At 37.8% G+C, this 60,625-nt stretch overlaps 4 protein-coding genes across 4 annotated transcripts; 3 read left to right on the plus strand and 1 right to left on the minus strand.

The window, feature by feature from the left end:
• Positions 1 to 4,890: 4,890 nt before the first annotated feature.
• Positions 4,891 to 25,947, plus strand: sapcd2 (suppressor APC domain containing 2). The gene is made up of 6 exons (XM_055200222.2): positions 4,891 to 5,650; positions 9,056 to 9,183; positions 16,057 to 16,200; positions 22,220 to 22,321; positions 22,567 to 22,677; positions 23,488 to 25,947. Exons 1-6 carry the CDS (start codon positions 5,023 to 5,025, stop codon positions 23,614 to 23,616), a joined length of 1,242 nt encoding a protein of 413 aa, XP_055056197.1. The 5' UTR covers positions 4,891 to 5,022; the 3' UTR covers positions 23,617 to 25,947.
• A 3,646-nt stretch (positions 25,948 to 29,593) lies between these two features.
• Positions 29,594 to 31,999, plus strand: hcar2 (hydroxycarboxylic acid receptor 2-). Its single transcript, XM_055200224.2, has one exon. The coding sequence runs from the start codon at positions 29,616 to 29,618 to the stop codon at positions 30,537 to 30,539; it is 924 nt and encodes a 307-aa protein (XP_055056199.2). The 5' UTR covers positions 29,594 to 29,615; the 3' UTR covers positions 30,540 to 31,999.
• Positions 32,000 to 33,716: 1,717 nt separating this feature from the next.
• LOC129440736 (uncharacterized) lies at positions 33,717 to 36,830 on the minus strand. The gene is made up of 2 exons (XM_055200221.2): positions 36,474 to 36,830; positions 33,717 to 36,179 (listed from the first exon to the last, which is right to left on the minus strand). The coding sequence occupies exons 1-2, from the start codon at positions 36,673 to 36,675 to the stop codon at positions 34,699 to 34,701; spliced, it is 1,683 nt and encodes a 560-aa protein (XP_055056196.2). The 5' UTR covers positions 36,676 to 36,830; the 3' UTR covers positions 33,717 to 34,698.
• A 1,701-nt stretch (positions 36,831 to 38,531) lies between these two features.
• Positions 38,532 to 53,014, plus strand: LOC129440734 (uncharacterized). The gene is made up of 14 exons (XM_055200219.2): positions 38,532 to 38,641; positions 39,062 to 39,571; positions 39,877 to 39,928; positions 40,828 to 41,830; positions 41,903 to 41,983; positions 42,066 to 42,237; positions 42,845 to 42,934; positions 43,026 to 43,069; positions 43,153 to 43,325; positions 43,412 to 43,482; positions 50,793 to 50,938; positions 51,014 to 51,158; positions 51,733 to 51,879; positions 52,254 to 53,014. Exons 2-14 carry the CDS (start codon positions 39,173 to 39,175, stop codon positions 52,542 to 52,544), a joined length of 2,814 nt encoding a protein of 937 aa, XP_055056194.2. The 5' UTR covers positions 38,532 to 38,641; positions 39,062 to 39,172; the 3' UTR covers positions 52,545 to 53,014.
• Positions 53,015 to 60,625: the final 7,611 nt, after the last annotated feature.

The following is a 60,625-nucleotide window of genomic DNA, read 5'->3' on the forward strand; positions in this document are numbered from 1 at the left end:
TCATAATAAGCACCAGTGAGGTGCAGGGCTCTCTCTCTTTCACTCGCGTGCTCGCTCTCTCTCTCTTTCTTGCGCGTGCTCGCTGTGCTCGTGCAGCTGAGTCTCTGGCCAAATAAAGAAAAGAGTTCCCGCACATAATGCTGTTAGTTGTTATAAAGTTTAGGTTTACTCGCGTTTATATCAGTGATGCGTGTGCAGCTGGAGCGATGTAGTTTGACGCGACGTTAGCTCACAGTACACACATCTGTTGGTTTAGATTAGAAAAACGACAAAGAAACGCAAAGTTAAAGGTGCACGTCTTAGAAGTAAAGACCGACAAGACCATCTCAAATGATCATCCCCTGATAGCACCATTCATATTTATAATCTCCTTATCTTAAGATCTTATATACAGGTATGTTCCCTGTCTGTTTTGTGCATATTCATGCTTGTTCGTTTTACATTCTTATGTATGCATAAATACTGAATACAATGCATACTATATCTTCAAAATCCTACAAAATAAATAACTGTTTAAAAATAAGATTTTGTCTATAAAGACTTATCTTTTGTTATCATTAATGCATTTTCACTTTAAAACTAACTTTAACTTATTTTATTTTTAAAACTGTGCTGAGTAAGTTGGTTAGTGAGTGGCAATGAATTTTCTGCAAATTTGTATATTCCAAAAAACTATATAAACATAAAGCTTATAAACATATATACTTTCACACATTTTGGTTTTATTATCACCACAAGTTGCTGTGTGTGGTTGTTAAATAAAGTGTCTTGTGTTTATGCTAAAGTAGGCTCAGTGATATGTTAATAATGATATTATGTTTTTTTCTGGGTCACAGAGGGAAAACTCACTGTTGTATGTCTCGAAAGAAACTAATGCATTTTTTGATGTAGATTACCTAGATATTACACTTAAAAAAAATGAGACAATAAATCGAGGGTATGGGGGGCCTACAAAACCTCTCAGCCCCAGGGCCTCACATTAGGTTAAGGCGGCCCTGTCTTTAATCCCTGGTGTGTGTGTGTGTGTCATTTCCAGACACCCTCTACACTTTTTTTCAACCATATTTAACTAATTTGTTGTCAACTGCTAACAAGTATGTTACATTCAAAACATTTAGTATTGGCGTTTTTGGCTTTTATTAGGATAGGGAAGGAGACAGGAAGCGAGTGGGATGGGGAAAAGTCCATGAGCCAAAACTCGAACTCGGGTCTCCCGAAGAACAACAGCGCTACATAGCGACGCACTTACCCACAATGCTATCGGTGCCGGCAAGTATGTTACACTCTGAGACAAAACCTCTATGTAGGCTATCATGTTAAACTTGTAAATTAGAAAATTGTAGCTACTGCTGCTCGTACAAGTCAATTAACATGTCAAGTCAAGTTCAAAGCACAGCATTTTATTGAAACTGCAATGCTAAAACCATGCAGTGGTATTCATATTTGTAATTTTGTTCATTTAATAACTGCAAACCCCTGAAGGGATGCTTATGTACAATTAACCAGAAAATTTGAAAATATTGCTAAAATCAAATGACAATGCTTTTTTATACAGCAAACTTTAAAAGACTGTTTAATCAATAGGCTAATTATAAATAAAATATTTATAAATTCTATATTAAAACATTGCCTTTGTGACCTTAACAAACAAAATGCTAAATCAGTGTAACATGTTGTAACGTGTGCTGCTTACAAAAAGCAAGGGAAAGTACAATCCATTTGCAAAAGAGGTTTATTGTAAAAATCCCTGAAGGGCAAGCAAACAAATCCAGTCAGAGTAATCCAAACACGTACTCCACAAAACAGGCAATAGTCGTGGCAGGCAGCAAACAATCAGAGTCCAAATAAACAGGCAACAGGTCAAAAACAGGATAAACGCTTGGTAGTGCAGCAGATAGACATATATACAATACTTTGCGGGGAGTGATCAGATAGGAAGTGGCTTTATACAAAACAAACAGGAAGTTAATAATGAAGTGTGACATGGCAGGATATCAAAATAAAAGACCAGAGACATGACTTTAAAATAAAAGATCTAACAACAGAATACAAACAGAACACAAGACAAAACCCTTACAATCAGTCAATTTTTTTAAAGGGTTATTAATTTACCCAAAAATCATCATTTACTTACCGTGTCATTTTAAATTAATAAGACTTTTGTTAATCTTGGAAACACACATGAAGATATTTAAATGATTAGTTCACATCAAAATGTCCTAATCATTTGCTCACCCCAATGCCATCCAAGATGGCAACCAACTCATTTGGTTGCTCAAAAACTTAAACGTATTTTTCACTGAATACAGAAAGACATGGATATCTTGGATGGCATTGAGATGAGTAATTGATTAGGACATTTTAATTTTGGGGTAAACTAGTCCTTTAATAAAGGGAATGAAATCTATCAGATTTTTTACAAATATATTCATTTGTGTTAATATAATAATTCTTGTGGTTTTGAAAGTCATGGGGGTGAATAAATGACAAATTTTCATTTTTGTTGTACTATTCCTTTAAGAACTCCACCACTGATTTATTTTTTATCCTCAAAAATGTTAAGTCTTTGGCTAACCAGGCTTTATATTTAGGATTGGCAAGCCAGCCCTTGGAAAACTTGCATTTTCCCATTTTGTTTGCCGTGAAGTCCACACTCAATTGTAAAAATCAAGAACAACGTTCCAGGTGTTTTTTAGTCAAGCAGTTTGAGGTAGGGGCGCTGCGATGGCAACTGCCGCCTAACTACCAATCCCTGCAGACCTCCAGCAGATCAAGTGTTAAAAACGATATTTTGGCAGTGTTGGCACACTGATCCAAACACCATGAAAAAACTTTGTATATATATATATATTTAAGCAATATCACACGACTCCGAGAGCGATATTGCTTTTATACAACAGTTCGACGGCACACGTTTGAAAAACGAAAACTAGAAAACAACAACGGAGTTATTTTAAAAGCCTCTTTGTTTGAGAACTACTTCTTCCGCCACGGATTTGAGGGCGGCCAGAATGACAGGAAACACTTTCGGCTGCTTTGAAGCTCATAACAACTCAATGGACGGAAAAGCTGTTACTTTATATTACCGTTTCTTGGTCACAAAGTGTAGTTTTAAGATTAGTTCAGTCGAGAATGTATATGTATTATATTTAAATCTACAGTCGATTAGTAAAGATAGCGCCTGTTTGAACGTTTGCTTAGTGAGATTCGGTACGAATGAGAACCAAAGCATGAGCGGACATCAGTGTTCACTCGCCCCGCTGACCACCGCCCTCTCTGGGCTACATTTCTGAAAGGGATACCCTGGCTCTCATGTTGGCCTTGTTTGTTTATGATCGTCAAAATGAAATCAAATCAGCAGTATTTGGTGTCATGATCAAACTATTACTTGTTTTTTTATTCATATTTGATGTCTTTTGTGTTGTTATGGTTTTGGCGCGAGGTAAAAGTTAATAAAACAAAGTTATACTTGTATAACGTTACTATTGCTTTTTCATTTATTCTTAACGCGATACGAGCACTCGATTATTATTATTATTAAACTTTGTTCTTGTCAGTACTATACAAAACGGTTTTTTATAAGTGTCAGAGAGATGTTTTTGCATGCTGCTTATAAATATACCAGTGGCGATATCTCATAACATGTTTTAATAGTCACATCGCGATTTAAATAAATGATCAATGTCCACATTTAAAAGCTGCGGTGCTTACCTGCAGTTTCACGGTGTTTTCGCGTTCTGATAAGAAATATAGCTCCAGAAAAAAACGAGTGTTTATATTCCTCTTTCCAAGTGTCCACACGATGTGACAAGACATTTCTCCCATTAACTTTAACGTAACATCCAAGAGCGCTGATCTTTGACGGAATAATAACTTCCGATTGGGGATTCACAGACTGATTTATGAGCTAGTAAACTAATGAGACACACGGAGAGTGATTCAAACAGCGCGTCTGTGTTTTTCCATTCAGAGATGAGCCTGCTTAGGACCTCCATTCACTAGGTGGCGGAATAATACGAAAGGTGAAGCGGTTACAGTGCCGTTATCAGCACAATATCGTATGGCTCTTAGCCAATCAGATTCGAGAACCAGAAAGAACTGTTGTATAAATATATATATATATATATATATATATATATATATATATATATAGAGAGAGAGAGAGAGAGAGAGCGAAACAGGGACAATAGTATGGAATTGAAAATATTTTTCCATACGCTGATTTATTTTTCCATACTTTTCCAGACCTGGAAATTACTCAAATCAAATTCCATACTTTTCCATATTTTTCCAAACCCGTAGAAATTGGCTTAACTGTGTGTACTTACAATATTGCCAAAGCATTACACATAAAACAAGAAACATAATAACACAGTAGTAACATCAAGGTAGACAATTGAATAAAATAAGAGAATATTTACAATATAAAATAGAATTTGAAATATAAACATTTTGAAGTATACAAAGTTATATTTAGAAAGACACCTGAAAGGTAAAATTAAAGTACTATACAAATCAGGGCTGTAGATTATTTTTGATGGTGTGTTACTGATAATTAAATTTAGCAGCAGCTCATGGGTGTCTGTCTCCCCCCAGTAACATCTTCATTTGATCTGATTCCAAAGAGTTGTGAAACTCTCCTATTGTGTTTTTCTTTAAGCTCTTTAAATTTACAGAGATGGGTCAGGTTAAAGAACACAGATTCACTCTTTCATAAAGCAAAGTGGATATCAGTGAATGTGGCCCAAATTATTATGGATAACTATTGCCATGTTATTTTATTTTTCTTGCTTTCGAACTACAAAACTGACTACCAAAAACAAAACTCAAAACTTTTGTTGCTGTACCTTCAGCCAATCACGGTGAAGCGTGTCCCATATTGTCCAATGAGCGAGTGGATCAGTGGAGCCGAGCAAACGTTCGCAGGGCGGAACTGCAGGCTAATCACAGTCACACAGACTGCATGCAAGACGATTATAACATGACGGTTTTGCCAACTATAATTACGAAACTTTACAATAAATGGCTTTAATAGAAGAAGTAGATTCCAATGGCAAAAGAAGCGGGTTGGTAAATACTTTAAAAACTGAAGTGCGAAAAGATTTTCCCGTTTATAAAGCGCCGATCATGCAGCCAGAGACGCAGTTCAGCACAGACGGTCTGCCGAAAGCTTTTCTTCACAGCTTACGGACTTTATTTGACATTCTTGATGATGGGAGACGCGGTTACGTTCATGTGTCTGAGATTGAGACTCGGTGGAGAGGCGCGGAGACGCGGGATTTACCGGTGGGTGTTCTGGAGAGCTTGCGCCGGGTCGCACCGCATCACGGTTGCCTAACTTTTGATCGTTTCGTGGCGGGACTCAGAAACTCTATGCTCAATCCGGAGAACAACAGCCCAGCGCCCGCCTCGACCCACCAGCAGCGACCCAAACCTCCACACAACCCGTCTGAGGGTAAAGTCCGACCGCTTGGACCGAGTAATGGAGTAAACACACAGCACAGCCGGCAGATGGGTCGGGACCGACATCACGGACTCTCAGGTGCAGGTTTGGAGTGTTTATATCGCTCAGAGTCGAATCGCATCGGTAAAAAAGCGCTTCACTCCAGTCGGACTCGAGCCAATGATTCTCCTCTTGTCCAGAAAACAAGTGAGTGTTTCTTTCATTTCACTGTGTGCCTTTCCTAATGCGTGTGTGTTACAGATGTGTCGGTTTCACTTCATCATATTTCTATGCATTTGTCAGGGTCTTTTGTGCAAAGCAACTTACATTCGCATTTCTACCTATTCATTGTGTTCCCTGGAGAATGACCCCGTTATGACTGTTTGCGCTATTAATGTAACTGAACTACACACACACACACACACACACACACACACACACACACACACACACACACACACACACACACACACACAAATCTGTTAGGACCTCTTTATAGCTATCATATATCGATGAGAACATCCACTAAATTAAACTGCAGTTAAAAATGTATCAGATTATTATTATTATTTTATATTTTTAAATAAATCTGTTAAACAACATCAGTACTGATCAAATATATATATATTTTTTTACAAAAAATCCATGATTTTAACTCTTTAATTGCCAAGTTCATAAGTAGGGATCGACCGATATGGATTTTTCTGTGCCGATGCCGATACCGATTTTTGTTTCATCAGCCTTAGCCGATGACCGATACAGGCTGCCGATTTTCTTGAGCCGATATTTGGAGCCGATACTGGTTTTGCTCACTCAATTTACATCATAAAAATTATGTAAAAAAATGGCATGTTGTTAAAAAGAGATGTTATTAGTTTGCACAGTTCTTACATTTATTGTAGTCTAGGACTAGTCTAATCCCTGTCCAGGAAACCGCCCCATAGAGATGAAAAAAACCCCACTTTGTTCAGCTATGATCAGCTGTTAAGCCGAGCTTTCAATGTTGTCGTGAAAAGGTTGGTTGTTTTTAGTCACATGACCTGCAATCGCTTGCGGGTTCCAGCACTCTGTCTGTAAATTATGCCGGAAAAATCGGCAAACACGGCAGCCATGTATCGGCCGATGCCGATACACATAAAACTCGCAAATATCGGCCCGATATATCGGCCGGCCGATCTATCGGTCTATCACTATTCATAAGTGATGTCACTGATTTGGGGGATCACAAAATTTTCAATATAAAAAGTGATTGCGGACTGGATTTAAAAAAAAAACTTTTTTACAATCTTGGGCATGTTAAAGATTAGTAAAAACATTGGCTTTTTTTCTGGCTCAATGTACAAGCCAGATATTAAGCTTTGTTTTTGCACAGGTGCCATCAAGAATGCATGAATATATTATGTCATGTAGGGATGTAACGATTAGAGCCCGACCGATTTATCGTTTTGCCGATTTTATCGGCCGATATGAGCATGTCGCAGATATATCTGTATCGGCGTATAAGCCGCAGATATGCGCCGATATGAACGTTTGTTACAGAACACATTAAATGCATTTGAAAGATGTAAGTACTTGTTTGTCCAGCAGAGTGCGCCATACTGGTTGCTAATGGCAACCCAGATCACTCACTGTAGTGACATCATCCAATCCCCCACCCCCTTCACTTCAGTTCAGTCAGTCTCTCAGTTCAGGTGGCTGCAGTCACGCAGTGTCTTCTTCACAACATTTTTACACCTGGTATTAAGACGCGCTTTGGTCGATTGGATTATAAATGGACAAGAGAGACGCATTCCCGCTTACATTTGGTGTTTTTAATCCGTCTCTTTGTCGACTTGCGAGTTAAAACGCAAGCGGGAGAAATGACGCGAGACGGAGAAATGACACGTTTAAACTACGCGCAGCCGTGCACTTATATAACACTATATGAGATTACTGCTGCTTGTGTTGTTAGTTAACACGCTCATTTCAGAGCAATTGATTCAATAAGCTCGCGCAACTCTACACCCTTGCTAAATAAAAGAGGCGGAGCGAAGACGCATTAGTTTTATTAAAGTCTAAAGTTTGCACGGAACCCTGGGTTTGTGTTATAAAAACGTTGTACATTAAACATAGCGTACATTAGTATGTGCTCCGTCAATCATTGTCTTCGTAACGGTGAGTGGCTAACAAATTTGTGAAGTACACAACTTACTGTAAAGCTAATATTAATCAATGACTTCATAAGTTTCTCTTTATAACGTTATTCTCGTCAAAACTGCAAATGATGCAAGTTTTATGTATTTTGTTCTCTTTGTGTTTTAAAGTTATTTATAATAAGTCAAGTTTACTGTTTAGTGCACTGATATCCAACTAATTTTGGATAATAAAGTTTATTGTTAACTTCTTGCCTATAGTACATATCTTTGTCACATTAATATAAGTGTTGGATCACCACATGTGTGAGTGATCACCACATTTGTGAGTGATCATTGCATTGCATTGTATTTATTCATAGTATATTATGTTAAAGTATATAGTGTATTCTATGTACAGTACTTTAGTATAATATACTGTAGTATATATACTGAACTATAATGTACACATAAAGAATATCGGCCGATATATCGTTATCGGTCTTTTTTTACTCCCTAATATCTGTATCGGCATCGGCCCGAAAAAACGCATATCGGTCGGGCTCTAGTAACGATACTGCGCGATACGATACTTTGCAATACAAACAATTTGCCTCGTAGCATGATGGGGATATTTATATGAAAACGTGGTTTTTATTTTATTCATTGACCTGCCAACACGTCACCGCAGTCACACAGACATCGCTTGAATCACCCGCAGCTTGAACTGAAGGTCAGCAACTTCGGTTTTCATATCACTCGACGAGAATCTTAAATAATCACACGTACTTTGCATTGAGGTACAGATCAAACCGTGAGCTTAGTGTATCGTTACACCCATAATGTCATGGCTTGGCAATCAAAAAAATTTGTTATAATGGAAATCATTAGGGCAAAAACAGCCACGACAAAAAAAGTACATCTGATGCTGCACAAAAACTACAGTGTTTCCCATACATTGATTTATTTGTGGTGGCCCACCACAGAATCAACACGGGCCCCCACAAATAGAATTTTCATGATTCCCATTTACATTTTTATTTCACTATTTAAAACAACTTAATTCGTCTTAAAATATAATTTGATGTATAATAGAGACCAAATACAGATACAGATCAAAGAGTAGAAGTGAAACATATTTCAGGTGCCAACACTAGATCAAACGCAAACACGACATGATGACATCACATATATGCTAATTAGCGGGTGACGTCATCACCACCACAGTCTCCTCAAAATCCTGTGGGAAACACTGAACTAAAAATGCGTCAAACGGCCACGGGACGCTGTATTGTATATCGAAATATCGGAAATGTGTTTAGAAACCATATCATTGTTATTGAAATATATATAACGTGAAATATATTGATATTGAATTATTGTCCAGCCCTATGAAGGAGGATTTATTCTGTTTTCATTTGAAGAAGCTGAATTTTTTTTTATTTGGTATTTAAAGTGCAGTAGTCATGAATGTCTCATGTTCTCTCTTTTGTCTTGGTAGTTGAGAGCGTTGGTCTGCCTCGATCACAGAGTGAAACTGTGACCGGATTCTTAAAGTCACAGCGACATGGCAGGAACCAAGACAAGCAGAGACGCCACACACTCACAAACGGAGTGGATTATGGGATGGTAAGGAAATATAGTTTTTATACCAATCTACTTTAACTCAGTAAATATGAGTGTATTCATCCCTGGTCACCTGGGTCGTAAGTCTGTGACACTACCATGGCAACACAGAGTCACATGATAGAAGTCACTCTCTACACTCCCCAAGTAGCTTCCAGCAAAATTCACGTAAAAAAAAAATTGTGTTTGGGGGCCAGACAGGACTTGTATATGCAAGCAATATAACATTACTTACTAGTCTAAAAGCATGACGGCCGAGTCAGCGTCGGTCAGGAACCCCTCCTCCTCCATTAGTTCACGAACGCTATCCTTCCTTTTATTCTGTCACTCTCCCATTTTCTCTTTCTGGTCTACTCCGACAAAACCTCGAGTTTCTTTTTCTTACTTGCTGCTTTGGCCATGACAAAAACATCAGGAGTTGCAATCTCACGTCTGAATTTGAGGAAGTGGAGGAAGTGACATATGTCCTAAAGCATTTGAATTTTGTAGTTCTTTTTGTGCTCAGGTTACTACCCAAAACCGCAAGTTTAAAAGTACGAGTAAAAGTGATACAGACCCCGTCAGGCTACGGTAGACATGCCATTTAACCGATTTTATGTCGATGTACCATCACAAGAGTCTTAAAAATATATTTTGAAGGTTGAAAAACTACAAAGTGTCACTTTAACACTAAGTCTCTTGGGGTCAATCTTACCCCCAAGCCACTTTTATTTAGTTAAAAAACAAGGTTCCCTTCATCTCAGTGAAATAAGATTTTGTGACTTTTCCAGATTATCTGTCAAGATTCATATAAAAAACTGGTCTTAAATCTGTCGTTCTAAAGATGTGTAAAAAAATTCACAAAAGAGGCCCTTTGGGGGTAAAAATGACCCCAATTGAAATGAATGGGAAAAGCTTTTTTTCTTGTTATTCATCAAATAAAATCAATGCATCCAGAATAAATCTAAAAAATTTGATACAGAAAGGTAAGCTTGGTACTAGAGCACAAATGCCCTATAGAAAAAACATGCTCAATCACACACTCACACACAAACTGACACACACAAACACACAAAGGTATGACTGCCACAGAGAGCATTTTTTACAGAATTTGGCAAAAACAGCCACAGATGCAAAACAAAGATGTAAAATGCTTACACAGGTGTGTGCATGCCCCCCTACCACACACACACACACACACACACACACACACGCAAGCACAAACACACAAACTCACACACACACACACACACACAAAGACACAGTAAAACTTACACACACATAAAGACACAGACAAATAAAGACAAAGTCACAAACTCGCATGCGCGCACACACGGACACACACACACGCACACACACACACACACACACACACAAAGACACAGTAAAACTTACACACACATAAAGACACAGACAAAAAAACAAAGTCACAAATTCGCACGCGCGCACACACGGACACACACACACAGACAGACACACACACAGACACCCTTACATTTAGTCAAATTTCTGTGGCATTTTGTAAAAACAGACATTTCAAAATGCATCAAAATCTACAAAAAATTATACTATTTGAAATAATTTTGATTTTTAATGACTTTTCTAATGTTTATATAAACAGAAATTCACTAAATGTTTCACTAAGGGTGCACTCACACTAGGGTTGCCGCGGTGATGTATTTTTCCCACCGGTTAATCAGCGCGTCACAAACCCGGTGATACCGGTGTCACCGTTTGGGAGGGGCTTATAAATGCGCATGCAGACGTGCACATTTTACTTTCACTTTTGAATTACGCAACTGTTTAAATGCAGTGCTTGCGTACGCTGCGTTAAATTGCGTATGAATTTGCATGCAATGCGAGTGCAACAGCTGGTTTACTTAAGTGCTTGAGTCAATGTGCGCAGGTAATTCTCACAGAACCCGCCAGTCCCAAGCAGAGCAACCGGCTACTTCTCCATAAAGCACTGCTTGAATGATGGGTTTAATATTTTTCTTGATGATAAACACAACAACAAAACGATCACGCTTATATTAAACATCATATGTATATTATAACAAAAACAAGTAAGCACGCGGCTTCTGCCTTCGTCTGGTCAGTCAGCTCGCCTCGCAAACTCTGACAGGAATAAATGAAATCTGACACCTGCTGCTCTGTGACGTGACGCACGTTCAGCTCCGCTGAATTCAGGCACCAGACACATTCAGTTTGCTCTCTCTAATGAAACTAAATGATTAAATTACGCGAAAATATCAAAACGACGGTGAAAGACGGTGTCGCGGTGGGCAAGTGATCTAACCGGTGAGAGGCTGAAGCACCGGTTATCACCGTTTCACCGACTATCGCGGCAAGCCTAACTCACACTATCCAAACCAAACCGCGCTCGGGAGTGTTTGACCCCCAAAGCCTGGTTTGTTTGACTAGTGTGATCGCTCTGTTCCACGCCCGGGCACGGATTGGTTAATCGAGCCGCGGCCGGGTTGCAGAGGTGGGCCGGAGCGCGGTTCACTTGGGCTCAGGGGCGGAAGGATGTGGTGTTAGCGCAATTAAAAAGGTGAAGACGTCAGTTGCGCAACCACTCACCTTCATCTGCCTCCGTAAAAACCTTTTGATGCACGCAGCAGGGTTACGTGAATGTCCGAGCTGCACACGTGACAGATCAACTAAGCAATATGATGACGTGTGAGAGGACTGTCTGTAATCGCGCACCAAACGACTCCGAATTAAAAACACAGACTTATCATTACGGTGGGTTCCAGTGTTAAGAGAGAGCTTTACTTCCTGCTTTTTTCAAAACAATCGCATTTTAATGACGAAAGCGCGCCCGGACTTGGATCGATAAAAAGTGCAGTGTGAGTGCGTGCACCTGGGAGAGTAGGGAGGGGTGACAATCGCGCTGGGGCATGGTTTGGTTTGGATAATGTGAGTGCGCCCTAAAGTATTGATGTTGAGCAGTTGGACACACATAGTAAAATTAATGGGTCTCCATGGGCATCTGCTGGTCGAAGTGATTTATTTCCTAAACTGTAATTTCTTAATCTCTCCCAAGGGTTTTTGTCCTTCTAGGAGTTTTTCCCACTGGGTTTTCTCCTAGGTGTTTTTTCGTCTCTGGGAGATTCAGCCAACTTAGCACTTTACTGTATACGTTACATTATTACTACGCTCGCTTGTACGGTTTATCCTTAGCCGCTATACTCTACTTCGTATATTATCTATTGATTTTCTGTGTTTTCCCCTACATCTACTCATGTAAAGCTGCTTTGAAACTATTAACAATTGTGAAAAGTGCTATATAAATAAAATTGAATTGAATTTACCATAAAACTAAACACCAAATGGTCGAATTCAACACATAACATCTAGATCAATATCTAAAAACAATTTAAATCAAATTTAGATAATAATTTATGCAAAATTTTAATAAAAATGTGATATTTTATAGGCAAGCTAATGGTGTAGTTGAGGAATTGATTGGTAAACAGTTACAAAAGTACTTCATATCTCCCAAAACACAGCATTATTGTATAGATGGGAAGTAAACAAAAAAATGATATTTGTATCATTAAAATGTATATTTTTTGTAATCACCCTTTTAATTTCTGTTGTCATTTTTACCCCCAGGGAACTCTTAACGTATACAGGAAAATAGGGGCTTATGAGGCTTAAGTACTGTAGCTTTCTACAAGTTCCCCCAAAATCTAATTAATGAATAGCAAAATCACAATTGTTAGAACACTGCTTATTTAATGTACAATAAACAGATAGAATATTACTAAATTCTGAACAAAAATGTAATTCAAAATGGTCTTGTGTTGTGATGTGTATCGTACAGTGGCCCTGTACCGGGATATGTATCGTATTGGGAAATTGTTGGCGATACACAGTCCTATTGCATACACATAGGCTGCATACATGTGCTAAAGGTAAGGTAAGCTATTATTAGAGTAATACGGTATTGTACACTTTTATGTCACGTTTCAATTATTTATGGTCGTGTATAGTGCGGACGGAAATATTTTTAAAATGCGTTTTTCTTTTTAAAATGACTTTTTAAAACATTTTAAAATGCAAATGCTCTAATGTAAACATGGCCCGAGTCTGATTTAGTGAGGATTCATTTTTTTTCTCTCCCTGATGCTCCGCCCCACATTTACATTGATGCCCTTTACTGATTCTCAGGCAGAATTGTTTGTCTGTGTATCTGTGTTGAGCTCGAGTGCCTCTGTCGCCTTTCCTATTATGATGGTCAGTCAGGTCGGGCCCCGGGGACTGGATACTGCCGAATCTCTGGGGCCAGTTGTGTGGGCTGCCTACACAACTGTGTTTATTCCCTTGAGCAGCAGCCTGTTTTCCAGCAGAGCTCTGCGCTTCTACTTTTGGGTGAGTGACAGACAGACTGGCGAAATGTAGAAGAAATGTTGTGTAGATTGTCACATTCTGATGGATTGCATGTGAAGATCATATTTGTAATGGTTGTTTTGTGGTTGAGTTTGACAACAGTGAGTAACTGTGGTTTTGTAGTGTTTGTCACTCTCGTAAAGTTGGAAAAAGATAAGTCTGCATTATTTCTGTGTTTGAGATTTACAACATGTACACGGTTTTTTGATGTTCCTTTTATTTGATTTATTTAATGTGTCACTGATTAGGCAGTAATATTTTGGATGTGATACCATCTGTCTGTCCCTGTGTGTCTATACAAAGAGGATTTTCTCTTTCATTGGCCCATCACACAACAGCTGACAAAGGCATAGTTTCCCATCAGCTTGTGTTTAAGGTGCAAGCTGAAACTGCTGTTTCTCTTTCAAAAGAATTTAAAATGATTTCATCTAATTAATTGCAATTAATGCCATTACATCGCGGGTGTCCATTATTTTCAAATAATTCAATTATTCCTCTTATGCCACAGTTACCGCAGACATTGATCTGGTGGTTATTGTAAGACATTTGACAGCTCAGGTGTACATTTTACTGAAAAATAATCAACACCCATGGAACATTTTTCAACCAATCAGAATAAAGCAATCAACCAGCCTGTGCTATAAACAACCCTAGTTAGTACCCTATACTAGTACTATATTTTTGTGAATCTGTGCAAAAATGAAAGCTGTTGTAGTTCATCCACTATAGGGTTTAATGTGTTTTGCAGTAGGGCTGGGCCGGTTTGGATTTTTTTTTACCGCGGTCGGTAATCAACAAATTCCCGCGGTTTTGTGGTTTATTGGCAAGACAACGAGTTAAATAACATACATGATTTATTTATCTTCAATACAAAACACGTGCAAATTACTTAAGAAACATGTAGGTGAATATTTCCTTCCACATTTCTTCAATTTCAGCATTCAACAACTTGAACAATTAATATTATCAGTTAAAAAAATGTTAACGTATTGTGCGTGTCCACACGTGCCTACAGACATTTTGCCACTTTTCTATCCTTAATTTGTGAATAGCCTTTAAATGACGCCAATTATTGCTGCCCTGACGGTCTGGTAAAATAACCATTTGTATGAGAAATCATTTGTACTGCTGCATATGTGTCTGTGCTTGAGTATAGCTGGGAAGCTGTACGGAGACGCGTGTGTGTGCACAAGATGACGCGGTCCGTCTGTCTTGCGCGCGTCCCGGGCAGTCCGCCTCTGTCTCGCGTGCTCGGACAGACCGCTTCTTTCCTCGACCCTTACCATAAACATCTGTCTTTTTCCACAAACAGAGAAAGAAGACGCAAAAACAAAACTTTTTGAAATGTGTCCTGCTTTAGAAATGGCCACTGTTAGGCTAGATGAAAAAGAGACAATCTAAGCTCTTTGGATATTAATCCTCGGACTGATCGCATGCTCTTTATGTTGCGTGAAAATTTGATAATGTATGAAACCTGATTCTGTTGATCTGCTGCGGCTGTTTGCACGTTCAAATTAGATAAAATGTTTGTATTACTTTAAACGAGTGACAGACAACGTCACATGTATTTCTACTCAATGACAATTTAATATTAAAATCATATCTGTTAATGTTCAGTTAACAAGTTGCAGTTGTTAACAAGCTGCGATAATATCCCCACATATACACAAAAGCCGATGTTTCGAGTTTTTTTTTTGGCGGTTATGACGGTGAGAAGCTTAGACCCGCGGCATGGGTCACGTGACCGCGGTATGGCGGTAATCCGGTTACCGCCCCAGGCCTATTTTACAGCCATGAGCAGTTATTTTGACCGTACAAAGCAGTGATCCGAGTTAGCATAGCTCTTGTGTCTGATTGAACCACTGGGGCTTTTCTCTTTTCACCTCTTTTATCTACATTTACGTCCACCGGACTGTTTGTTGTTTTAAGTTCCATTCTGAATAACTCTAGAGACTGTTGGGTGTGAAAGTCCCACCAGATCAGCAGTCACACAAATACCGAGGCTTTATTGCTGAGATGCTGCCCACAGTTACTTATCTTGATGAAATTATGCTTTTAACAATATACAAATATGTAATATTTTAAGTGTTGTTGGTATGTCGTGGGCCAAATGAATGGGTTCCAGTCAATAATGCAGTGTTTTACTAAACATTTACTATACTGCTGCGTGATTTCTGTGTTTAAGGCTTCTGAACATATGATCAGAATTGATCAGAAATAAGCAAAAAAACTAAATCCAGTATGTACTAAAATGCTGTCTGTGTGCATTAGGGTGTGCTGTGTGCTGCTGCTCTCTATAATGTCGTCTAATGAAAGTTAGTGGTAAATAACATTCAAACAATTTAATTTGTGAGGCCAATACAGTCTGTTTGGAGACACTGAAAGCCATTTAAATGTTTGCCTCAGTTCACTCATCTTTAATACATTTTGATATTTATTGCATGATTTGTCTCAAGATTTATAGTTGTGATAGTGTTTGTTTGTTTGTTTTTCTTACAGCTGAAGCAGATGAAGGAGATGGAGCAAGAGAAAGACTCTCTGCTGGCTGGGTTAGATGTGTTGGACCGAGCGAGAGAATGGTACCAGACCCAGATCCACAACATTATGGAGAGCCAGAGACACATTGGCCAGAGTCTCTCTACTGTACGTCCACTGGCACATCATTTTGTTATTGCTGTCACACAAATTAATCTTAGTGTCTGAAATTAACTAGACCTAAAATAAATCTGTAGAACTTTTTGATCTGTTTCCTATTATCCAAGTGTAGGTTAAACTACGTTAAAATGGGTTTAATGAGTTTGTAGGTGGTGTTAGACATCTTTGTCTTTAATAAAACCCTCAAGACACAGAACCTGATTCAAATATATAAGTCATATTTGTTGCTTACCATAAGTTAAAATGCCTTTTGTTTTGATTGGTTACAGGAATAGTTTACCCAAAAATAAAAATCTTTAATACTTTGCTCATCCCATATCATCCCAGATGTATGACCATGAACATAAACCAACACAAACTCGGATCATGATTATTTTTTCATACTAACTACACAGAGTGTACGCGCGGTAGTAAACAAATCTATCAAAATTGGTGGTAAAAGGTAGGGCTGAAACGATTCATCGAGTTACTCGATTTACTCGATTCAAAAAATTCCTCGAGGCAAAAATTCTGCCTCGAAGCCTCGTTAAATTCCTATGACGCGCACTACACGCGCCGAGATCTGATTTACACGGACCGTTGTTCAATGTTCAGGAAGCACATCATAGCGCGTGGTACATTTTGAATTTAGTTGGCGGGATGGCGGAGCGAATATGTCCATAAACGGCAGAGAGAGAATGTCTAAAGTTTGGGATCATTACATTATCATTACATTCAGCATCTGAACCGAAAACATCCACTGCTGTTACACCAAGCGTCGATGAAACAAGGTAACGTAGCTTCCGCTGATTTTAATCCAATACTGTATTTGTAGCGATGTTGTTATGCGGTTTGACTAGATATGATGTTTTTAAGTAGTAAACGTATTCCTGTTCAATTGCAGGTGATTATAGCTTTAAAAAGAACCCCTTGACACACACGCATGCACTACAGGTGTGTGTACCAAAAAACGGCACCACAGTGCAATCATATATGGGCAACTTGTAATCTGACATATTTTGTTCAATAATAATAATCTCTGTTTTATTAGAGTTTAGCATAAGGAAGTTATTCTCTCTCACGCGAGTCAGACCGATCGCACAATGCATCACATATGCTTAAACTTTTATGTAGCCACGCAACAATAATTTCAGCATGCATTCACTGTATACAGCGGGACGTGATGTTGTGATTTTTTGAACGGATTTTTAACCTAAAATACACCGCAATGCAAGTGATGCAAACCAAATGCAGCGTTCTATTGAAAATGAATGTATGTATTTCTGCAGTACCAAAATGCAATGAAGCAACTGAACGTCTGACTGGGGTGTCACTCTTCCTCACGCACAGAACGCGTGCACACGCACAAACACAAGTGCACGTGCGCGCATACACACAGGTTGTTACCATAGCAAATAGGCTCACCCCAGAAATGATTTTGGTAGCCTTATGGTAAATGCTGCAGGTGTAGAAATGTACATAAACCAGATATTTACTTTGATGTCAGGGCTAGATTACAGCATGAAACCTGTTGTGCATATTAATAAATTAAAGTGTTTAATTGTTGGCACTGGCACTTATAAACACTAAATGGGTAAAAATTGAAATAAATAGGCTTATTTTTTGGAGCCAAATACCCGTTATTTTTTAGAAATGAAAGCCAAATGCTTGAATATTTTACAGCCACGCCATTTTCGTTATGCATTATTTGTTTTGGTTGTTTAAAAACACACACACAATTTTTATCCGATTACTCGATTAATCGATCGATTTAGTGCTAGATTAATCGATTACAAAAAGAATCGATAGCTGCAGCCCTAGTAAAAGGTAACAAACGCAATTTTACTTGGTAGTATTTTTTTTGCTTAATATGTGTGTCTCCATGTTTTAACTTCATCTAGCATAGATTAAAAATATATACATTGCTAACAGGACCTGAGTGAGTCGGAGTAGATGGCAAATATAATCACCTTATTTTCTGCCGAAGTTTAAGCAGTCTGTGCAGATTGAGCGCACACACTTCACTCTAGGGGTGTCACGATTCTCCAAATCCTCGATTCGATTACATTTTCGATTCTAAGGACACGATTCGATCCGATTCTCGATTTTTACATATTTTTTATATGGCATATAATTTAGACAAAAATTATATTCCATTATTTATTATTATTATTATTATAATACTTTAACATTAACATGCACATTGCACAACTCGCATGGGGGTTTGTGGGCTTCACTTAACGCGAGAGCTTGTAGAGAGAGGATTGTTTCTTGCACACGCAGATCGGGCGGATGACGTGACAAAATTTTTTTTTTTTATTAAATTCGGTCGACTGCTTGTTATTAGCTGTGTCCTTCTAAGCATGCGACCTCTCTGCCTTTCATAGTGGCAGCCACAGAAGTTCAAGAAGAGAACTGAAATGAGACGGTCTAGCCTTCTGAGGACCCACAATTTGCGTTACCTGCTGCACACGCCCCCAGTAGCGCCCACCGCGCCTGTCAGCAGAAAACAGCGGAGACATTTCTGACTTATTAAAATAAATATGTAATCAGAAAAATATTAATTTATTTTAGAACATATGACACATTGATGTAGATTAATCTATTCAACAGCATATCAAATAATCAACCTAGAAATATACGCAACATAAACAGAATAATATTAACACAAAACATAACTTATAATACTAAAACGGTGACAAGAAAAAGTTTTCTAATCAATACACACTTTTATTTAATAAAGCTTTTAATTGTTTGGGATATCCTCGGCTGTTAAGGATACATTCGTTGAGGATGCATTTTGACACAGCTCTTATCAACGCCAGCGAAGGAGAAACGTGGCAAACTCAAAAAATGAGAATTAAAAACAAAGGAAATAGAATGTCAGAAAGGGTTGCCTGGAATAAGTTTTACAAAGTGTTAAATCAGGATGGCACCAGTGCAGGCTATGTAATTTGTGCGTTTAAAGGCGGAGTCCATGATGTTTGAAAGTAAATGTTGATATTTGAAATCACCTAAACAAACACGCCCCTACCCCAACAGAATCTGGACCTTCTGTTGATAGACCCGCCCCACACATACGCAAACCGGCATTTGATTTGATTGGCTATAAGTGTGTTTTGGTAGTCGGCCCGTCTCCTTTTCCAACACGTTTTTCAAACATCGTGGACTCCGCCTTTAATTTAGGCTATTTATTTATTTGTTTTTGTCCCATGTGCGCCGATCGGAGACGGAGTTCACTGCTGATATTCTAGAGCTTTCTAGTCTCGCGGCTGTCATCAGCAGCGTCTTGCATCGCCCGGTCAGCGGATGGCGGGCGGGTGCGGTTTTGAAAACTGATCAGAAACGTTGATGCGCATGGATGGTGGACGGATGATGAGTTTTGTGATGCGGTTGCGGATGAAATAATAGTCCATCCGCGCATCTCTAACATGGACTTAATGCACATGGACTTAATGCGCGTGTCTTGGACTCATAGCATCTGAAATAAATCCAGCATCATAAGCAGCTGCCCTTCTCTCTGTCTCACGTGTGCATGCGCTCTCGCATCTGTCCGAAGTCTGAACATAAACTAAAGTAGTAATCCTTATGTATTTGTTCAGTTTTATGCGTTTCATGCAAGCTGAGGCAAACTATCCTTTTGTTTAAAATATAACCCGCTGCATCTTTGCGCCTCCCTCACTATCGCGCACGTGCAGAGAGCTGCGCTCTGTCCAAAGTCAGATCACGTAATCCTGTTTATGATATGCATTTCAAGGAGTTGTAGCAATAACTTACATCCCTCGTGTTTAAAATATGATCGCTTTCTGCTGGACAGATGTTTTTAAAGGCATCTCTGAGAGTTTTTTTTCCTCGCTTGCCAAGCCGACCAGACGTGAAATGGGGGCGTGGCAGCATCGACAATCCCATTTTTTATTTCGAAGTTCGGAGCTGTGACTTAATTTCGATCGATTTCGATTTAAAATCGAAATCGTGACACCCTTACTTCACTCATAGTATTTTCTCATTCAAGGTTATGCGCCCATGTCATGTTGCTGCGCGCGTGGTGACAAAAACTTATCATTTGTTCACGTATTTAAGCACCGCAGTTTAAATTAAGTAATTTTAAGCCATTGAAACACAAACAACAGTGCTTGTGGGCCTGCTGTTTTTGTTTGAAAGGAGCGTGCAAGTCGCGCATCTGCTTCTCATTGAGCTTGTAAGTATTTTTGCCGCTGTATTAGCCTTAAATACACACATGCGTCAAAATTAAAGTAAATGTGACTGCGCCATTACACACACAATCTGTAAATATGTTGGATGATTTTCCCCACGATGCTGTCAGGACGAGACTCACCATCAACTGATGGACTGGCAGGTGGACTTTGATCTGTTCTGAGGTACCATCATGTCCTGAGGACTTTTCCTTATCTTCAAACACATTATTATTTCAACTATAACAGTTTTACTTGACCTTTGTTTAAATTAAATATTATATTTGTTTAATTATTTCTGTAATACTGCTAATCTTAGTAAAGCTTAGCTTATATCAGTTGCCCCGCCCACTCATCGCCGTTCTTCTCACAGCGTCCACGCCCATTTAAGTAACATTTTTCAAAATGATAGCGAGGTAGACAGGAGCTGAAACACCGGTGTTTCATGACGCTTTAAAGGGGAAGTTACCTAATTTTGCTCCTGTCTGTCACTCATGTAATCAAACAGCATTGAGAGAAAATCTCTAACTGCTCTTAACTAAATCACTTTTTTACCTTTAATAAGACTTTTTCACCCCTGGTGAGTTTGCACCCCTGGGCTGAGAGCTATGGTTAACTCAAGGGCTAGGTTAAGATAAAGACAACTGAAACTCAACTCGACACTACAAAAAAAACAATTGACAACGACAATACTTAATTATCACAATTAAACATTAGTGTAACTAATATGTATGACGTGACACTTATACCTTATAGTACACCTCCCACACACCTTAAAAACGGGCTGCTGCTATAAAATATTTTGTAGGGCGGTAAAAAAGGTACTAAATGGTAGTAAATTCATCTCTATGATTCCTGCATATACCTGCAATTATTTATATATATATTTTTAAATATATTTTTCCGGGTGGATCATCAAGACTATTGGTCATCCCAGTTGTCAATCATTTTGGTGATATGTTTACGTAAGGCCGTCGTACGTGCTCGTCTCTAGGTTCGCTTTCTGCACATGTGCACTTTCAGGTGTATATTTTTGGTGGGCTACGGTTTCAACCATTCATTGAAGCTCGCGTTATCACCGTGTTTTTTCAAAATGTCTAGGGGTCACTATGAATTGTATGACAAGAAGAGAAAGGCCTCTGAAGAAAAAAACAAGACCAGAGTGCGTTTGGGAAAATATTTCACTAAAAGCACAGGTTGGGCTTCCCACTTATGCCTCAATCGCGAAGTTTCTACTCAACAGGTAAGGTTTGTCATGCTATTTGGAGAACTCAATTTAAAATCACTGCTAATGCCAGCAGCAACTTCTAAACTAAGAGAAGAGGCTCGTGCATGCTCTCTCTCGTGCACACATTTAATAGGCGTTCCCTCTTGAGAGCAGGTAGAGTGATGCGCATGTGCTTTTTTTTTAAAGTGGAGGGGTGTTTCTATTCAAAAATTTGGGAAAATCTTCCGCTATACCTTTAATGACAGACATATGTGATTTCTGGGGCTTTAACATGTTAATAGACTTAAAAGAAGATAAGATGTTATAAATATAAATTTATTTGTGTTCAACTCAAGAAAGTCTTGAGGTTGGGTACGTTATCTGAGTGAATTTTTATATTTAAGTGAACTACACCTTTAACACTGTTAGGTATATAGGAAATAAGCATCAACTGATCCTAACTCCAGTATATCCAGAGACTGATCCTGAATCAGCTGTAAAACCACAGCCAGCGCACACGCGTACAGACAAATAAGATTAACACAATTGAACAAAATAAAACTGTCATTATTGAACTGCAAAAGGCTTTTAACATGTTTGTTTGTTTTTTGCCGTGTTCTGTCATCAGGCATCTTTGAATGGATCTTGTCAGAGTCGGTTAAACATTCTTCTTCCCAAACTTCAAGACGTCACTCGCTGCCTCAGTGATTTAATTTCATTTTCAGCAACGGTTGGTATAAAACAATGTGATGATTGGTAAAGATACATGATAGTAATTGAGCTTTCTTTTAATTGATTATTTGTGTCAGTTAAATGCATGAATGTAAATGCTAGGTTTTCATTTTACATGAAAGATGAACATTTCTAGCAGTTTTTTCCCATTTGTACAAAACTGAGAATAGCCATAAATGAGCAACAAACAATATTTCATTGATAATCAGTAAAAAAAAATTGTGTTTCTCTGTTGTTATCCAGACGTCCCCTTCTGGAACCTTGACGTCCACCAGCGTTGCTCCTTCAGCCCCCATTCCAGCACCTCCTCAAGCAATCCACATCCTGAAGGAGCAGAACCGCCTCCTTACACAGGTCAGATCTTCTTCAACATGAGAAAACCTTTCAATCTTTTTAGACTTGACACCAATATTTAAATAAAACTTTATAGTTTTTCTTAAGTAAAATTAACTATTATTTTTTTACTTGAATCTGCTAAAGATTTTGAATAAAATTTACTTAATTATTTTAGGACTATGTGCAGTGACTATAAAACAGTTAAATAGTACAAGAAAATATCTAATACAACTTACTATTCCCACACAGTTTATTTTCTACATGAATTAATTGTGTATTTATCATCATTTTACTTAGGAAAATCTAGTTCTCAATAAATGTTAATATTATTATGTAGAAATTATGAGAGGTAATCTAACAAAGTTTGTTTTTTCAGTGTAGAATGTTACACAAGTGGCTCTTTGTATGCAAACATGAGTAACAGATTATTGTAACAGAAGATTTTCAAAGTATCAGCATTTTGTTTTTAAAGAGAAACATTTCAAAGTACTAAAGGCATGAAACAAAAACATGTTTTAAACTCCTGCTTATTCTAATGAAGACAAACGTCAACCACAGGCCCGTCATCCTGAAAATATCATGTTTCAAACCACACAGATAACAGCAGTACAGTGAATACGATCCTGAACACATTGCTGTTGCTGGTTCAAACAGTACCGAGCACAAGGAAATGTATTTCTGTTAATGGATGTTAAAGGTTAAAGTGTTAACAGAATTAATCAATATTTAACTATATGACATAAATGCAAAATATTGTTATTTTGTTGTTGTTATTTTAAATTCGACAAGTTTTTTTATCAGCTGCTTGTCAAATGTTCTTACCCGCAGGAAGTAAGCGAGAAGAGCGATCGCATTGCACAGCTGGAGCAGGAGAAATCTGCTCTCATCAAACAGTTGTTTGAGGCTCGTGCTCGCAATGCTCATGATAGCAGCGCACTCGACTCCACCTTCATCTGATCACCAACACACTTCTCTATTACACACCTGAAGAACTTCTGGAGGCACTTTCAGTAAAAACTCTTTCGGGTGGAGATCCAGTGTTTTTTTCTGAATGGATCTGAAGAGCTGCACATGCTTCGTTTACATATGTAATGATCACTCCAACACATTAATGTCATGTTACGTTATTGAGCTGAGGACTTAAAGTTTATTAACTATTCTATCTTGTAAAATAAGATTTCTTAAATGTTTTTCAGTAATCTTCTGTATTAACATCTGCACGTGATATTTCTGGTTATTCTGAACACTGTGAATGTTTTTTTTTCCACTGATATATTGGATATTTGTCTCTTAGTTTCAAGCTTGCGTGCCACCCTGGTCGAACCCCCTATTCAGTGTCCCCCAACCCCACCACCAGTTAATAATTCATTCATACCAACAAGCACCTCTAAACAAAAGCTCACAACATAAATTGTTTCAAAGTATTCTAAATATTTAAACCATGTCTGTCTTACATTGTTTTGGGTTAGAGTTATCAATTACATCTGCCCAGGATTTATTATGATAGCAGGGCCACAGAGGTGTTCTTGTTAAAAGCCTGTAGAGGTGCATTAAATACATTCTAACACAATCCTAATAAATACAGTTGTGGTTTTTGGTTTAGTTATCTCTCTATCCAAATGCATATGTCTGCATGCACAATGTATCATACTTTGAAAGTTAATCATATCAACAGTTTTTCTAATCCATTAACTACAACCAGATTGGAGTAGTGTGGTTGTTGTTGTTTTTTTTTTTGCAGCCTATACACATTAAAATGTTTATACAAAAAATATGGAATTGTGTAGTAGGTTAAGCAACATAAAGTGAAAGATTTGATATTTCAGAATATACATATTATATTTATAAGGAGTAAAATAACTACATCTTTTGCACGTTTTCCCCTTTTCTAACCTGTGCACCGTAGTATTAGATTCACTTCCATGATTCAACACCACGGGGAGCTTTAACAGCCAATCAAAGCAAAGTGTTCTTGAGTTTAGTATTAATCTGACCTGATCTACCTACATTCCCACATGATTATCATTAATGGAATAAGAGAAGCTGTTGGCGTGTAACTAGGCAGAACACAAATGTTCACGGTGAACACATTTACAGTAGAGTTTACATTTACCCTGAACATTGCAGGCTGACAAAAATATTTGTTTACATGTACATTCTATGTATATAATCAGAAGTAAACTTCTGCACAGAGCAAGCTTAATGCACATTCAAAAGCATCCTAATGACTATTTACAGCCCATATACCAATAACTAATAAATGAAATCATTTGATCTTTAACATGCAGAAAAATAAACAACTCGTGGAAACAGTTGATTTTAACAGTCCAAGCGCATTGTCTAAAGCGCACAGCACACAGTCTAAAAGTGCGTGGAAAAATCCAATTTTGCTAATTTAACAATGGGAAAATGGTTTATGCACCGACAGCGTTTGGAAGGGTTGTTCCTATTTTGGTAATGAGTAATGGGTGTGTTTTGGACGTCACGTGCCATAAACCAATGAGAGTCTCAGCTCTCATTCTCTTTAAAAACCAGTTGCGCTGGCGTCATGCTGATTCCTCATTTAGATGGTGGAATTTGTAAACTGAAAACTAAATGGAGGAAGAAGACCATCAGTTTAAGATTGATGTTGAAAAAATGTGTTGTTTTCATTTGTATTCAAATTGGGGTTTTTTTTATTAAAACCTTCAAAGGTTGTTTTCTTTCAGTCATGTAAGTAAGATTGGCAGGCTTTTAATTGCTGTCATCAGTGTAATCTCAAAGAATAATTTATAAATATGGAAGAAAAGGTTTGTACTCTAAAAATACTTTTTTTGTAACAAAACAAGAGATAAAAAATGTACAGATGTATGGAAAGCTGAAACCTTTCAGCATTCGGAGAGCGTTGTGAGTGTTTTGAAAAGCATTACTTGTATAATAAGCAAATGCACGTTGTCTTCCCATTTATAGGCGCATATTACTAATGTGCTTATTAAATAAGAAAAACACTATTGCTCCGATTGAGCCATCAATATGATAACAAACTGATTATTTGGTTGTATGTCAATGTACCTATTGTAATATCACTTAACATGCTGTTGATCTTCTGAATGTTTTTAGTTGTCTTTTTTCCAAGGGGACTTCCAGTGCATTTAGTCTGTATTTTATGTCAGCATGTTTCATTATGGTTCAAACTCATGACTTGTGTTACCAATGGACCTTTGGGAACAATTCACTTGTTTCTTTTGAAAATGTAATCCAAATAGATCTTTGTGCTTTTTCTTTATTAAAAAACGAGTTGCTTGTTCATTGTGCGTTGTTGTTTGGTATTTTATATGAGTACAAGTGCTTGGTGGTTATGCTGATATAAGATTTGTATATACAGTATTGTTCAAAATAATAGCAGTACAATGTGACTAACCAGAATAATCAAGGTTTTTAGTATATTTTTTTTATTGCTACGTGGCAAACAAGTTACCAGTAGGTTCAGTAGATTCTCAGAAAACAAATGAGACCCAGCATTCATGATATGCACGCTCTTAAGGCTGTGCAATTGGGCAATTAGTTGAATTAGTTGAAAGGGGTGTGGCATTCAATCACTGAGGTCATCAATTTTGTGAAGAAACAGGTGTGAATCAGGTGGCCCCTATTTAAGGATGAAGCCAACACTTGTTGAACATGCATTTGAAAGCTGAGGAAAATGGGTCGTTCAAGACATTGTTCAGAAGAACAGCGTACTTTGATTAAAAAGTTGATTGGAGAGGGGAAAACCTATAAAGAGGTGCAAAAAATGATAGGCTGTTCAGCTAAAATGATCTCCAATGCCTTAAAATGGAGAGCAAAACCAGAGAGACGTGGAAGAAAACGGAAGACAACCATCAAAATGGATAGAAGAATAACCAGAATGGCAAAGGCTCAGCCAATGATCACCTCCAGGATGATCAAAGACAGTCTGGAGTTACCTGTAAGTACTGTGACAGTTAGAAGACGTCTGTGTGAAGCTAATCTATTTTCAAGAATCCCCCGCAAAGTCCCTCTGTTAAAAAAAAGGCATGTGCAGAAGAGGTTACAATTTGCCAAAGAACACATCAACTGGCCTAAAGAGAAATGGAGGAACATTTTGTGGACTGATGAGAGTAAAATTGTTCTTTTTGGGTCCAAGGGCCACAGGCAGTTTGTGAGACGACCCCCAAACTCTGAATTCAAGCCACAGTACACATTGAAGACAGTGAAGCATGGAGCATGATATGGGCATGTTTCTCCTACTATGGTGTTGGGCCTATTTATCGCATACCAGGGATCATGGATCAGTTTGCATATGTTAAAATACTTGAAGAGGTCATGTTACCCTATGCTGAAGAAGACATGCCCTTGAAATGGTTGTTTCAACAAGACAATGACCCAAAACACCAGTAAACGGGCAGAGTCTTGGTTCCAAACCAACAAAATTAATGTTATGGAGTGGCCAGCCCAATCTCCAGACCCTAATCCAATTGAGAACTTGTGGGGTGATATCAAAAATGCTGTTTCTGAAGCAAAACCAAGAAATGTGAATGAATTGTGGAATGTTGTTAAAGAATCATGGAGTGGAATAACAGCTGAGAGGTGCCACAAGTTGGTTGACTCCATGCCACACAGATGTCAAGCAGTTTTAAAAAACTGTGGTCATACAACTAAATATTAGTTTAGTGATTCACAGGATTGCTAAATCCCAGAAAAAAAATGTTTGTACAAAATAGTTTTGAGTTTGTACAGTCAAAGGTAGACACTGCTATTTTTTTGAACACACCCCTTTCAACTAATTGCCCAATTGCACAGCCTTAAGAGCGTGCATATCATGAATGCTGGGTCTTGTTTGTTTTCTGAGAATCAACTGAACCTACTGGTAACTTGTTTGCCACGTAGCAATAAAAAATATACTAAAAACCTTGATTATTCTGGTTAGTCACATTGTACTGCTATTATTTGGAACAATACTGTAGGTATATTTAGGTAATATAATTAAGAAAGTTGGGTGTTAACAGTCCATGCGCACACCTCCCATCACATCATCATTCATTTTTAGACAAGAAGTGCAAATAGCTTTTTCTATAAAGTCTGATGACATAGAAGCTTCTTGAGAATTACTATAGCCATAGGAAACACTGTAATGTTGTCAATTCAACACCAAAGATACATTAAAGTCATATTTTAAGTCATGCAATGTCATATTACATTGAAAGTGATTCTTTGGTAGAAATATATACATATATATGCATGTGCTTATGGCACCCTTGCTAGAAAATAGCAATCTAGTTGATTGTAGGTCAATAAGACACATAAGTCTTATTTGAATATTTAATGCTGTCGATGTGAATCATCTAAAATTGAAACATTCATAGATAGAGCTCTGTTTAATGTTACACAAAGCAGGATGATGAAACTAAATTAAAATCTCTTCTTAAACATGTTTAAATTGATAAGGTAAAACGAACCAAAGTCGTTATGTCATGCAACAAATAAAATTCAGGAAAGGTCAAAAAGTATTAGAAGGGGATACATTCAAACAAAGCTCTAAGATTTTTAGATTAAATTTTAGAAAAAATTTAGATTTTAAATTAATTTTTAAACACCTTTTCTAGTCTTACTTTATATAATTAGATTTTATTCTCGCTAGGAATATATATCATTAGAAGCTGGCATGGCATTTAAAAGAAAAAGAAAGAAAAAATATTAGATGATGATAATTTGAGTGTTGTCTGAATCTCCCATCCAGACCTCATTCACGTAACAAACATCACTTTGTTACAATGAATTTCAGAAGTATACTAATGTTAGGGTTGCATCAGTTGTTTACCACCAAATTTCCGTCAGGAGCCAATGGCGAGTTGCATCATTGCCAATCGCTGGTAATAATGAAGACTTGTCACTACATGTTCTTTAAACGAAGGTCACCTGCTGAAATCAAACTAACTCACCATCCAAACATCAGTTTATCAGAAATACATCTAAATATATTGATATAGTCTGTGAGCTCAATAACAGAAAAATAGTTGTTTTATGCTGATGATCTTTTCTATATTGGCCTTTAAACTCAAGAACACTTTGCTTTGATTGGCTGTTAAAGCTCCCCGTGGTGTTGAATCATGAAAGTGAATCTGTCAACTATATCTTTAGTTTAAAATCTGCACATTTCAGTCTCACACCAACCTTCATCCAAACCAGTTGAAGACTTTTAAGGAGGACTACTTCAACCCATCAACTAGAGACTCAAGGTAAGAGATACAACTAAAAGTTCTCTTTGGGTTTCGCACTGAGTGCCAGTGAAGTATTTTTTACTATTTACAATTATTTTAAAGCACTTAAGAGAGACTTGTCATTTGATTCAAAATGTTTATTTTGTCCAGCTGCAACTTTGTTTCTTTTATATGCCTATTTTAAAAGCCTTTTGAATATTACACCATAAATGTGGACTAGATTTTTCATAGAAATTTCTGGATGTTTTATATTAGAAATCTTACAAAGTGGCAAAATTACAATTGGTACATAAAACAATTACTGTCTAAAAGAAGCAAAACGTTTACAAAGGTATCACTCAATAAACAGATCTGCTGCTTTAAATGATTTTTCACCATACATATATAATGTGCCTGTGCATAAATTTCTTTATTTAACTACAGTTACAACTTTACAAAGATTTATTCAGATGAGAGTAAATTTAAATGAGTAAATTGAAACAGATAATGATGGAAAAGTGTTGAGTTTTTTAACATTGCTGTTTCTAACACAACGTTGGTCAAGAGATTGCAAGTTGGTCAAATTCTTTTTCTTTTGAATTGCTTAATATTTCTTGACCTCTAGAAAAATTCTGTTTGTTATTTCATATTATTGGTGAATATTTTGAATTTAGAAAATTGAATAGGGTGTGTCCTAACATCTGAATACTGCACGTTTGTATTTTTCAGCTGTAGTGTATGAGCTCACTGGCAAAGGTGATAATGGAAATGTTTAGATACATCAACTCTTCACTTCTCATCAGTCATCGTCCTCTGAACGCCTCCCAGGCCGATCAGACCGTGTATGCCACCTGTGCAGACATGCCCGCGGCCATCTTCTTCTACCTGGTGCTGCAGTTTATTAACATTTTCCTGGGCATCCCGGCCAACATCATGGTTCTGTGGCTCATTCGTAATAATAAGGGCGACTCGTCCACATCAGACATCTTCATTGGCCAATTGGCCGTGCTGGACACGTTCTTCTGTCTCATTCCTCCTCTGGAATTCGCAAACATTGTCTATCTAACCACCAACAGCACCTGGTATGTCCTGCGCTTCTTCTATGGCATCAAAGACTCGTCACCTCTCTTCTTGTCGTGTATCTGTCTGGACAGATATATGGCCGTCCTGCACCCTATCACCTTCACCAAGTTAAAGGACAAATGGCATCGCTCTGTTTGCGCCTGCATCGTTTGGCTCATCACTTTGGTCTACACTGCGGCCAAGTGTGTAGGAAAAATTCAGAATTTCGAGAAAGCTTTCAACATCATGATCCTCGCCGCGTTCGCCTTCATGGTGTTCTGTAACATCTCCATCCTCTGGGCGCTCAGACGGTCGGCTATGGGACGAGACGAGAGACACCCTGTCAAGAAAAAGGCCTTTAAGATGGTGCTCATCATTCTGGCAATCATCGTAGTTAACTACTTCCCACCTGTGGCTCTCTTCCCATTCCAGGAGTATTTCTCTCCAGATGTCTTCCGCTGCTACATTCACTATATTGCCTTTGGTTTCATGGACATCAGCAGCAGCATCCAGCCAGTTTTGTATCTGTCCCGGGAGAAACTCCCCACGGCTCCGGTGTGCTGCTGTAGCTGCGTGGAGAAGAAAACTGGGCATCCGAATGCAGATGGTACTCCACCCGTCTGATGAAAAACACTTAAGCACTTGATATTATTGACATTGGACTCTTTGATTTAACCATTTGATAGAGAGACCTATACTGTATGTACCATAGCATATCTAAGTTTTCTCATTAAGGTCAATTTTTAACGTTAGTACATTTTCCACACAACAAACTGTCAGGTTTTAGTAAGATATGATCATCTGCTCTTTAACCCTCTGAAATGAACATTTGCTTTAGCAGCTGCTTGTTCTTGAAGACTTGTGTAAGTACTCTACTGTTTGTTTGTTTTCTTTTCTGTTTGTTTCATTTGTTTGTTGTTAATGTTCACAAAATTGTAAAAGTGCTATAGAAAATAAATAAATTCAATTGAATTCAATGTCTTGTGTCTCTTCAATGCAATCGCACAAAATTATCATAGCCACAGATTTCCTCAGAAAAAGGTAAAAATGTCTGCATTATTTCATGACAAACTGATGTGATAAATATTTTGAAAATGTGCATCTGTTTGATTGTATATGCATATTTTATTGCCATTGAGTTCCCTATCACATTTCATCACAATGCAAAACTAAGAACATTCCAATCAAACGCTTTGCGTTCTTGTAAAAAAATAGTGTTTTAATCTTCACTTAACTTTGTGGTACAGTTAGTATGACCTGGAGAGTTTCATAACATTGATACATGCACATTAATCAGCCTGTTTGCTATTCAATTTAAAGGGTTAGTTCACCCAGAAATAAAAATTATGTTGTTTTTTTCACCCTGACATTGTTTTAAACCTGTATGAGTTTCTTCTATTGGATACAAAAACAGATATTTTGATAGATGATGGTAGCCACACAGTTCACAGCACCCATTGACTGCCATAGTAGGAAATAAAATGCATAGTACAAATAGGTACATTCAAAATATTATAAAATTTAGTGCATATGTAAAAATATACCATAACAAAGCAATTCAAAATAGCAGTATTGGTGTAAACAATTGGTTATTTCTTAACTAAATGTGGGATGAAACCAGATGTGTACAATTGTATTCAATCTAAGATCTGTGCATTCAGTCGGTCAAAAAATGACAGCAGCTCAATATACTTGCTGCTGTCTGTGACATTCACCCAAAAATCTAAATAATATCATTTGTTTACTCATCTACATGCATGAATTTCTTTCTTGTGTTGAACACAAAGAAGATATTTGGATAAATGATTGATAGTACCCATTGACTTCCATAGTAGGAAAAACAAATACTATCAGTGGGTACCGTCAACTGTGTTTTTACCAGACAGCAACTTTAAAAGATCACAAAAATAAAACGATACAACTGATACCAACCAAGTTAATCCTAGTAACTTAGACCGTATCAGTATTTAAATGGTAAATCAACTTTACCTTCATACGTCCTAAACATATTCATTTTCAGCTGTTCTTTTCACGGCAGCAGCTTTGTTGTCTTCATGTTTGTCATAATGATCATTTGATTTTTAATGCCAGAGTAAAGCCACCTCTGACTCTTTAGTTTATAATAATAATAATAATAATAATAAACTTTATTTTCTATAGCGCCTTTAAAGTAGCATCTCAAAGCGCTGCACAAGGGAAAAGAAACAAGCAATTATACAAGCAATACATAAAACAAGTCAAATATAAAAGCACACAAGATAAGAACGTTGGTGAGTTAAAAGAGAGTTCAATTTTAAGTAAAAGCTACCCTAAAGAAATAAGCTTTAAGGGAGGATTTAAAAACACTAAGGGATTCTGCTTGCCTAATTGGAGCAGGCAAGGAATTCCAAAGCCTAGGAGCGACAGCTGAAAATGCCCTATCACCCATAGATTTTAAACGGGTATTTGGAACTTGTAAAAGGCCAGTTTCAGAGGAGCGCAAACCACGCACAGGGGTGTAGGAAACTAAAAGCTCAGGGAGATAGTGAGGAGCCAAATTATTTAAAGCCTTATATGTAAGCATAAGAACTTTGAAGTCTACCCGAAATCTGACAGGGAGCCAATGTGAAGACTTCAAGACTGGAGTGATGTGATCCCTCATCTTGGCTCCAGTCAGTATTCTGGTGGCTGAATTTTGGACCAGCTGTAGTTTATTTAGGGTAGCGTTTGGGACCCCCACCAATAAAGCATTGCAATAATCAATGCGGGAAAACACAAAGATATTGATCAGTTTTTCAGCAACCGGGAGTGACAGCATTGGGCGCAATTTAGCAATACTTTTAAGATGAAAAAAAGATGTCTTAACAGTGTTCTGAACATGTGGAACAAATGTTAAATGAGCATCAAAGATCACCCCTAAAAAATTTTTTTGGGTAAAATTTTTCAGTTTTGTTTTAAAGTCCAGTGAAGAGCCATCCACATCTAATGTTAGAGACCCAGCTTTACGTAACTGGTAGGGTGAGCCAATAAGCATTACCTCCGTCTTTTCACTGTTCAGGTACAAAAAATTACCAGTCATCCATTTTTTTATCTCAGAAATACATTGAGAGAGAAAAGATACAGCCACATTTTACACCTTTGGCTGTTCACTGCACTAACAACCCTAATGTTTTTTACACTGACAGAGGTTTATAAGTGAAATTTAGTTTAAACTACTCAAATGTTTGTAACTCCAGAGTTTGTGCATTTCAATAAAATTTTATTTATAAAGCACTTCACATGAAATAAAACAAAGAAAAAAGAGAAGAGCAAAAACAACAAAAGCGTGACAGTTTTTGAATATAGTGAAATATTTGGCGCTACATGGAGTCATTTCTCATTAAGTAATGTAGGTACTCCATTCCAGGCTACATTATAAATATGGGTTAAGATGAAGGTATTGACTAGAATAGTGCAGCATAACATACTCCAACCCCAAACTATATACAAGTATTAGTGTGCTTACTTAAGAAGCTCTTAGGCTAAGATACGATCACAGAAAAATCAAAAGAGCAACAGAAGTAACAAAATCACATTTGGGAACCGCTAGAGTATTTAAAAAAAGACAAGCACTATCCAAATCATCAATTATGCACTTGAGTTACTGAAATAACGAAGTTTTTTATAGTAATTAAATCCACTAAAGTCGCAGATTTTCTGTGCAAACGTTGCTATTTTTACAACTGGCTTAATAAACTTGTATTCTATCTGTCTGTAGGTTCTTGATTTTTAACCCGTTTATTTTTTTTATTTAAACAAACATTTAAACAACATGCTGGCCTATAGGCTTAAAAAGCTTTATTCTAGGGTATTGCAAGATTTACATTTACACTGGGTTATAGTTCATTTACAAAAATTCAAAACAATATACAACCAATTCTTAGCAGATAATTTCTTACATATTTTCTAACATTTAGCATTTTACATAATTCAAAGAAAGTGCCTGCAAAAAAATCTGAGCTTATTTACAATATCATGTCAACACAGTGCACTCGAAACCCATTGTTCAACACTAATTTCAACACAACAGATGGTGTTGTCCACATTTGAAAGTAAAAACAACATTTTGAGTGTGTGTGTGTGTGTGTGTGTTTGAGTGTTCACTTCTCCCATTAACCAAAAAAAGTTGCAACACTACAGTAATACCATGGTATTTCCTGAAGTACCCTGGTGTACCATTTAAGCCACATGATACATGGCTATATCACGACAGTTATAATCAACAAGATGTACAGTACACACACAAGATCTGTGCAGCCTAAAGAGAATATATTGATTATAATGAAATAGGGTTAATGGATGAAGACTAAAGTGTGGTATGCTATCGTCATCATCATCATCACACCGACTTGTAAGCCGTTTGGTCTTCATCCTGTTGAGAGGAGGAATGTAGCATAAGTGTTCAGTCTCATTTACTGACTGATAGAAGAAAGTCTTTTAGGAATACATTTAGCAGATTGCTTTGTGTAACATGCACACGTTAAAAACATCATCCATGATGGCTTAGATACATTCTGTTACAGGAGATTGATTTGGTCATTTTGATAGAAATATTAATGGAAAGAAAGTTACAGTAAGATTCGCCGTTCTGATCACCACCTGAAACTCCTTTGTTGCTTTACTGGATAATCTGTAATTCTCAAAGCTTCACAGCAAGGGTTAACGGTAAAGTCTATGTGCAATCACATATTTCATGTTTTCAAATTTTACAATTACGGTCAATTATGGACGACGGTGTAAAATGTAGAACTGACACTTTCGGTGTCTATTCCATTAAGATTTGATCAGCGTCGTCATGGTCTTCAGACTTGGGTGTTTCTGCGCTATCTGCTGTATGTTGTTTCTGGTGTTTCTTCAGTGATGACTGGTCGCTGTATCTCCTGCCACAGTGTGAACAGCAGTACAGCTTCTCTTTAGTGTGGACCAGCTCATGTCTCTTCAGGTGACACGCTCTGCTGAAGCTCTTGTCGCAATGCGAGCAGTTGTGCAGTTTTTCTCCAGTGTGCGTCAACTGGTGCAGTTTCAGGCTGCTGGCCACAGTGAAGCGCTTGCCGCACTCGCCGCAGCCGTACGGTCTCTCACCGGTGTGCATGCGCTTGTGGATGGTCAGATGTCCGGCCTGGCTGAACGTCTTCGTGCACAGTTCGCACTGGTACGGCTTCTCGCCCGTGTGGATCCTGAAGTGAGTTTTAAGGTCTCCCATTCCGTTGAAGCTCTTGCCGCACTGGCCGCAGCTGTACGGCTTCTCTCCGGTGTGGACCCTTTGATGGCTCTTCAGATTGCCGGCATTGGAGAAGGTTTTGGCGCACACGGAGCAGCTGTAAGGCCTTTCGCCCGTGTGCGTTCGCAAATGGACTTTGAGCTGGTTGTGTTCGTTGAATCGTTTGCCGCAGTGCGAACAACAGTACGGCCTCTCGCCCGTGTGGATCCTCTTGTGTATTCGCAGCTGGCTCTGATGGCCGTAGCTCTTTCCGCACAGGTCGCAGGCGAAGGGTCTTTCTCCGGTGTGCGTGCGCAGATGGTTTCTCAAGAGATCGGCTCGGTCGAAACACTTTCCGCACTGGCCGCAGATGAGCGGCCTATCGTTGCTGTGCGATCTCAAGTGAATGTTGAGTGACGCTTCGTGCTTGAAGCTCTTATTGCACTGATTGCAGCTGTAATTCGCATTCACTGCGAATCCTTGTGGGTTTGGTGGAGGTTCCGTCATCTGGAATATTCCAGAAAACCCTTCCTCTGAAAATCTGTCCGGACTTTGGGGTTCTGTCTCGTATAACTCCTGAGCTTCATCCACCGAATTAGCATCTCTGTGGTCCTCGTCCTCACAATATGGATTATCTGACACTACGGTTACTTGAACGTTACTGTCGAAGTCATTTGACATCCCGTGAGGGTGTTTAAATTCGATGCAACGTTCTGAATCACACTTCTCTGCTGTACACTGCTTACTGTTGATTTCTTTATAAGTGTATTTGGGAGAAGCGTGAGACATTGAGAGGTCAACGGCACAACCCTCATCATCATCATCATCATCATCATGTTCAGGCTTTAGACTTGCACGTGACAATGTATTTGTTGAACAGTCTTTGTTTAGCCTCTGTGGGATTCGTAATTTTCGGCAGTTGGTCAGTAAATCTCCAGTGATCTTACTATGATCTCTGTATTTACTCATATGAGAGGATGGAAACAGATCTTCTGTCAAAGCATTTCTTGACAAGTCAAGCCGAGCAACAACACGGTCTTCATCCTCTAAAAGAGGAAAAACGCATTACAAACATTAAAATCATGAGAAAAACTTCAAACCCAACACTTTAATCCTGAATGAAAACTTCCACAGATTTACAGTTCCAAACTTAAACCTAAATATTATTCTTACTGGGAATAATTTAATTGCATCCTGGACGTTATTTATTTACTTATCTATCAGATGCTTGAATTAAATGACTTAGGAATGAGCAACAGCAGTTATATCACAACTCAATAACACTGTACAATGCTATAATCTGTTGCACATTTAATGGTTATTTTCTGCATTTCACGCACCTGTTTTGATCTGCTTTATCATTTTCTCTTTTGCACACAGCTGATTTCTCAAATCTTCGTTTTCAGACTCAATTCGCTGCATTTTGCGCTGATATTCTGTCAGAGTTTTATCCACTGAATCCAGAATATCGCTGACAGTCGCACGGAAGATTTCATTTAAAGAAGATTCAAGGAACGATTTTAATTCACCAAATTTCGCCATTTTAACCAAAACACAAAGCCGCAGTCAGAGACGGAAACAGAAGCGACACGCGCCGGGCGCGCTGCCGCCCCCTGTGACCCGGAGCACAACTTCTGCCTTAATGTTTTATTGTTATACAGTTGTTTTATCTTTTTATTCAGTTCAAAACAAAATTGTTGATTTATTTAAGCATGTTATATGACAATCGCCTTTTTCTATTTTATGATTCTAGTTTACTCTGCAAGTCAATTACCATATGTCTCATTCAACACGTTGTCAAAATCAGTTACTACCTCTCATATGTTTACTTATTTTTTTAATGACTATATTTGTAATTTCTTTAGTAAGCTCACGTGAGTTTAACACGAATGATTTATTTGAACATGCCACTTAAAAGAGATGCTACGGCACTTCACGACCAGCAGATGGCAGTAACGTCAAAAGGTAGAAAATGATTTTACCCCAAAATATTTCTTCTAGAATGAAGTTTAGGCTTTACAAACTCAGTTTCTAAAAACAGGCAGTGGACTTTAGTTTATGTCATAACCAAAGGAAATGCCGCAATGCCACGATCGGCTCAATATAGTATTATCTGTCCTGTGGCGTATATTGTTGTTTTTACTGTCTGTCTTCTAGCAGTTTTTGTAGCCGTGTTGTTCTGTGTTGCATCACAGAAACCTTGTTTTTGTTTAATTCAGCTGTATGTGGTCGAAATGACAATAAAACTTCTTGAACTTAAACTTGGACAATCCAATCCGAGTGCAGATGTCGTGAGTTTACCCAACCAAATACCCTGATCTCGGTCATCACTGCTTTCTTCATTATCTATTAAAATAAATGTGTTTTTGTCCAATATTAGTTTCGGATGAAACGTATTTTAGTTGCTGTATATTGTTTTAGTGACCTGTCATTATAATCTTTTTTATTATTTAATTTGTCACCGTGCGTGTATTGATGCTTTTACAGTATAATCAAACCAATAAGGAAAATATTTTGGTAATGCATCAAACGGGAAGTTTTCTCAACTTTGAACGACGTCAGGTGGGCGGGGCTCAGGTATCTCGGTTTAGCCATCAGCCAATCAGATCGTCGCTTCCCTTTAGTCACGCATCGGTTTTTAATTCACAACAAATACAAACGTTGATCAACTGGGGAAATGATCAGGTAAGTGAAATTAATGTCAAAAGTTGAACAAAAGCGTGCAGCATTGACCTGCTGTGATGTTAACGTGAGAAATGTTGTTGGATTTGTTTGCTTTTATTCATTTGAATGACTGCATGCATGCGATATGAGTTACTGCAGGTCTGTGTTCATGATGACCGTGATGATAACTCAGTGCACAGTTTTATTATTGCCAGGTTCATTTAGCTGCTTGAAGTAATAAAACATTTAAAAACTCATTTCAAGTTTCATGTCCAATTCTTACAGGAATCTAGTTCAGTTCAGTTCAGTTCAGTTGTTGTAAATAATTTTGATATATTAGAAGCTGTAGTGTAAAATATCACTAAAGTGTGAAAATAATCTTCTGAGGTTTGTGTGGACATTTCGATGAGGATTTCTCTTGTATTGTCGTTGCTGGACGCCTCTGCCACACAGGAAGTGTGAGGTGAACAACCGGAAGTTCAGCAAAAGAAACTGATGTGACTTCATCTTACTCAGATATTTTAACTGCTCGAGAGTCAAAATTAAGTTTATATCAGTGAGTCTCAAAAGATTGTTGTATCATTTCAGTTTAAGTGTGCTTTAATAAGGAGACATTTGTTTTACATTTCTAATGCTAAAGCATTTACATATCTCTCTCTCTCTCTCTCTCTCTCTCTCTCTCTCTCTCTCTCTCTCTCTCTCTCTCTCTCTCTCTCTCTCTCTCTCTCACTCTCTTTCGGTGGAGGTTGTTTGTGGTCAGGAAGTGTCTCAGTTCAGTAAAAGTCTTTGCAATGCACATCCGCCCATATGAGTACAGAGATGTTCACTGAAGGACGCAGCTGAGGTGAGCTTCATAACCATCATCACATTAGATATTAAGAGATACGTGAAGTTATTCAGTTATTGGTGGGTTTCAAAATTTACTAAAGGGGAAAAGCAAAAAGTGTTTATTCAAATGAGACGTGGAGGACTTTATGATAGAAATAATATGAATACCTGCTGATGTCTGTGGGTTATTTGAACAATATTTGAAACGCTTAACGTACATTATGATTCTGATGGTGTGAATCAAAAGTATGAGGATAAATAAATGTTTAATGTTTATCAATATCACCTTCTACTTAATGTTTATGTGTTAATGTTTTACATTTGTCTCGTGATTGTTTATGTTCTTGTTGTCTTTGTTGAATGTTTGACCATCTATAGATTAATGATGTAAATAAGAAACCCATGAAGTGTTCATGTTTTTTTTCTGACATCACAGTCATGTTGGCGTGGGAGGAAACTGTTTCTTAACGTTGATCTCAAAATGGACGCCCTGCTCAGAACAGAGGTTAAAGACTGAATTGAACGTCTTAATCTTAATGAGAAGACAATGGAGAGTATTGTAGACTATGAGGAATCTGAACCTTACCTTGAGGCCAAGCAGTACATGGAAAGGTTAAAAGAGGAAAATGATGAAGTCCATATCCAGAGGAGCAATGATCCATGTGATCTGGCAGAACACAGTTTCTCTTTAACCGTGTACCCCGTCACAGTGCCTTGTGCTCCCCTATCTTACGCTACTGTGCAGTGGGACATCCCAGAGACGCCAGTAGATCCTCCGTCGGCTGGATCTGTGAAGGATGTAGACTTCAGTGCCGGATCAGAGTTCGACTGGACGTTTAATCTATCGTCCACGGATAGTCCGTATCAGGAATCCATCGTTGACTTCTTACCCGAGGCAGAGCAACAGCCAGACGTCACTTTACTAAATACATTTGTCTCTTCCCAGGTATGTGACTTAAACCGGACGAGCCTTGTGGTTTGATGTGCGTGCTTGTATCAGTGACTGGTGCCCTACTTTTTTTAACCTCTTGTATGTTTATGTGCTGCTTGTTGTTGTTAATTAAGAAACAAATCAAATTCAACACCTTTCAAACTGAAAACACATTCAGATGATCAGTTATGTCTGAATACTTTGTCATCGTAATACATTTGAAATCTTGAGTTAGTTTGTTGGAATGCATAACAATATTAGTCTGGTCTGAATTATTTGTATGAGATCAATGACAGATCTGTTTTAATGCCTCTTTACAGGAATTAGATGTACAAACCCACATGAGATCTTCAGTTGAAATGACAGTTGAAGGTAATGTGTCATTGTATAATTTCTTAATACTTTTAATCCAAAAACTGTTAATAAGACAGTAAAAGTGCTTTAAATCATATTATTTGATGTTTTAATGGGCGGTGTGAAGATTGTGAAATAACCATGTGTTCATCAGCTGTGAGGGTTTCACTGCGCTGTTCGCTGACTCCGTCCTTTTTGCTTCCTCTTTATGTCTTCTGTAGGTCTTGTTCTTGTCTAAACTTTAAAGAGAACCTATTACACTCTTTTATGATGTCTTGATATTGTTTTTGAAGTGTATTAGGATAGGTTTTCGTGGTTGTTTTCAAGAAACACATTCTTTTTCATATATTTTGCATTATTGTTGCACTTCTCTTCTCAAATGCTATGTAAATTGCGTGGATCTATAAAACCCTCCTGCTTCTGAAACGCTCTGATTTGTCAAGCTGGCCCTGTCTGTCGTCACTCACTTAGTGAATATATTGGAAATGCCCCCCCCATCTGGAGTTGTGCATTGTATATTGGGTTGGTGGCGTTATGTAAATGTGTTTCATGTCTACATCTGAAGTACTGACTACAACCCAGCTGGTCACTGTAGTCCTAGAAGGGTGATTTCTGTGTTGGCTTTGGAATTTGTAACTTTGTAAGATTGTCTACATGTACAAGCACATACAGTACACACTAAAGGAAATGTACAATCAGAAAAGGCATAATGGGTGGTCTAAAAAAATTACCAAGTGCACTTCAATTACTCCTCAGACATTACAATCCTACTGTAGTGAGATTAGTAAATTTATTTTTTAGTTATTGATCTTCTTCTTAATGAATAAAAAGCCACTTCAAAGAAAAGTTGAACTGTTTTTACTAACATCCCGGATAATTCTGATGTGACCGTATTAATCTGTGCTGTTTTTTATTAGATTGTGGGGCGAGTGTGACTTCTTCGGCATCTGCTGAGAATTCTGTGTCGTCTGATAGCGCTCAGGTCTTTATGGACACACAAGAGTCAAGCGATCTAAAAGAGATTAGTTTGGGTCAGGAGAGGTTACAGTCACCAGAAGAGTTGAACCCACCACACATCTCAGATGTTCCCAATCTGACCTTAACCCACCAGGATAGCTCAAATTCAAGTGCAGAGATGAAAACAGAAGAATGGACTGAGAAAAGTACAGCTGAATCCAATGGAGAACCACAGGCAGGAATCGGTGTTCAGGAGGAAATAACTTTAATTGATCAGATGAAAACACCTGATGAACCTGTAGAACAGGAGGAGACAGATGTCCTTACAGACCTCCACCAATCGGATCAGTCACAGGAAGCCATCGTTACAGACCCAACGAATCAAGTGCCATGCCATTCAGCTGAACTTGAGCCAATGGAAGCCATCAAAGCATGTGTTACAGTGATCGAGATGAAGCTAAACGATGCTTTGAAACACGCAGAAGATACTGAAGGGGCTCAGTGCTCAGACCAAACAAAATATGCAGAAGAACCTGTAAGTTCAGTTGAGACACAACTTCCTGAAGGAATACAAGAAACCGAAAACAGGTCGACAAAACCATCTGAGACGGCAGAGACTGAAGCCCCAGAGAAAATCAGTAGATCTGAAAAACATCTGTCAGACGAGCCAGATCAGATCACGTGTCCAGATAAGAAAGAGTCCTCCGAGCAAATGAAATGTTCAGATGAGGAGAAACCCGAGCCGTTAGAGATTAAATTGCTGGACCCGACAGAAGAAACACAGCGTTCAGATGAAACGGGACATCTGGGTGTCCAGAACGGCTCACCGCTACAGGAGTCTGCTCTCCAGAGAAACGGCAGCGTTAAGGTGCTGGATCGGGCCGAGGCTCAACGATTGGCTGAGAGCCTTTACAGATTGGATGGTTTTAAACATACAGACGTGGTCAGACATCTGGACAAAGAGTAAGTCTTTATCCGTGACTCTGACAAAGTTTCGTGTAAGCATAAAGCCCTAACGTTTGCCATGTCTTATAGCAACGAGTTCAGCAGGGCTGTTGGGGAAGAGTACCTCAAATACTTTGACTTCAACGATCAAAGTCTGGAGCAAGCTTTACGGTAACGTCTTATTTCATCATTTTTTCCAGTGTACACATTGAGAACTTTGCAAAACTTGTTTTCTTTTTGACTATTATTGTAGGTCGTTTCTGAAGGAAGTGGTTTTGATTGGTGAAACTCAGGAGCGAGAACGAGTCTTGCAGCATTTCTCCTCTCGTTTCCAGCAGTGCAATCCTGGCGCGTTCTCTTCGGCCGGAGCCGTCCTTACGCTCACGTGTGCCGTGATGCTCCTTAACTCAGACCTGCACGGACAAGTCAGTCCAATGTTCAAAGAGTAATAACAGTGAAAGCAGATCATATTTCACCTCAAAATCAAAAGAATGATAAATGATAGTGTAAATTAGGGATGTCCCGATGACGTTTTTGCGCCCCAGGTCGGATCCGAGTCATTTCATTTTGTACTGTGTCCCTGTCCGATACATGTGCTTTTCTGTTGCTTGGCTAGGTGCACACTTCAAGTACGTTAAGGTTATTGAAGTTAACCCATTGTATATGCTTGACAACCGCAGACGTTTCAACCATGTATTCAGTCACAACTTGTGTCTTTGTTATAAGACCTGTGTGACAGCTGACGTAAATAAAGGATCGGTTAAGCCGATATGTAAAGCCGATCCCAGTCAGTTTAGAAACTCCTCGATGGACCCTGATACTAATCTCTGTGATCGGCTGGGGACATTTAGATTAAAAAACAGCAAATTACAGTCGTTTTGACTGTGAAAAATTGTGATTATTCTCATTATTATACATTGTTGTGGTGTGGACAATGATCTGGACAGGGTTTTGTGAAATTCACCTGATGGTTTTGAATGAATTGTTTAGATGAAGTTTAATTGTAGTCTGTGTTTGGACCTGTCTGATCAGAATGTTGGCAAGCCGATGTCTCTTGCTGAATTTGTCTCAAATCTGGAAGGAATGAACGCAGGAGAAAATTTCAACAAAGATTGTCTAAAGGTGTGAACATTGAATTATCTTCATGCTGAGTGTGAACAGCCTTGTGTGTCACATGTTACGTTTGGTAATAATTTGTCTTGTTCATTTTCAGAGTCTGTACAACTCCATCAAGAGTGATCCGCTGCGGTGGGCCATGTAAGAAAAAAACGAAACAATTAACGCAACCATTTAAACCGAAGCTCTGATCTCACGTGAACCTGATGTTTCTCTCATTCTAGAGAAGATGATGTTCTGGCCAAATCCATGACGCTCGATCAGGATTCAGAGCAGGACGGACCTCTGCGTTCAAAGAGTAACCCGTTCCAGGATCTTCCTCACAACAAGAAAGCCACCGTGTTCCAGAAAGGCTTCTTAAAACGTAAAGCGCACGCGGACATCGACGGCAAACGCAGTGAGTTGCGGTGTGGATAATGTGACAGAATATCAGATAAGTGTAAGCGTACTGAACATATGATCATCAGCTCAACTGATTTACAGCTCCTTGGGGAAAACGAAGCTGGAAGGCGTTTTATGCTGTGCTGAAAGGAATGGTGCTTTACCTACAGAAGGTTTGTTTACTTCACACGATGCCAATAGTGTAATGAGTCTGCTGACATTGGCTTAACTTAACGCCCTCTTATATACGTTACATTATTACTACGCTCGCTAGTACGGTTAATCTTAGCGGCTGTATTCTGCTGCTTATGTTTATGAATTTTCTGTGTTTTCCTGCATCTATTAATACAACCAATAAAAAACAAAATTTATGCAAACCATCACATCCATCAGTATATAGATCTGTGTGGTTGTGATGTTTACAGGAAAAGTTATAACGATTTGATAATAAAAAAAATGATCAAAGACAAAACTCTTTGAATCTCTGCTGCTTTTGGCAGTGATTAATGAAAAGAAAAGGCACAAAATCAAAAACGCATCTGTGTACACACACACAATTCATTTTCATACATTTTCAACACAATATTTTTTTTTAAACATCATTAGTGTACATCAGGGGTGGGGAACCCTGGGTCCTGGAGGGCCGCTGGCCTGCACATGTTATTTCTAACCCCAATCAAACACACCTGCATTTCATTTCCAAGTAATCCTGAAGACTTTGATTGGATTTTCGGGGTTGTGGTTGGAAATGAACTGTGCGGGACGGTGGCCCTCCGGGACCCGGCGTTCCCCACCCCTGATGTACATGGTCAGAGCAATGTCAAATAAAAAAACAGATACATTGATCATAGTGAAGATGAAGAGGGGAGAGGTGGCTGAGTAACGCGAGACGCTAACGTGACCTGCTGCGGTGCGTGATTCAAGATGGCGGCGACTGGCTGCTAGACGGCTACACTGTAAATACTGTAAATACTGTACAACGTGAGAATTTTCAGATAAACGTCAGTTTTTTCCCCGTTTTCTATCTTCTTCGTGTGCTTTTTTTGTCTTTACTTTTTTGCGCGTTTCCTGTCTTCAAACCGGTTAAGTTACAACGTCAGAAACCCTGGATCATCTCGAGGACTTTATCGACGCGCACTACAACGAACACTGCTACACCATGAACAAGGATAAACTAAACGACAACAAGAGTAAAGGTAAACCTACTTTAAACAACAAAAGGCCACGTCCCGATTCACTTTCTAGTCCGGGCTCAACTCCATCAGTATCACCTAAAATGTCGTGCTGCACAGAGGTAAGCGACATCCTGCTTTCTATCGAAAATAAACTTTCCGGACTTGACACCAGGATTGCTCTTATTGAAATAATACACAAGGAATTTCAAGAACTCCGTCACAGTTTGGAATTCAGCCAAGAACAAATAGACACTCTCACTAAAGAAAATAACTTTTTAAAGGATTCCGTTCATACACTCACCAACAAATTCTCATCCATGGCCACAGAAAACAAAGCAATGAAAGAAACTATTCTGGATTTACAAACGCGTAGTATGAGAGACAATTTAGTTTTCACAGGCATCCCGGAACAAACTTCAGAAGACCCCGAAAAATCTGTCAAGGAATTTATGATAAATAAACTCAAACTACCAACAGAAACCGTACAAAACATCACCTTTCACCGCGTGCACCGTATCCGATCACAAAACCATGGCAATAGACCACGACCGATTATCGCAAAATTCGAACACTATAAGCAAAAAGTTCTGGTCCAAAGGCAAGGCAAACAACTCAAAGATACAAACTACGGACTCAGCGAGCAATACCCCAAGGTCATTATCGATCGTCGGAAACAGCTCTTTCCAATCCGAAAGCAGATGATGACTGAAGGAAAAAAGGCGGTAATTACAGTGGATAAATTATACATCAATGGACAATTATATCGTGACAAGGACATTACTCCCTGGCTATTCTGAATCTGTCAATTCAATCAATGATTTAATATTTGCCAACATTATAAACATATCACATCTTCCTAGCCAACATCTCTCTTTTACCATTTCTAAATTGCACCCATCTTTAGCCCCCCCAAAAAACTGTTAAACCATGCTTAATGGCTTTTGTAGTTCTGTTGTTATCCTGTTATGTGTGTTACGTTTAAGTATATTTTGTGTAATGTTAGTCTGCCAAAAAAAAAAATACTGTGTTATGCATGCATTTTTGCACACTTTCATTATCACGTTAACTTATTCAATAACGCATATTATATATACATTCATACATAAACATATATGTATATAAACACATTAATATATATTTTGGTTCTTTAACATGTTATCAACACTCACTTTTTTAACCTGGAATGTTCGTGGACTTGGCTCTCAGACAAAGAAGCTCAAAGTTTTAAATCAATTAAATAAATTACAAGCTGACATATGCCTTTTACAAGAAACACATTTATCAGAATCAGATCACAATAAAATTAAATCATCAAAATATAATAATTTGTTCTCAGCTCACTACAACACAAAACAAAGAGGAGTTTGTATCTTAATAAGTAAAAACATTTCTTTTGTTCATAATACCACCATTACTGATCCAGAAGGTCGTTTTATTATCATAAACATATCAATAGATAACAATCCAGTCACAATTGGTAATCTTTATGGCCCAAATACAGATGACCCTTCTTTTTTTCAATCCTTTTTTTCCTTCATTGCAAATTTGTCTAATTGTCCTGTTATAATAGCAGGTGATTTCAATACAGTTATTGATCCAACAATAGACAAATCAAATAGTACAACCAACAAACGCCATTGGCAATCCACAGAAACCATAAAGCAGTTCATGAGTGATTTTGGTCTTGGCGATGGTTGGCGACTACAGCACCCTAACGCTAAAGAATACACTTTCTTCTCACCAGTCCACCACTCATATTCCCGCATTGATTTTTTTCTTACTAGTAATTCTATTGTAACAAATATTTCAGAATCAAAAATACATCCAATAACAATTAGTGACCATGCACCAGTAACATTAAAATGGAATAGAAGTAAGCCTCATAAACCCAATACCAGATGGAGATTTAATACATCTCTTTTAAAAGATCCTGATTTTGACAGTTATTTTAAAAGAGAATGGGCATTCTTTCTAGAAATGAATGACACCCCGGAATCCTCCCCATCTCTTTTGTGGGAAGCAGGCAAAGCAGTACTAAGAGGGAAAATCATTTCATACTCCGTTTATAAAAAAAAGAAAGATAAGCAACAAGAAGAGGAATTGGAACAAAAAATCAAACAACTTGAAAACATTAACATAAATAACCCAACAGAAGATATACAGAATAAATTAAGGCAGTATAAACTCGAATTAAATAAAATAATCAATAAACACACTCAATTTATGATTAACAGGCTAAGACAAGAACATTTTCACCATAGCAATAAATCTGGTAAATATTTGGCTAGTCAAATAAAACAAAATAAAGAAAAATCGACAATCTCAGTTATTAAAGACTCAACAGGGAAACCCAACAACTCACATGAACAAATAAACCAAATCTTTCAAAATTTTTACAGTAAATTATACTCATCAGAAAAAAACCCGAATCAGAGTGACATAAGTTTATTTTTTAAGAATATAAATTTACCTCAACTCAGTGAATACCAAAAAAATAGCCTTGAATCACCCATAACACAACATGAACTCCATAAAGCTCTACAACTTATGCCAAATAATAAAGCACCAGGCCCCGATGGATTCCCTGCTGAGTTTTACAAACAATTTTGGTCCATTTTATCACCACTCTTTATCCAAATGATAAGTGAAGCTAAACAAAAATCTAAATTCCCAGGTAACATGAACGCAGCTACAATCTCACTTCTGCTTAAACCCAGTAAAGATCCAACATTACCATCAAGTTATCGTCCAATCTCACTGATTAATGTAGACATTAAAATTATTGCCAAAGCACTCGCCCGTAGGTTAGACAAAGTTATACCATCCATTATACATCCCGATCAAACCGGTTTCATTAAAGGAAGACAAGCAAGTGCCAATACACGCAGACTCTTCAATTTAATATATTATTCTACCATAAAAAAGTTAATACCATCATAGTTACTTTGGACGCAGAAAAAGCCTTTGATAGGGTCAACTGGAAATTCCTGTTCTCCACATTAGAGAGGTTTGGTTTCGGGGAGTCATTCATTAACTGGATCCAAATCTTGTATACATCACCTTCAGCCACTGTTATCACTAACGGACTAACATCACGTAGCTTCACATTACACCGAGGAACTAGACAAGGATGCCCTCTCTCTCCCTTACTATTCACCATTTTTATTGAACCATTAGCAGCAGCCATCCGCCAAAACACCCATATTAAAGGAATCCAATCTATGAATATGCATCACAAAATCAGTCTCTATGCTGATGATTTATTAATATATCTACAAGATCCAAATGTATCATTACAAGAAACAATCAAACTCATTGATTCATTTTCAAACATTTCAGAGTATTCAATCAACTGGTGCAAATCTTCAATTCTACCACTACACCCCAACAGCCTGGATGTGACATCCCAGACACTACCTATCCCTCTATGCACTGGCCACGTCACATATTTGGGTATAAAGGTTTCCCCCAGGTTGTCAGAGCTGTTTGGTCTTAATTTTACCCCATTACTCAAAACAATAAATGACGACCTTCAACGTTGGATGAACCTACCATTATCAATTATGGGCAGAATATCATTAATAAAAATGACAATACTCCCTAGATTAAATTATATATTTTCAATGATTCCAGTACAACCCACCTCTGCCTGGTTTAAATCATTAGACTCACTCATCACCAAATTTTACTGGAAAAACAAGACACCAAGAATCAAATTGACCACCTTACAGAAATCCAAAATACAAGGAGGATTAGAAGCCCCTAATTTCTTCCACTATTCTCTGGCCAACCAGCTTCAAAACATATATAAATGGATTCATCCTAACCCATTAGAAAACATATGGCTAGATATTGAACAAACAATCTGTACTGATATCCAAATCTCAAATTTACCGTTCTATAGTCAAGCAATCAAAAAACATCCATGCTTTAGAGCACCAACAATAGCAGCAGCTCTGACAGCCTGGTGGAAATTTCATCAAATCACAAATTCCTGTCTTGCACCATCTAAATACACTCCCATTTGGACCCAGATAACCCAGATTTCACTATTAACAAGAAGCCACTTAACTTTAACACATGGGCAGAAAAGGGCATCACACAACTACAGCACATCTTACTAAATAATAACTTTGCCTCGTTTTCCCACTTGGTCCAGAAATATGGCATCAGGAGTAATTGTTTTTTAGAATACTTACAAATCAAGTCATCTATTCAGTCCAAAATTAATATTCAGGACATTACTCCAGATCTCTCTCCATTAACTGCAGAATTAATTAATATATCTGTCCCTAAAAAATTACTCTCCAAAATATACAAAATAATATCAAAATCAGACAATACATTAAACTTACCTAAAACTAGATGGGAATCAGATTTATCCATTACTCCTGATCCCGATTTCTGGACTCAAATATGCAAAAATATTTACCGGATGACAAAAAATGCCAACCTGCAACTCATACAGTATAAAGTACTCCATAGATCTCACCTAACTGGATGGAAATTGTTCAAAATGGGTTTCACCTCAGAAACCTGCACATATTGCACACAAAATACCCCAGACACATATGTTCACGCACTTTGGTATTGCACTCCAATTAATCAGTTCTGGGAAAGTGTCACTAAATCATTATCCGTCATTTTGGGATGTCACATCCCAATGGATCCATCCCTTTGTCTACTCGGAGACTTATCAGCAACAAACTTTAACAATACAAATAGTCAGTTACTTTTGGTGGCGCTAACCATCGCAAAGAAAACAATCCTCATGAACTGGAAAACAAGAAAAAAAATTCATATTGCATCATGGAAAAACCTGCTAATAGACTACATCTCAATGCATTACCTGTCCAACTCTATTAATAATAACACACTAGAGCCACATCCCTCTTGGACATCTCTTATTACCTTACAACAGTCACAATTCAGCTTATCTTCTATGTCTGAGACCAGCCAAAATAATACTCCCCCACCCACATTTACAGGATGAGAGATTGACATTCTTTTTTTTTTAATAATCATTATTTTGAATAAACACAGAAATATGTTTATTTTTCTCCTATTCCCTCTGTCATGCCTTACACCCTTTTTATTATTATTATTATTATTATTATTATCACTATTATTTCAGGCACTACACTTTAAATAATCAGACATAGGCACATTCAAACAAAGTATAAAATAGGGCAAGTGTGGCGTGTATGTTGACAAGGCCTTTGCTTTGGCCTGGCTCTGCACTACACATCACATTTTTTTAATGCATCAAACACTAGCAGATCCATGACATATTCATACATTATCAACTGATAAATATAAAAATATACCACAGGGTAAGTGTGTCGTGTGTGTTGACCTGACCACTACCCAGGTCTGGTTCTCTACTGCACGTCCACTATTTTAATGCAATACACACTAGATATTCTTGTTTGACACCATCCAAAAGCAATATATCAGGGTTGGCGTGAGAGCGGTGGTCTGGGGCAGGAATTATCCTGCGGGGTCATGGGGTGCCCCATCTGCCCCCCCTCCAAAAAATAAGAGGAAAAAAAAAAAAAAAAGAAACTCCCTTACAACCTCTCAACATGCACATACGCAATTCTCCTACTACAATACAACTACTCATGGTCATCTCTCTCATCCTATACCTCTACCCTTTTTTTTTTCTCAACCTAATGAATCTGCTTTAATCTTATTATTGAATTGATTTATCCATTGTTAACCTGTATACAACTTTCATGCAAATATACAGCAGCTTTTATGTTTGAATTTGTATGGGCAGCGAATATGTTCGTTTGTTTGTTTGTTTTACTTGTTTTTGTTTTGTTTTGTTTTGTTTTTCCTTTGTTATTCAGCACATGTAAATAGAGTCACTTTCTGTGTTTGCATTATATAATAAAAATAAATAAATAAATAAAAAATAGTGAAGATGAACTCATGTTCTGTTAAACATCATTATACTTTCATTATACCATTAAGTAGATTTTTACTGTCTGTGACCCGCAAGATGCTTTAAAAGACACCAAGAAACAGTCGCTTTCGTGATTTTGGTTGGTTTGAAGAGGATCTAGATCTAAATGTCTAGTTGTGAAAAACTATTGGATAGAAACTCTAATTTTAAAATGAGACACCGACACAAAAACAGCTGAGGAGACAATTAAATTACACATCTGTCCTTGTTTCTCTTTGTCTTTTGAATATTAAGAATTGGTAATGAGTGCAGTGGAGGACCGAAGCTGTTGATTAATTTCTGTTATTGCCAGAAGAAAGAAACAGGAACATTAAAGATGATCTGTGTGTCTGTCCAGGATGAGTACCAGATGGACTGGCAGAGCTCGGAGGAGGTGGTTAGCGTTCATCACGCGTTAGCCGAGCGAGCGCAGAATTACACCAAACGACCTCACGTGTTTCGTCTGCAGACAGCTGACTGGAGGGTTTTTCTCTTCGAGGCCAAGTAAGTGGACGCTCTTATGACTTTAACCTGTTTATATTTACATTATCATCATCATCATCATCATGTGTCCTATAGTTCCACAGAGCTGATGAACTCCTGGATCGGGCGGATAAATCTGGTGTCTGCTTTATATTCCTCTCCTCCGTTTCCTGCTGCTGTGGGATCTCAGAAGAAGTTCTGTCGACCCATCCTTCCGGCCTCGCATTCGAATCTCACACTGGTATCCGTCTGCATTCTTTAGTCCTTATGTTGGGATTTTAGTTGATCTAGTCAAATCTGATACAGACAAACCAGCAGTTTCTCCAAAATACACATTCGCTTTAAAATGTTTAGGTTAAAGGTTTAAAACTAAATGCAGAGAGCAGAAGTTTTGGTTATGTCAATGGGGGGTGCAGAAATTAAAAACAATAGGAAGAGAGACATGAGTACTACTGTATTTACTTTAAAACCTGATGAACAAAGCCAAGATAAATTCTGTTTAGTTTAATCTTTATGCAATCCTAGGCCGTGTGCCAGCTGAACGCTTTAGGATGGCATTTGTGTTCACTTTTATTAGTACCACCCACCTGTGTGCCTACAGATGACATGGACCGGAAGTCATTTAACACTCGACAGGACTGAGACACTGATGAGCTCAACATTAAGCAATTGCAACAAGAAACTTTATTATTAATCTTTGACTTTGACAGGAGACACAGTGGGCCTTGCACTGTCAATCAGTGTATTTTCATCACCGTGTGCGTGTGTTCCAGTGTCATTTTTGTGATGTCATTGTGATGTTTTTCTTTTATTAGGACAAACAGCTACAATCACACGCTGCCATGTTAGAAAGCTTTGAGCGGGACCTGAGCGCTCTCCAGCAGGGGCCGCCAGACGGCCGTAAGACTAAAGCCCGAGACTCAGAGGAGCTCAGACAGAGAGAGGAGTATTTACAATACGAGGTGGGTTTATGATCTACATTAGCACACTGCAAAACGTATGATGGCCGGAAACATGTAAATTAATGTTAAATACAAAATAAAGGTTATTATGAAAGTGTTTAATATCTATCCTATAGGCACTGTTTAGATGATCTGTGTTATTCTAACAGTGTTATATGTAAATTACGATCAGAAGATGTTGGGTGTTGCTCATACAGTTCATGTACTGACACAAGTGAGATGCACATTTTCTGTCCGTTTCTTCACAAAGCTTGACATACGAGGCCCATGATGATCAAATTTCATGATGTAACTTTAAAATTACTTTTTGTGGTCTCACTGTAATGGAGCTGTGCGCTGTTAATGTTTTCTGTTTTTTATTTGGCTCTTGACAGAAGTCTCGTTATGAAGTTTACCTAAAAATGCTAGAGGCCTGGCAGACCCTAGAGACGTCTCCGACATCGGACGGAGACAAGACATCGATGGGAGATAGACTGAACATGTTTGATGAGGGATTGTGGAGAGGAGAGACGGTGGAAGCTGACGGGGTGATGAAGAGATCTCTTTCCAGTCCGTCTCTGGAGTTAGAAGCACCTCCTCAGCCGGTCGTGAAGGTCAGACGTAACATCTCTGAGAGACGTACCTACCGAAAGATCGTAATTCAACGTCGTAACAAAGAACTTTGAGGCAAGGAAAGGCACAACTATAAGAAATGTAGGATGATAAATATGGTACTAGCACTTGAATCTCTTGAAGGTTTATGTCATCATTTAATATTCTTGTTTTCATATGAAGTCTTTTATTATGAAGGTTAAAAAAATTCACAATGTCTACTTTTCTCATGAAAGAATGTTTTTCCATTTTTGCACAAAGTCGGTAACGTCCACAGGCAGGTTACTACTGTAGTTATTCCGTTCTGACCATGGCACATTAATGAGAGTTTAGTTTGGGTTTCGTCAACAGAAACCTGCCGACTGTAAACAGTATTATTACTCCTATGATGAAGAAATGTTATCTGATCATTTGGATAAGTTTGTGTTAAAAAAACCATCCCCTGACATTGAATACAACACTTAAGTCTGTTATGTTCCTCCTAACCTTTTGTTTAAGATCATTTAGAAATGTTATATTTTATTGATAAAGTTAATGGCTCTTATGTGTCTTTGTGAGTATCTCCTGAATATCCTTTCATTTAAGAAACAGCTCAAGTCATTCAGATGCTGAGGATGTTTGATGGATTGGGCCCTCGGGCGCTGCTGTTTCTCAGGATGAGTCTGCTTGATAAAGATATCAGATAAATGCTGTTGATATATAAACAGATTGAGAGGAAACAATCAAAGTTTCAGTGAGTCAGAAAATGACTGAATGCCTGCTAAATCTACTCTTAACCCAAACCCCCAGCTTAAGTACAGATGTTCTCCTACAATTACAATGTACTGTTTTTTAGTATTATTAGTTTTGGACAAAGTAAATGTTATGATAATTAAGTGACCTGTGTGGTAAAAACTTATTATTAAGACCAAGAAAGTCTGTAGTAGCTGCTGATAATCCTGAAATTGAAACTTCTGTTATATAAAGAAATATATTTAGTATTTTTATTTTGTTAAAATAAAAACAATCAAAGTATTAACGGCAGTCACAATGTATACTAGCAGGGATTATATGGTGCATGTTACTAACGAAACCCTGACCTGTTTGTTTGGGACCATGTTTTCTTGAGCGTTTGCCTGAGAGGATGTTTCAGTGCCGTCTGTCTCATGACCAAACCTTAGCACACAATCTGTGGAGCATGACGTCTGTGAAGTGATCTTGAGTCTCCAGCACGTCTGAAGGGTTTTGCGGTCGCCTTTCAGGCCTGGTTAAGTAATTAAAAAGGCAAGCGGTGAGATTTCTTCATTAAAGGCCTTTTGCAGCACACAAAGATTTTTCTCCACCATTCCTGTAGCGCCGTCTCTCCTGACATGAGTCCTCTTGCTGCTCCTGTCGTATTTATTTTAATTTAGACACAAGAGTTATGCTGATCCTGTTGTCCAGCAGCGTTTCTTTTGTATCTTGTTTAAGGTTTTACCAGATATGAGAGATATGACACATCACAGGTCATTTTGTCGTTGGTCTTCATCAACTACCACTGTGTGTTTACATACAAGTGCCCTTTCTACTCATTCATCATATTTGACTTTTTTGACATGAGACAGAAATGAACAGTCGGGCAGTTTACATCGGTTAAAGGCAAAGCTCTTGTTTTTTTTTTTTTTTTTGGCTTCTCACCTTTCTTTTTATTCTGCTCCAGACCCTTATATTTACTTGGGTATGGTGACTTTGGGGAGATATGGCTGTTAAAGGCAGGGGTTAGGTGATTTTTTTGTTATGGTGGTTAAAAATCTCTTCTAAACGTGATCTAAATATGTTTATGTAAACGCACCCAAAATCTTCTGTGGAAGTCACAGTACCAACAAATGTTCTTCCAATCATTGCATTGCCTCTGCTTGGTTAAATCATCAGGTGTCAATCATAAGATCATTGGTGTCGTTTTGGCCATTTGGTCTGGTTTTGCATTACACCACATAGACCAAATGAGAAAAGTCTAAGAGCAACTACCTTGCATTCTTTCTGAACCAACAAAATGGCTTATAAGATAAAATAATAAAAGAGTTGTGAGCTTTAGCTTCTTGAGTGTAAATGATTACAGCGGCTTCGGAGAACAGACATTTGTTTGAAAGCTGTACATTGTCTACCATATCGGACGGACGGTTCACCGGTTTAAACCTCTCTCTCTCCAGTAACACAAGCACGACTTGACCAGAACATTTCACATAGGGATGATTTATTTTGTAATAATCTCATACATTTCAGAAGCAATGTTATAAACACACACACACACACATCTATGTATTACACAGAACTTCTGGTGGCACATGGTGACAACAAACAACTAAACCAGGCCTCTCATGCATTGGGTTGGATTATTTAATGTGGAGTGATATTATAATGTGAGAATATACAGATGAAGTGTGTTGTAGCTGTTCAGTGTAGTTCAGAAGTGTTTTCTGTTCAAGAATATCCTTTGGAGTGGAGCTTTGAGCTTCGTAACTCTGCAGATCAACATTACTAGTTTTCAACCGTTTGTCATATTGTCTTGTTGAATTGGTTTGTCTCTCTGAGGCCGAAGCTAAAGTGTTCGTCCGTCTCTATTGTGTGACCTGAGTTTGCCCTCACTCTTGAGCTCGGTCACTCACAACATTGCCTGAAGAGATTAAGAAAAAAACATCCTGCTGCATTGCATTCTTCATCCTTCACAGCCATGAGATGAAGCCTGGACACATTTGTGCTCCTCTGCTACTGATGAAATTTTTATAGTTTAATTATTTTATTTTAAAATGGTATTTTTACACCTCCGAGAAATCTTGTTTTCACACATCAAGAGTCTTAAAGTATCATAAACAATGTTTAGATTGGTGTTTGGCAAATGTTGGCTTTATCTGGGTCCCCAAATCCTCAAGCTTTGTACCAATAGTTATTTGTTTTTAATATAAACACACATCATTCTTGTTCCATCTTGACAATATACACATTGTTTGTATAAATCACTACAAATATTAGGGTTAGGGTTAGCCTTTCAACAGAGATGCGGATATGGGCAATATTCTCAGGAAATAAGCTCATAAAGACAGTAAGAGAATTGTATCATAATTTCAATCGTAGCATCAATTTTCTGTTAGCACTGCATTCGCCGTGGCATTGTTTTGATAAGCTTTTTCAATGTCAGAACATTTATTTATATCAAGAGTTGCATTCATTTTTACCAAGATCTTGTATTGAGTATGGGAGAGTCAGAAAGTCTTCTCAAGCACATCCCAAAGATTCTCAATAGGGTTCAGGTCTGTCCTCTGTGGCGGTCAATCATGATATCTCGTGCTCCTAAACCACTCTTTAACAATTTGATCTGTATATTAATCCTGGGATGAATCCTGACATTGTCATCTTGAAATATGCCCGTGCCATCAGGAAAAAACAAGCCATTAATGGAGTAACCTGGTCATTTTCGATACTTTCGCTTTTAAACATGAGTTCACGGTTGTTTTTTACAATTTGATTCACCAAATGTTTAAGTGATTGCCCATCACAATCATTCAAAAGGTTTTTCTGACCACATCTCTTCCTGGAAGAAGACGGTTCTCCATATCCTTCTGGCTTTTAATAATGCTGCGTTGGACAGTTCTTGAATCAAGTTTAGTTTCAACAATGTCCTTGGATGATTTTGCTTGATGCATGCCAACAATTTGACCCTTCTGAAACAGATTAACATCTTTTCCACAACCATAGGATTTGTCTTCCTGAATGTTAAAGAAACGAGAAGCTACTCCAGGTGGACAGGCAGTTTGTATTTTATACACTAGTGTTATTCATTTTCTTTAAAACTAACATTACCAACTAAAGCTGAGAACTCTTAGTAAGTTTGTCTTTAAACCCTAGAGTCAAAAGTTCAAACTACATTTCCTGAGGGGCTTCATTTGATACCTCACAGTATCTCACCAAAGTGATGTGTTTTCTGGCTTTTTGCATTGTGTTTGTGAATTGACAGTTGACCTTTTTACGTTTTTTTTTTTTCTTTTTGATTACCAAAGTTTTATGTTAACATTGTCTGGTAAAAATATAATTGATACGTGGTAAATATAAAAAATAAATGATATTGCAGGTGCTATTGTGAATATCTCACCAAGTGAAGTGATTTACAGTTAGTTTTGTGATATATCTCTTTATCCACATGAGAAAACTGTCAAGCTTAACCTATAAAATAACAATGATCAGCAGCATGACTTTGATGATATGTTTGAATTATAAATCTGTTCTCATTCATTAAATGAATGCTGTTCGGTCAAAAATTTTCAGTGCACTCGAAAAGATCGCAGATTAATCATCAATGAAAAGGGTGCCAACCTATATGTGAAAGAGGTTTATTTCTTATAGAGCTTTGTGCTACTCATTCATTCACCCAGTCTAGGTTAGGTGCTTTTGTTGAAGCCACAACATCCCTTATTACATCCTTGACCTCAGCTGAAACTACCTTCTCATTTATTTTGGCAGACAAGTATTATCTGCTTGACAAGGGAGACGTTGAGTTTGTTGTTGACGATTATCTCACGTAGTCTTGGCCAGGACACAGAACAGCAAAAATGTTTGGTCCGTCTGTGAAGCACACACGTGAAGCATTATTAACCAAACAGTAAACTGTTGTTTTGCTTGGAACTTTTAGAAAGGGCCCCAGCTTCCTTTTTAGCTCTTGTGTTGACAGTAACACACGGCCACACACTCCTGTGTCGCTCCGTGCCAGCCCCATTCTGAGGCACTTTGTCCTTTCTCAGCTGTTACGGCCCGGTGCCCGTATTGTCCTGCAGAACTCATTACTGGCCAAGCGACAGCCGTCATGCTAATATGGCTTCAGTCGCCCTGGGCGCGAGGTGGAGGGAGGGGTAACGGTGTGAATGAGGCAAAAAGGGGTTGTTAAAAGAGACAGGACGTGTTATCATTACCTTTATAGCCACACATCCCTCTTTCTCTTTGGATTTTAGCAAAGCATTGAGCTTTGATCGTTATGTGGTTGGTTGAGGCTGGTCTGCATTGTAGGCATCTATTGTTGTGGCTGATGACTTTTTGAGGATTTTGTGTCAATTTTGCCTCAATGAAAGACACACACACACGCACACACACACAGCTGTAAATGTATTTGAACTGAAAACCAACCACTGATTTCCATTATTACTCTGTAGAAAATAGCATCTATGTGTATTTGTATTATAGTGTATACTGTATTAGTACTGTTGTAAACATATCTTAATTATTTTATCATTATTATAGTTTTACTTCCTCACATTATTAATTTTGTTTTGTGTACAGTGAATGTGTGTCCATTGTGTGCGTACCAATCCCAGTGAATAGTGAACACACTCAGCAGTGGGCAGATATCAATGCAGTGTCCAGAAGGCACTTGGGGGAAAGGTGCCCCTCCTCGAATTTTTGCTCGACTCTCTAACCCTATAGGCAACATCTGGCCTACTTGTAAGTGCCATCATGCACAGAGAAGAAAGCTTGAGTCTCTCTTAGGGCCTGTCCCAAATGACGCAGTTCATGTGGACTTTCTGTCTAGTGGCCTTAAATTGTGCATGCTCGCTTAGTCTACGAGTCCATAGGGTGTCCCATCTGTTATTTTTATACTCCGAAGTGTGCTCATCAGCGCCCCCTTTGCATCCTTGATGCGCACTGCTGCAGGCTCCACACACTTTATCAACCCAGAAGTCCTTGTGAAAGAGCAATCAAACAAATCAAACGATGGATGAGAAGAATTTACGCTGATGGGGAACTTATCTTCCTATTTCCGACGTGATGCTCGAGTCTGTCCCAAAATACGACTCCTGTGCACCTGCTTGAACTCGCGTCAAGGGTCCCTAAGGTCTGCACTACATGATGTCATCAGTGTGGACTCTGAGGAAGTCCACAAGTCCAGAGTGTGCCATTTGGGACAGGGCCTTATAAGTCCCAGTGAACAGGAATTTGCGATCAACTTCCGTGTTGTGAGGTATTTCTTCTAGTGAAAATAGTGGACGTGGTTTGTGTTTTTGAATTGATTGGATAAAGAAAAGTATGTGTTCGTTCAGAAAAGTAACTGACAGAAACGGCAGTGTCCCAATTCACCTACTTATACTATGCCCTAATATAAGTATACTGTTTCTGTGTTGGGAACGTATATACTTTTGAGCGCAGAGTAAAAGAGTACACACACACTGGGACAAACTAACATGAAACAGAAGTGACAATAGGATGACACTGTGATCATTTCGAAACATAAACTAATTTTTGCATTTTTGCAAGCATTTCTTCGTTCATTATTGTCATGTAATGTTTACAGTTTGATTTATTGATTCAGTTACGCATCATTTATTTCATTTGTTAATTTTGTGTAGCACAACTAAACTCTGCTCTCTCACAATCAGTTAATAATATCAGTGTGCTGGGATCTACCGGGAACTTTATAGATATTCATATAGTTTATCCATAAACCCTAAGCTTTTTTTTTTTTTTTTTGAAAACTGTTACTCCACTACATTGCATAGAACAAGCATACTATCACACTGTTTTATTCTACTACATTTCATGAAATTATTTTTAATACCTAATTAAATTAAACTTCTGTACTTGAGTAAAATAAACAAGCGCTTAACTTTGTACATTAATAATCTAGCACTTTCTCACTTAAGTATTAAATGTAAAACAGCAACTTTTATCTATGAAATGGAGTAAAAGGTGCTTTGAAATGTAGTGAAGTATGTTTTCCAAAGAAAACACTAATAAAATATGGATACTTGAATGTGTACTTAAGTAGAAAGTTAAAAATACTTCACTACTGTCCACCTATGTAGTGAACACTACATAGATGGACTGATATTATTTTGGTTTGTTATTAAGTGTTTTCCTGATATTATTAAGAATTTGTAAGCTATTGCCATTAGTTAATTATAATAAATTTTTTCAAAGTATGCCTAAAGCCCTAAACCTTATTGTATGTCGCATTAACGTTGGATCGTCGTATACACGCATGCGCAGGCCGCCGATTATTTTTAATAATCCTATATTGTGTACAATAGCTTATAACATTTTTTATTAAAATGTATATATTTTTATCTGATAAACTTAAAGCTGGGAGAATGAATTGTTTTTCCAAAATACATTTACATATACAAGTATATTATTAAATGTGTATAAAACAATTCCCTGTCTTTTACAGATGTGCACAATATTATGTGTTTGCCTCTTTAACACCTCTTTTAAGTATGAAGTATTTTATTTAACCCACAACGCAGTCTATTTTTGAGTGTAGGGGCACAAACAAATGCGGGGTTAATTGTAACACAGCTATTTTAGACAGGGCAGAGCAATCTGTGCTTTTGGTCTTTTTCTCTTATACTGTCAAAAGATGATCTCCTTGCAAATTTGACAATTATGACTTTTGTCTTAAATGTGTGCCTTTCAAAAATATCTGTCCATATAGACAGATGTACAAACAATATCCACCCCCACTGTAGGATAGTATTGAATTATGTTACAACAAAGCTTCTGTCTTGTGTTACAATGAAGTAAGCTTTAACATTTGCACTTCTGTCACTATTAGTGTAATTGTATGATGATAACAACTCTTGATTCTAGAAATAAACTTTTAAACGTTCATTTATAGCACACTGAGAAAATGCTAAAGCTACATTTGAACAAAAGTGTTTTATTTTCTTTTTCTTTTTTTAATGTAGCTTAAATAAATTGATTGCAACTATTTACCCTAAACAATTTGAATAAATTGAATGAATTTTTTTTTCAGTGCAAAAATGGGAGTGTTGGTGTGTAAAAATATAATTATATATGTATAATAATTAATCATCTCAAACAGCTGGACAGTGGAGTGCAGTATTTTTACTTTCTACATTTTTCAAGAATTTGTAATTTATCAGTGTTTTTCTTTGCAAAGCATATTTCACTACATTTTTACTCAATTATATTTTATAAATACAAGTTGTTGTTTTATATTTTAAAAATATAGTACTTTCTTACTTTTAAAAGGAAAAATACACTAGATTTTCCATATGATATTATGTTTCACATTTAATTTAATGAAATGAAATGTAGTGGAATATGCTATAGAAAGTAGTAAAGTAAAATTTGGTTTTAAAGTTACAATATTTAAACTCAAATCAGGTATTTTCGACTTTATACACAGATTAAG

Source organism: Misgurnus anguillicaudatus, chromosome 22 (genome assembly GCF_027580225.2).
Source record: "Misgurnus anguillicaudatus chromosome 22, ASM2758022v2, whole genome shotgun sequence".
Classification (NCBI taxonomy): domain Eukaryota; kingdom Metazoa; phylum Chordata; class Actinopteri; order Cypriniformes; family Cobitidae; genus Misgurnus; species Misgurnus anguillicaudatus.

Coding starts and splice junctions, on each gene's coding strand:
- sapcd2 (XM_055200222.2), top strand. CDS start 5,023: ATGGCTTTAATAGAAGAAGTAGATTCCAATGGCAAAAGAAGCGGGTTG. Junction 9,184..16,056: donor ACGGAGTGGATTATGGGATG/GTAAGGAAATAT, acceptor TTTTTCTTACAG/CTGAAGCAGATGAAGGAGAT. Junction 16,201..22,219: donor TTGGCCAGAGTCTCTCTACT/GTACGTCCACTG, acceptor TTCTGTCATCAG/GCATCTTTGAATGGATCTTG.
- hcar2 (XM_055200224.2), top strand. CDS start 29,616: ATGGAAATGTTTAGATACATCAACTCTTCACTTCTCATCAGTCATCGT.
- LOC129440736 (XM_055200221.2), bottom strand. CDS start 36,675: ATGGCGAAATTTGGTGAATTAAAATCGTTCCTTGAATCTTCTTTAAAT. Junction 36,180..36,473: donor GATAAAGCAGATCAAAACAG/GTGCGTGAAATG, acceptor TTCCTCTTTTAG/AGGATGAAGACCGTGTTGTT.
- LOC129440734 (XM_055200219.2), top strand. CDS start 39,173: ATGGAGAGTATTGTAGACTATGAGGAATCTGAACCTTACCTTGAGGCC. Junction 41,831..41,902: donor GTCAGACATCTGGACAAAGA/GTAAGTCTTTAT, acceptor CATGTCTTATAG/CAACGAGTTCAGCAGGGCTG. Junction 42,935..43,025: donor TCAACAAAGATTGTCTAAAG/GTGTGAACATTG, acceptor GTTCATTTTCAG/AGTCTGTACAACTCCATCAA.